This window comes from Mytilus galloprovincialis, chromosome 1, assembly GCF_965363235.1.
Source record: "Mytilus galloprovincialis chromosome 1, xbMytGall1.hap1.1, whole genome shotgun sequence".
In the NCBI taxonomy this organism is placed as follows: domain Eukaryota; kingdom Metazoa; phylum Mollusca; class Bivalvia; order Mytilida; family Mytilidae; genus Mytilus; species Mytilus galloprovincialis.
Genome location: NC_134838.1, coordinates 63,153,890 through 63,225,978, shown reverse-complemented (window position 1 = coordinate 63,225,978; position 72,089 = coordinate 63,153,890). Strand labels below are relative to the sequence as shown.

The window sequence follows — 72,089 nt, the reverse complement described above, 5'->3', positions numbered from 1 at the left end:
TTGTTTATTTACAAATAAGAATATTTCAATTACTTAGTTTGGTGTAGCTTATGGTGGATATGAATTACATCATTGAATCAATGTCCAGCGGTAAATATTTCTCGAATACTCAGGACGATTTTAATACTGTATACGTATAACAGCCTTTAAACCATAGACGTCATGCGCAGGCGCTTGTGCACGGTACAGGATTTGGATATTCAATATTTATTTACCATGTTGGTAATACATATTGAACACTGATAAGCTTTGTCATATATTATAAAAAAGATGTGGTGTGATTGTCAAGGAGACAACTAACTCTCCACGAGAGATCAAATGACGTAGGTGATCACCGTACGGCCTTCCACAATGAACAAAGCTCATACCCTACAGTCAGCTATAAAAGGCCCCGAAATTGCCTTGTTTTAAAAGAAATTTCGAGAGCAGTAAAAAAGTATAGATAACACTATTTAATGGTGTATTTGTTCAAAAGGGCATTGGCAAAGAGTTATAATAAAAAGTAGAATATAATTTTGTTTGGTTCAAACATTAATAAAAGCTAAATAATGAAAAAAATAATTCGATCGGTATGTTATAAATCGAATATGAGAATTTGAGTCAAATCGGGGAACAAGCATTTGACAGACAATTCCCCCTGCAGCATAAAGCCGGGGAATAATAGTGTATCGACTTGACATTATGATTATAAGAATTTGACATGTAATTTCCCGGTTTCAAAGCATAATCCTTATAAAAATCATATAAATATACTATTATTGTCTATATCTGAGACTACTATACCATAGTTAATAGAATAGAATAGAATATTTTTATTCACCTTTTCTGAGCCTCAGGAGGGCATATAGCATACAAACAATATAATTCTACAAAATTTATTTTCAAAATGCACCCATATTGGTCAAGCGAACACGTCAAATACAAACATATCTAATACAGATAGTGAAGAAGTACAAATGTCAACATAAATAACAAGAATGTGTCCATAGTACACAGATGTCCCACTCGCACTATCATTTTACATGTTCTGTGGACCGTGAAATCGGGGTCAATACTTTAATTTGGCATTAAAATTAGAAAGATCATATCATAGGGAACATGTGTAATAAGTTTCATGTTGATTGGACTTCATCAAAAACTACCTTGACCAAAAACTTTAACCAAAACTTTAACCTGAGTTTCACACTATCTTTTTCTTTGTTCAGTGGACCATGAAATTAGGATCATAACTTTAATTTGGCATTAACATTAGAAAGATTATATTATGGGGAACATGTGTACTAAGTTTTAAGTTGATTGGACTTCAACTTCATCAAAAACTTGACCAAAAACTTTAACCTGAAGCGGGATGAACGGACGCACGAACGAACGGACGCACAGACCAGAAAACATAATACCCTCTACTATCGTAGGTGGGGCATAACAAACAGTTATAAATGGTAATGTAACCTTTGTGGCTGTCCCGACTGTTACGAGTATACCTCTATATATGATGGTCTGGATGAGGGTCCTTCATTTTTGTATGCTTCAATTTGTTAGGTAATCTTTCTGTTTTGTGCCCCATTGATGGGCATTATGTTTTCTGGTCTGTCCGTCCGTTTGTTCGTTCGTCCGTCTGTCCCGCTTCAGGTTAAAGTTTTTGGTCGAGGTAGTTGTTGATGAAGTTGAAGCCCAATCAACTTGTAACTTAGTACAAATGTTCCCTATATATGATATGATCTATCTAATTTTAATGCCAAATTAAAGCTTTTACCCCATTTCCATGGACCACTGAACATTGAAAATGATAGTGCAGGTGGAGCATACGTGTACTAGGGACACATTATGGGTTTATATTAGTTTGCCATTACCGGTATTTTCTCCTGATTCTTTACATACTAGAACCCAGTTATTCCCTATTATCAAAAGCATTTTGCCTTATTTTCTCTACTGTGTATTTTTTTTGTCCTTTATTCTGTCCGTTTTGCCCTTTATTATGTATACTGTAAACCCCGACCACACCCTCATTTATAAATATGGGGATATCAATACTTGTATCTCGGAAGTATGAGACTTATAAAAGGGAAGATGTGGTATGATTGCCAATGAGACAACTATCCACAAAAGACCAAAATGACTCAGACATTAACAACTATAGGTCACCGTACGGCCTTCAACAATGAGCAAAGCCCATACCGCATAGTGAGCTATAAAAGGTTGGTTTGTTGATTGGTGTTTAACGCCACTCTCATGCAGTACTTATGGCTAGGATAAAAATAAACATCTATAAGCCGATCCCAGCATACTATACAAGACCTCAATATGACAATTGAAAAACAATTCAAAGCGAGAAAAAATTACTGCCTCATTTATGAAAAAAACAATAATAATTAAAAAACAATGGCTACAAACGACAACCCCAGAATTACAAGTTACGGACAGATGGAAGACACATACACAAGGTAGCATGCATACACTAAGTATATGTATGAGATATATCTTATTTGTTGCATTCAATACGTCAGTTATATGCGTTCCGTCTACAAAAGTGATGCTCGATTAACGAGTTAAAAGACAAAATATTACACGAAATTAAAGAGCATTATACGGTCCAACAATTCCGAAAGATTTTACCAAATATAGCTACGGTAATAAAAAAAAAAGTACTGTTTTTTATCACCCCTCTTACCTTTAAGTTTGTTAGATGAAATACGTATAACACGACGGACATTGGGACTCTGCTCACTAATGCATGAGGGGCCTGATGGGGAAAGGGGGGGGGGGGTCTCAGCAGGATTCACGAGTTGATTTTTTTGTCAAACACGATTCACAGAAAATAAATTTCCATGATCACGGATCACGAAAATATAAAATAAAAATCTGTAGAGAAACGGATCACGATAGCGAAAATGCGCCGATCACGAAGAACGAAAATAACCCATCTGGCCCCTCATACATCTCCATAAAAAGTGTTATATTTAAATTGCAGCTGATTTTTATAATTACTTTCTCTCTTTGTATTTTTTCTACTCTTAATTATAAGATTATAAAATTGTTAATTCCTATAAGTTTTGTTAATGACTTAAATTTCTCAAATACGACACAAACTATATTCGAAACGGAAAGGGAAGTAATTATCCGCCTTTATCGGTTTGATCAGGTTTTATATTATACATGTATATATAGATATAGATATACAACTCGTCTAAACATCAATCCAACAATGTTAGATCTGTAAATTTGCATTCGCAATTTTTTTTTCCTTCCCTTGCAGGGATTCGATCCCATGGTACTGAGATATCGTGACACCAAATCGCCTGCACTGTAGCCGTCCCGCTTTTTTTCTCTTGATAAAATTTTTATTAAAATATGTACAATGAAACATTCACCAGACAGTACCTGGTGTCACAAACAAACAGTTACATATAGTCAGTTACAAACATATAGAAATTCACTGTATAAGTTCAGATACTAGTATGTTTATAATTAATATAATATTTCTGCATGTTATCTGTTACTTTGATAACGGGATTGTACAATATAAGGTAGCCGTCCCGCTAGACCACACTACCACCTGGGCTTATATCTAGATATATACAATTGAATAGTACAAAGATGTGTATTGCTATGAAAAGATATACTTGCAAAACTATACCTTTCTTACGTACTTAATAAGTAAACCAATGACACTATAAATAGTCTTTATGTGGTTTCATAAAAGATTTCTTTAACATTATACATCAAAATACCTTGCATGATATGTGATATAAAGTAAAAGCTTTAAAGGGTAAATTTTGTGAAATTTTGACAATTATCAGTCTTATTTGTATCTCTTCATTTCATTTTTTGTTTGATATGACTTCTTTAAATATTTAGCTGAATTTGTACATGATCTAACAAGTATTTATTTAAGAATTGAATGCTTCTTTTTGTAAATTTATTGGGGTGTAAAAGCGTTGAACGAAGTACATTTTGTATGAAGCGCGGAAGCGCTTCATTCTAAAAATGTGCGCACGGTCAACGCTTTTACAACCCTATAAAGTTACAAAAAGAAGCATTCAATACTTATAATTACATTTTTTCAGCTATGATCATGAAAACACGAATTTTATATATTTTTTTATTTAATTCACTTGTGCACTTTATTGTTGGACCACGTGTTATCATGAATGAAAAGTTGTATTGAGCAATGCAAATGCTTACGGAATAACACGTGATGTGCAGTTAGCCAATCAGAATAAAGTATTATAATGAAACATACATCTAATGTAATACTATAGAATTATTAGTTTTAAAACATATGACTGAGGACAGGAAACTTCGGCCATAAAAAGAATATGTCTGTTTGCCCTAATCCTACCTACCCAGAAAATAGCTACCTACAGTACTCAAAAACTTTATTATCCTAATCTGTAAAAAAAAATGTGTTAATCAGATAGGCATTTATACTAAGAAACATCTGTCACTTCAATTTCTCATTGCCAAATAAATAAAAAAAAGAAGAAGAAAATGCATACCTACCTACCCACTATCTCTTCCTTTTGGTAAAGTAGGGTCTGCATAATCCACAGACCGACTCCATAACCATTATTGACATATAACTCTAGTAACCAATGCTGTCCCTAATAAATCCGCCTTTTAATATAGTCTTGAGACAATACACAAGTTAAACCTTTAAGTTATACATTTTCAACACAATCTTGTATATTTCTATAAGTTAAAGTGTCTACTTCTCAATAATCTGGTATAACTTCAGTTGTTCAAATTCAGTATCAAAATTAATTATTTGATTGGAATCATTTTTTTTCTTCTTCATAAATTTAGGAAATTGACCTGTCCTTGCATTCATGTTTCCCATTAGAAGCATTTTATCTTGTACTTCGAAGGTACTGATCATTTTCTTACAAGCTTTAATGTTTCCAGAGTAATTTAACAGGGACAAACCTTCACCCTAACCTGAAGAGGTGGTGTAACATAACAATATAGAAAGACATACTGATTTTCAAAGCACATCATCTAGTAACCAAAGAAAGATAACTCTGATTTTTTAAATAGAATAATGGCCTGAAAAGACCAATTTATTTTTGCAAAATGCAACATAATATAGAGTTCATATTGAAAAACAACATTTTAAGTGTATTTTTATTTAAAAATTGCATGCATTTTTTTGTATTGCGGTGTAAAAGCGTTGACTGTATTACATTATGTATGAATCGCGGAAAAACTTCGGTCTAAAAAATTAAGCTCATGGTAATTTTTTACCCATTTAGAACCCTGTACAATTATCAAAAGAAGCATCTGCAATTGCATTTTTTCGCTAGGATAATGAAAACATGATTCCTATCAAGTTTTTCCTTTATTCACATTTGGGTAAACATTCGCAATTGTTTCTCCATAGGTGGTAATGGTAACGTTTTTCTTTTTCCGCGGATGTCTGTAATGGCCCTCGGCGTTGCCTCGGGCCAAAACAGACTTCCTCGACCATTATTACAGACCTTGGACATATAACAGGGCCATTATAAAAACAACACGCATGTATAATTGCAATAACATCACTAACGCTTGTCACCTGTTGTATTCATTTATCATTACACAATTGTGAAACGTAGCTGTTAGATTTAACATCAGTTAGTATTTAAAGAAAGATCTATCAAAGAAATCATTACCCAAGTTCCTTGCATGACATATGCACGATGATCTGTTATATTTTAGCTATAATAGTCTGGGACTGCTATACTCGTATAACAGTCCCAGCTATAGTCACTTTTAAATTTAATTGCCTGTTCGTATCTATTCCATACACATCATTCTATTATATTCTACTTGGAGAAATTAGTCGTTCTCTTTAAGATGTCAAGTATAAACATACGACCTTATTATTTTAATTTATCTAATTTGACAAATATATTTATATGCTTTAATAAACAACAAATTATGCTGCGTTTTTTCTTAGTAAATCATTTAGGTAAATCTTTATTCTGTATTATTACACAGTAACGACTAACCCTAATTTAACCTATCATGTATTCAACAATTTTGTACATGTTTTCCTTGTCATTCATCAGGATGGTTCATGTGCAATTATAGCTATTATATGTATCCGCTTTTTTAATTGTCATGTCTATATCCGTGTGTATCCCCTTTAATATATGCAGTTTTTGTGTGTGTGTGTAATTGAGAATGCGTTGCAATTAAATGATTTTATGTAATCGTGTAAGGCAGATTTTAATCTGTGTTACCTGTTTCTACAAAAACCGATGTCTGGTTCAAACTCCGAAACTGCGATATCACCTCTTTGCTACGCTACGTTGATAGTTTAGCGAAGCAACGTCACCACTGTTTCGGAGTTTGGGTCTGGCTATAGGATGTGAAACTAAAGGTACATCATTATTTCTCTTTTTCAGAGTTTCAAACTCCGAAACAGTGCTAACGTTCTCTTTGCTACACCACGTTGATAGTTTAGCGAAGCAACGTCACCACTGTTTCGGAGTTTGTGTCTGGTTATAGGATGTGTTACTAAAGCTACATGATAATTTCTCTTTCAGTGTGACCAGTAAATGGAAACAAATCATCACCGAGTATTACGGGCTAAACATCAATTACTTATTAACAGTATAGAATTATCAAACTCAGATGTATTAGACATACTACAGGAAGACGAAATTATAAGCTCTGGGGAATGCGAAGAAATCCTTTCTAATAAAACTAAGCGAGAACAAAACGCTAAACTACTCTATATTTTAAAAAGGAGGAGTTACAAAGACGGAGACCCTTATCCATCACTTTTGAGAGCACTTTCGAATGATTATGGTTTCATTTGTGAGGTATTGGAAAAAGAAGACGAAACAATACAACAGCGTTGTGTGGTGAAAGAGGTTAGTGATAATTTCACCTGCTTTCACTGCAAATTAGTAAAGAATTTAAGACCTAAGGATATAACACATCAGTTGTTTGAAGATGAAGTTTTATCCGACGACGATTTGGATTTAATAAATTCAGACACAACGTGTCGCGAGCAAGGGGTGAAAAAACTTTTTGAAGCTCTAGGAAAATCAAGAATACCTCAAAGTCAAGTTGTAACCTGTTTAGTTTCAAGTTTGAGGAACAAATATAATTACATTGTCACACAACACACGGTAAATGAAAATACTTTATACTCTTGTCATTGCGAACATTATAATAAACCTTCGTTTAAAACGTCTTGCACTAGTTGTTGTTCGAATCAAATTAGCAAATTGAAATATTACTCACAAGATGACATTTCTGCAAATACAGGGTTGATTGTCAAACAGAAAATATTTGAATTGGACGATGATGATAGTCATAGCAGAGAAATACGTGTACGCTCATCTACAGCAAAGAATCGTAAAGCAAAATCGACCTCTTCAAACGGAATTCAAAGCGTAGACCTTTCGAAAAATGTTTCGAAATCCCTTCCAAATAACAAGAAGATAATGCGTCTCTGCTCAAAGCTCTGGGATGAGTTATTCACTTTACGCGAAAAAGGAGACTGGGATCTATTTCATAGCGTAACAAAGGCAGCAAGACAAAAGTACATCGATAATACCGACATTCAAGTTCTTCTGTATCGAAGCGATATGTGCATATCCACCTTCTATAATGACAATCGCAGAGATGCTTTGGAAAGTTTTGATCAAGCCGCCCATCTGATTTCTTCCACATCGATGCCAGGTTGGCACCTAGCTAGGCTTTTACCACTCAAAGTTGAACTATTCACACGTTCAAAACAATTTGATGAGGCATCTTCACTGTTAAAAGAAGCTCATCAAGCGATGAGTACCTTGGACAATTGTCTTTCTACCGGAGCCGTGTATTTCTTTGAGGCCAATTATCTTGGAGCAATTCTTCGGTGTACACAAAATGGAACAAAATCGTTTTCTATCAGAGAAAGAGCAAAAACCTGCTTTTTGACAGCAATAAAACATTACGAGCAAGAGAATATCTTCAAGATAAAATCGTTCTTAAACCAAGTTTATCTTTTTCTTGCGTTATTTGTTCTCGGTGTTGATGTTAAACAAATCGAATACATGTATGTGAACACTGTTTCAAATGAAGACATCAGTTTGGCAGAGTTTTATTTAAACTTGTTTGAAAACAGTTGTTGGGATGAATCTACTAACTGGTCAAGGATGTTGTTTTACATTGCTCGGTCAGAACAGCATAAACAAAGACAAAATCTACAGCGCTCATTAGATTATCTCCACGATGCTCTAAAGTGCGCAGTCAAGGGAAACTATCTAAAACAGAGAGAGTTCATACAATGTAATATCACTCTTGCTGAAAAGAGCATAGTTGAGAAACAAAGACTTCATGCAATTACACAACGTGAACAAACTGTGAATGAAATATTAGCTAATCTCGAGGAAAGTTCAAGCGATTCTTGTTAGTTTTATTTCATTTTTCTTCGTAATCGTTTAACAATTTTAATTTATTCTATAATCTATCAGACACATATTGCTTCTCTGTTTATATGTAGTTTGTAACAAATTCGAGTTTATAATGTGACTAACAACGAGTACTGAGATCAGTGCAATTAGTACGAACGGCAGTTTAAAAAATGTTGAACATTTTGTTGGTTTTAGCAGATCGATACAGTTATTTTGTTTATATTGGACACAGTGTAAATAGTTATAAAAGGTATAAACCAGGCTTATAATTTGAAACGCCAGACGCGCGTTTCGTCTACATAAGACCCATCAGTGACGCTCAGATTAAAATAATTTAAAAGCCGAACAAGTATAAAGTTGAAGAGCATTGAAGAAAAACAAGTCCAAAAAGTTGTGCCAAAAACCGGTTTATAGTATGGTTATGTGGGGTTACTGAGACTATTGCAGTTATTTTGGCTTAGTGAGACGCATCCTATAACCAACTTAACCACATTGTGAAACATATATGGATAAAATAAAATACATGTGCCGTTTTATACGGACCACTTTTAATTTCTTCCAATGTCGAAGTTACTTATAATAAGGATCTCATAATACTGATCCATTACGATAATTATAATAATTTATGATGGGTTTCACATTCCTCTTATAGTGTTTTCATGCTATAAAACTAACATACCGGTAGAATGTTACACTTGCAGTAGCTAAGCGTTTGGTCATTCATAAATTACGTATCATTTAGTTCGGAGCAAATTGTCCCCGAAATATAGGAACAAAGCAACAATAATCGTATCATTTGTGCACGGGAATGAAGACGTAGTATGCAATGTACTATCATGGTCACCACGAAATTCAAATGAATTCAGTGAAGGCATGTTGTGAAAGGATTGATTTGTTACATCGGCGAAGTTTTTTTCTTTTGTGTGTGGAACTAAAATAATAAATAAATAATTGTAAAAAATATCGTAGACTAGTTTATAAGGAACAATGTTAATGTACTTTTTTCGATTTCAATTGGCTGAAAACTAATCTTTTAATTTCATACCGAAAAAATAGTTGAACTATCCCCCAAAGTGACATGCAGTATGCATGCGTATTAAAAATGAAATACAAAATCATACATGTAAGATAAACTGATAATCGAAATATTAAGAAACTACTAATAAGGATGACTGAATGCATGTACAAGAAGGGACCCTTCCGCTTTTTATCAATACATTTATTGAATAAACACGCTTTTAAAAACTTTTTCTATGTAACTATTTAAATATTTACAATATATAATTTACGTTCGTTTTTCAACCGAGTATAGCAAAACGGTTAATTATAAAATTCATAAAGTATATCGCTGGAGTTTATAAATTATAAGTTTATATAAATAGTTAATGCCGCCGCCGCAAAAATTTCTGTAAAATACTTCCTCAAATTTAAAGTATTTCAAGACGCGTATTTTGGAATTTATGTCAATATCAAATTATTGTATGGTAATGAAAAATGATAGCAGTCCTGTATATTTCATCATAAAAGAGGGGCGAAAGATACCGGAGGGACAGTCAAACTCGTAGATTGAAAATAAACTGACAACGCCATGGCTAAAAAAATAAAAAGACAAACAGACAAAAAATAGTACATAACGTGATTCTCAAGATTCCAGCCAGAAAGGAAGCATTTCTTTGTCATAAGATCACTATAAACTTATATGCCTTACATATCACAGATAGTTTGGAGTTTAATTTTATAGACTTAATTATATAATGGTTGCCAATATACTGTGCAGATGAACGTGGTTCTCGATGTTCTTTGTCATAAGATCACGTATAAACCGATATAAAGGAGATATGGTAGGATTGTCAATGAGACTACTCTATACAAGAAACCAAAATAACACAATGCTTTACCTATCCTATGATTGATTTGAGTTATATTTCCTAGACTAAATTATACAATGGGTTTCAATATACCAGGCATATGAACGTCGTTCTGAATGCACTTTGTCATAAGATCACGTATATACGTTAACAGCATCATCCAATTTGTTCTTTTCTTCTATTACTTAATCAGATGTTGTTTACAAGTCCTTCTTAAGAAGTAAATGGAAAGGAGCAAATGCAGCTATATTTGAAGTTTTAATTCAGTTTATTCCGTACTTAAGTGCAGAGGAGAACTGCAGTTTTCCGCATGTAAACTTCTACCATTTGTTACCAATTTGAGTACATCGCAATATCCGTTACTGTTTCAACACCCAGGGGTGTTTCATGTATTCTTAAACACTTATTATTTTTTCTCTCTTTTTTAGCAATACAACACTCTCTACTGCATGCCCTTATCTATTATTCTATATTCTTCGTCTCCATCCTGATTCTCGTGTATACCATGAGGGTCCGGATTGGAGGTGTTATTTATTTCTGTATTCTTTAAATTGTTAAGCCACTTTTCTCTACATTTTATTTATCTTACTCATTATTCTTACTATTTTAGCATCCCAATATAGTCTACTTACTGATGTTTAGTTACATTACGACGTTTATCTCTGATTTGTATACTGGTTACCAATGTAGATGACAAATTGGTGTCATTCATGACAATTAAACAGAATCCACATGATATATGCGACCATTCTTGGATGAAATTATTATTAGTTTAATATTATAGTTTTTGAAACTATTTTTATCAGTTTTCAATTTCCATCGTCTAAATTGTTCATTGCTCATGTGTTGTTTCCGTATATTTTATGTTTCATTGTTCAGGTGTTGTTTCTGTATGTTTTAGTCGCTCGTCTTGAGCCTACCCATTTGATCCGATAACTCCCCACATAGTAATCGAATTATACTTTTATTGCCATTCATAACTCTCAACAGACCAATTAACAGACCGGGTTTTATACATCCGACCCATTAACAGACCAGGTTTTAAATAAAAATTGATTAATGTCACCAATATACAGATTTTCGTGTAGATTTTTCACACATTGATATTGATATGGTTAACAAACATAATGCCTGTCTTTTTTCGATGCTCAAAATATTGCATGGGAGTAAATTCAACCAACGTGTCATTTTGTGTACATTGTGTGTGTGTAAAATGTGTATAAATTTATTGATGAGTAACCCGCCTTTTCATTTTATAGATCGTTTATCAAAGCTAGAAAAAAATAAGTACACCACTGGATTCAGTAAATTGAATTGCTTTGTCAGACATAAATATTTTTTATGATAAAAATATATTTAGAAGTTATATAATGAAACATACTAAACTTGCGATGATTTTCTCGATAACACCTGATTAACAGACTTTAGCCAACCCGATTAACAAACCAACCGCCGATATAACCGCATACTCAATAAAGATAAACCGACCAATATTTCGGTTAGCCGAGTGCCTGCCGTGTTGTAGAAGAAAGAATGTATTCCGAAAACCATTTGACAAAACCCGTAATGTTAAAAACATCAAGAAGATCTTATACTTCAAAATATAAAGTATCATAGGTTGTCGCCAAAGTCGTTGACCATATTATCTAAAAAATAAAATCATTGAAACTAAATGATAATTGATTTAAAAAAAGATATATAACAAGAATGTGTTCCTAGTACACTGATGCCCTACTCACACTATCATTTTCTATGTTTAATGGACCGTAAAATTGGGATCAAAACTCTTATTTGGCACTACAATTAAAAAGATGATCTCATAGGGAACATGTGTACTAAGTTTCAAATTGACTAAACTTCATCAAAAACTACCTTGACTAAAAACATGAACCACAAACACTTTAAACTGCAGCAGGGCAGACGGACGGACGGATAGACTGACAGACGGACGAACAGACTGACAGACGGACGGATAGACTGACAGACGGACGAACATACGAATGGAAATATTAGATCTATTTACCACTTCTTCGTAGTTTGAGGTATAACATAACGTTGTATTCATATTTCATTTTGTGTTCATATATACAAAAAATCACGAAGCGTACGTTTGCATATACTATTATAGTTGTGCAATTACAGTCAATGTATAATTGGCATGCGCAGTGGCGGATCCAAAAGAGGGGGGGGGGGTTCCGGGGGTTGGAACCCCCTTTTTTTTTAACCGATCAATGCATTTGGATGGGGACATGTAGTTGGACCCCCCCCCTTTTGTCCTGGGTTGGGAACCCCCCCCCCCCCTTTTTAAAATGGCTGGATCCGCCACACTGATGCGGATCAGAAATTGCGTTTATATGCAAATTTTACCTAAATGTATGTCTAAATAAATGAGTGTCTAAGCATGGATGTGCAAACGTAAACATGTGACCAGGACTGAAGTATATGGCAAAATAAGCACCATTTGAAATGAAATACTCCAAGGGTAATAATACTTCCTACAGACTACTATTGTGACTTTTATAAAACTTACATAATCACAATTACAATTTTAATAATTGTTTGCAAAGGACTCAATGAATAAGATTTTAAACAATTTTGACCATTTTTTTTATAAGTATATTAAAGGACTATCATATGATCATATGATCATATGAGGCCTTGTGCTAGTCTGAAAAGGGGAATGATTTTCAAAAGTAAAGTCCGTAGGAATGAAATTAATCCCAGTTGCATGGTTACAAAAATGTACTTTAAAATGCCTTATCTTGGAATGCGTTGAACTATATGATTAAAGTCACATACAGTATCATTAATTTAAACACCGAAAGATCATGCATGGCTAAAAACAGTTTCGTCGAGTTAATTAACAGTTACTAACATCAAAGTTGCATTTCCCTGGTTGAATGGAGCTTGGAGTTATTGATGAATATATTTAAGATATAATAACATGGAACAAAAAAGGCATACTGGTCTATGAGGGTCTGGATGGAGTTTACAGAATAGTATATTGGGCACAAAGTACAGAATATAGGACACAAATTATAAAGAGGAGAGAAAAATAGCCCCCTCCCCTCCCCCCAAAAGAAAAAAAAGACTAATGGGGTACTCAAAAATATAGAACAGAGAATGATGATTTACAAAAAAAAATAAGGAATAGAAAAATGGCATGAATATTAACGAGTAAATTAGAAGTTAACGACCCCAATCCGGACTCTCATATATAAAGAGAAGAGCGATCGAATCATTCACTATATTTAATGGTACATGTCATGTTTCAATATTTGTTTGCATATGTTGAACATGTCTTTTTAATTGTTCTTAACTTATATAACTAGCTCAAGACATTTGATTTCTAGTATGAACCTTCATTTTTGTATTGTGATAACCAGCTTGTTCATGTTGGTGAGGATGGAGGGACATAAAATCAATGGAACAAAATTCGCTATTGAAAGCGGCAAACGGGTCGTTTATAGTGCATACACTACAGATCAGTTTGTTGAAACGAAAGGAACGTGTGCAATGATGTGCACTTTAGATGAGAAATGCTGTGCAGCATGTTATAATGACGTCTGAGCACTGTTGTGTTGATATCGAAGTTGTTGACGGATGGGAAGTTTTCAAAAGAGGTAATATTATAAGATCAGATATGTTTTAAATAATTCGTAGGCAAATTTTACTTTTTGATAAAAAGAGAAGGAACAAAGAAAGGCCGACCTCCCAAAAAGATGGAACGGCAAGCTGGTGTTATCCCACTTACACATGCCTCAACCAAAAACCCCAAAACGATTAGGTCTTCTTTTCATTTGTGATTTTTTTCAGTAGAATCTATTTGTTATGGAATCAAAACTTTGTTGCAGAAACTTTCAGATGGTTCATTACACTTCAGGGTGATAACTCTGTAAAATTCAGCTGAACGTTTTAACCTAGGAAAAGGATGATATTAATATTAAACATCTGAATGATCAAATTTAGTGTTTGTCAAACTGTTATATTTCCAATGGAATTTTCCGAAAAGTATGTGGTTCTAGTTTTTTTTCTTTTTTCAATTTTTGGTTAGAAACCTATAGTATGATACCTTGAAGTGTTTTGCCTTCTGCAATCTCTGTTACAACATTCTTTATATTAATTATCCAGACTTTACCGGCGTGTATGATCCAAATACTCATAGGGTCCGGATCATATATTATTTAAACATATTAAACACTAACTACATATATTTAAAATAGAAATCGTCTCGCATGTAGTGCACCTGAGCATAGGCACATGATTTTGCATACATTCCGTAACTGCTTAGTACTGTCACTAAACTTAAACTTTAAGGCATGTTAGGGTCATCATTGAACCTTCACCAAACAGCAAAAATTTAAATTTCAGTAAAGTTTGTACATGACGTTTGAAAAAAGACCCTTTTTTTAGCTCACCTGGCCCGAAGGGCCAAGTGAGCTTTTCTCATCACTTGGCGTCCGGCGTCCGTCGTCGTTAACTTTTACAAAAATCTTCTCCTCTGAAACTGCTGGGCCAAATTAAACTATAAAACTTGGCCACAATCATCATTGGGGTATCTAGTTTAAAAAATGTGTGGCGTGACCCGGCCAACCAACCAAGATGGCCGCCATGGCTAAAAATAGAACATAGGGGTAAAATGCAGTTTTTGGCTTATAACTCAAAAACCAAAGCATTTAGAGCAAATCTGACGAAGTAAAATTGTTTATCAGGTCAAGATCTATCTGTCCTGAAATTTTGAGATGAATCGGACAACCCGTTGATAGGTTGCTGCCCCTGAATTAGTAATTTTAAGGAAATTTTACTATTTTTGGTTATTATCTTGAATATTATTATAGATAGAGATAAACTGTAAACAGCAATAATGTTCAGCATAGTAAGATTTACAAATAAGCCAACATAACCGAAATGGTTAGTTGACCCCTTTAGGAGTTATTGCCCTTTATAGTCAATTTTTAACAATTTTTCGTAAAACTTAGTAATCTTTTACAAAAATCTTCTCCTCTGAAACTACTGGGTCAAATTAATCCAAACTTGGCCAAAATCATTTTTGGGGTATTAAGTTTAAAAATGTGTGGCGTGACCCGGTCATCCAACCAAGATGGCCGCCATGGCTAAAAATAGAACGTAGGGGTAAAATGCAGTTTTTGGCTTATAACTAAAAAAACAAAGCATTTAGAGCAAATTTGACGGAAATAAAATTGTTTATCAGGTCAACATCTATCTGCCCTGAAATTTTGAGATGAATCGGACAACCCGTTGATAGGTTGCTGCCCCTGAATTAGTAATTTTAAGGAAATTTTACTGTTTTTGGTTATTATCTTGAAAATTATTATAGATAGAGATAAACTGTTACAGCAATAATGTTCAACAAAGTTAGATTTACAAATAAGTCAACATGACCGAAATGGTCATTTGACCCCTTTAGGAGTTATTGCCCTTTATAGTCAATTTTTAACCATTTTTCGTAAATCTTAGTAATCTTTTACAAAAATCTTCTCCTCTGAAACTACTGGGCCAAATTAATCCAAACTTGGCCACAATCATCTTTGGGGTATCTAGTTTAAAAATTGGGTCCGGTGACCGGGCCATCCAACCAAGATGGCCGCCATGGCTAAAAATAGAACATAGGGGTAAAATGCAGTTTTTGGCTTATAACTCAAAAACCAAAGCATTTAGAGCAAATCTGACATGGGTATAATTGTTTATCAGGTCAAAATTTATCTACCCTGAAATTTTCAGATGAATCGGACAACCCGTTGTTGGGTTGCTGCCCCTAAATTGGTAATTTTAAGGAAATTTTACTGTTTTGGGTTATTATCTTGAATATTATTATAGATAGAGATAAACTTTAAACATCAATAATGTACAGCAAAGTAAGATTTACAAGTAAGTCAACATGACTGAAAAGGTCAATTGACCCCTAAGGAGTTATTGTCCTTTATAGTCAATTTTTAACAATTTTTAAAAAATTTGTAAATTTTTACTAACACTTTCCACTGAAACTACTGGGCAAAGTTCATTGTAGATAGAGATATCTGTAAGCAGCAAGAATGTTCAGTAAAGTAAGACGTACAAACACATCACCATCACCAAAACATAATTTTGTAATGAATCCATCTGCTTCCTTTGTTTAATATTCACATAGACCAAGGTGAGCGACACAGGCTCATTAGAGCCTCTAGTTTGTAACTTGTACAAAAATCTTCTTCTCTGAAACTACTAAGCCAAATTTAACTAAACTTGGCCACAATCATCATTGTGGTATATAGTTTAAAAAATGTGTCCGATGACCCCGCCTACCAAACAAAATGGCCGACATGACTAAAATTAGAACATAGTGGTAAAATGCTGTTTTTGCTATATATCTTTAAAACTAAGACATTTAGAGCAAATCTTTCAAGATTTAAATGTCCATCAGAATAAGAAATATCCCCTCACAAATTTTCAGATGAATCCCACAACCCGTTGTTGGGTTACTGCCCTAAAATTGGTAATTTAAAGGAAATTTTGCAGTTTTTGGTTATTATCGTGAATACCATTAAAGATAGAGATATACTGTAAACAGCAATAATGTTCAGCAAAGTAAGATCTACAAATAAGTCAACATGACCAAAATTGTCAGAGGAGCCCTTAAGGAGTTATTGCCCTTTATAGTAAATTTTTAACAACTTTTCGTCATTTTTGTAACTTGTACAAAAATCTTCTTTTCTAAAACTGGGCCAAATTAAACCAAACTTGGCCACAATCATTACTAGGGTATCTATTTAAAAAAAGTGTCTAATGACCCCGCCTACCAACCAAGATGGCCGACATCAGTAACTACAGTAACAGGTGAGCGACGCAGGCTCTTGAGAGCCTCTTTTTTTGTTTCTTTAAAATTCTTTTGATCTATAAATTACAGAATCGCCATGTACTGTGTGTACGAGTTATGGTTGCATAAACTATAATAATGGATCGTCGTTTTACAAAATAATCGAGGAATATAAACAATGGGAAGACGCTAAGGTAAGCTTCGTGCAACCAGAAAGGCCGAGTAGTTCTGATTGGAACGGCATTCAAACTACCTTTCTGATGAAACAATGAAACCATTGTGACCAATTAAAGTTTGTTTGAATTCTTAAGCTAATTGTAAATACAGTGATGCGTTTTATTCGATGTTGGGATCTGTCTCATGATATGACTGTCTGTTATTACAGTATTCTTAATCATAGCTTGGTAATATTTGTTGTTTGGTCCGCTAAGAACGCAACCAAACTTAATATCATTAGTTTTTAAATTTACTCAGTATATCATATACATCCGGTACGTGATGATAAACAGTGGAACAACTCTTCACTTGAGACCAAAATGACGTTGAAGTTAGCAACTCTAGGTCACCGTACGGTCATCAATGACGAGAAAACCCCATACAGCATAGTGAACTATAAAAGGTCCCGACATGACAAAAGTAAAACAATTAGAATGTGAACACTGACGGCCAGATATAGCAAAACAAAAAAGTAAGATCACAAAAATACTGAACTCCGAGGAAAATTCAATCGGAAAGTCCTTAATCAAATGGCAAAATCAAATGACAAAACACATTAAACGAATGGAAAACAAACCACAACAACTGACCAGTAGCCTCCTGAACAAGAACAGGCCCTTACAGAACGCGGTAGTGTTAACAGATATATTTTTGTATAATCAAACAACGTACCATTTTCTGGTTATAATACAATAATCTTCTTTGTCTCTATATATTTTTCCCGCCAACAGACAAGCTGTGCATGCTTAGGAGGTAAATTGCTTGAAGCTGAAACGCCAGAGGAAAACAATTTCATTAAAACTGAACTTCGAACAAGGGCTACAGGAGGTAAGTATGGTCAACATACCTGTTTACAATATAAAAATAAGAAGATGTGGTATGATTACCCGAGAACCGACAGGCTCGAAAGATAATTTTCACCCTGGGGTGATAAGTGGTCTGATATGAAAAATGACATATTATGTTCTTTTTATCATATAATTCAGCATAAGACTACTGGTAAGAATTTTTATTAAAAGTTTGAAAAATGCATTTATAAATAATTCTAAAAATGTTCTTTATTCTGACTTTGTTATGTTGTTCACTAAGACCGTACCATTGATGTGTATTTTCAGAAATTTCACGAGTGACGTCGAAATCCCATGCGATAACGTTACAGAAAGGAATTCGATTTAACCAGAAAATAGGTGATAACGAAAATCATATCACACGTCTAAGACAATTCTTCAAATTTAATGAATAAGATATTTACATGTACACCGGAAGTAGTTAATTACAAAAGTCATATCACACGGCTAACACAATTTTCAAATGTAATGAATATGTTCAAATGAGTATTATCAAGGGTAAAATTATACCAGTATTTTCCATAAGTATATGATAAATGTACTTATCTCTACATGCGAAAGGTGATTGTCAATCTATGGTTTTCGTAAAATACGTGGCTTAAGTTTAAAAAAAAAAGTATTTAAGGTGGTACCTAACACTACAGGGAGATAACTCTGTAAAATCAGCTAAACGTTTTAATTACGTTGTGTTGTGAAGGGAATATTAAGCTTCTCAAGATCAAAATAAGTGTTTATCAAACCCCTTTAGAACCAGTGTAATTTTTTGGATAAAACAGTTGGTTCAAATTTTTTGATTTTTTTAGATTTTTGTCAAAGAGTCAAAGTCAATATTTTGTCAAAATTTTATGAAAATTAAACGAGCCAAATTAATTTTAGTTAAAGTGGTGGGTACCACCTTAAAGGCGTTTAAAATCATATACTGGAATTTTGTTCATATTTAATAGATTTGATACAAAATTTACCCTTTGAATGAACTTAACAAGAAAAATAGCAAGTTATTTATTGTTATGATGTATATGCTATACAGAAACGAAAGCCATATTTTGTCAGGTATTGAACATTTATCTTTTGTGCAGGCATATTTATTACTAAAGCGCGAGATCTATTACGATGTTATGTCCGTTGCTTGTCAAGTAAATTATAAAAACCTTCTTTATACTACCGCCGTTTGAGAGTTACATTTGGGTAATTACAATATGTAACTGGGAGTCTTGACATTTTTAATCCTCGGGCTCGTACCAATTTTCTGGGATTTGAAGAGCAATGCAAAACAAGAAGATCGAATGGGTAAATTCCGAGATAAATAGGAAAATACATAACTGCAGAAATATTATAATATTCATGATTCGTTTAATTTCAAATCTTTTCAAATCATATAAAAATTATTCACTCAAACGTATGAAATTAGGGACAGCTATACACACTTTAAAAATCAGTTGAAATGGGCTTTCGTCAGAATGAAGTTGTTTTTGAATAAATTATTTGTTGCTTAATTTCTTTTTATAAAATATTTCAGAAAAGGCATTAAAAGTCTTACAAGTTGCATTAGGGATAAAGAGGAAAAAATACAACATTTAGTTAAAAAAAACTATTCTTGAATTCTTGTATTAAAGATATGAAAATTCAAGTTTTAAATTAGGTCGAAAACAATTGTTTGTCGCAAGAAAAAAAAAAAAAAAAAAAAAACACACCCACACCCAAACTTTTATCGTCGGTGCCATTTCTATAATTAATTAATCGGTTCTTGTTTTCAGTTCAAAGCTACTGGATTGGAGGCTACAATTTCAAAATGAATGGAAATTTTGAGTGGATCAGTAATCAAGATCAACCGATGACATACAGTGACTTCGGCATAAAAGACTACCCGAACATACAAAGATGTCTCTTATACTGGAAGGATTATGGATACGCTTGGGGTGATGGTACTTGTACCAGACCATCACAATATGTGTGTGAATTTTTCAAACAATAACCATGATTGTATATGGACAATGTTTCTCTTGTTCGTTTTTTTATAATTTTCTCTCAGTCTCCACACTTTTTAGGCTGTCATGATAAAACATTGGATATTTTGAATGATCTGCTTCTGTTAATTTGCTCTATGTAGTCAAGCCAAATAATACCGTCTCATATCTGCAGTTGACGAAAACATTAATTGCGGCGCTTGCCTGTTGGTGGAAAATATCTTAGTATGAGAATTTGAGAAAGTTTGATCTATATATCAAATAAAGACAACAGTAGTATACCGCTGTTCAAAACTCATAAATCCATGGACAAATAACACCATAGGGGTAACAAACTAAAACTGAGGGAAACGCATTAAATATAAGAGAACAACAACACAACATTAAAATGTAACACACACACACACACAGAAACAGACTAAGCATTAGTCAAATCCTTTGAGAATAACAAATATAACATCAAAACCAAATACATGAAAGTACCGTGACACGTCTTATAGTAATGTGAATTCACACTCAAAAATACGAGAAAACAAACGACACAACGAAAACACAACGTTAAAATGTAACACACACAGAAACGAACTATAATATAACAATGGCCATATTCCTGACTTGGTACAGGACATTTTTAAAGGAAAAAATGGTGGGTTGAACCTGGTTTTGTGGCATGCCAAACCTCCCTCTTTTATGGCCATGTGAAATATAACATTAAAATGACAACACAACATTACAGGACTACAATATAAATAAATAGAACACAATTGACAAAGAATCACACGAATAATAGCTAACAAAAGGCAACAAGTTTAAAAAAATTTAATACGCCAGAAGTGCATTTTGTTCACACAAGACTCACCAGTGACGCCCAGATACAAAAGTTTGAAAGCCGAAACAAGTACAAAGTTGAACAGCATCGAGGACCAAAAGTTAAAAAAATCCGTGCCAAAAACGGCCAGGGGTTTCTGTTAGGTACCAGAACATCCCTATTAATTAGAACAATTTATACTTTTGCAAACAGTAAATTTTATAAAATGCCTATACAAAAGACGTAAATGATAAAACTGAAGTATTAGCTAATTACAGGAAACAACCGAAATACATTATATAACCCGACAAAATGCAACACATCCTAATAAGTTTAAACCTCAACGCCAAGTGACGTCATATTAGAAATTGTAAAAAATGATGACTAATTCAGGTCAAGATGCCAAACGTAGTGTTAATGTTTGTTTTGCCACCGTTTTGCTTATAGGTTTTTAATGTTTATAATTCACCATGTATGAAAATAATTTTTCGAAAGCAATTTTGAGATAACCAATTTCAAAATAGGCATCTTTAAGTATATTTAATGTTGAGACACACACAAATTTCTCTGAAATCAAATTGACATTTTCAAGATCATCAGCTTGAATTTTAACACAATTTTTGTTTTTCAGCTGAAAATTGACATTCCTTTCGGAGCTTGCATCTTCTCGTTGACTTGTTCTTTTATTCTTGTATATTGTATTGTTTACAACAAATAAAATGATTTCAGTTTTCTAATTTTGTATTTTTAAGCTCATTTGTAGTATATGAGGATATATACCGACAACACCATGGCTAAAAATAAAAAAGACAAACAGACAAAAAATAGTATACAAAAAGCAACATAGAATACTAAAGACTGAGCAATAGTGATGGTGCATTTTAAAACTGTTTCTCGATATGGTTACTGTTATGAAAAACGTCACGATTTTGGACGATAGTAAGAAAGTATTAAACATATCAATTTTGTCATTAGCAAATTAAAACATAACTAAATTGTATCTTCTTTTGAGGCGGGATGTATAGAGACACATACACGTTAATTTTTATCTCTGTAGAAGTCGCTCCTCCCTATCCTACTACCTGTCGATACATTTATTTTTGGCATTGCACATGTCATTTCTTCTATGACTGTTCATGACGTTAAAATACTAAATCCCTGGGATGTGTTTTAGTTGATTTTAGTCTCTGATGCATGATTTTTTTATTATTAATTGTTTTTGGCTTTTAACTAGCTGTCAGTAACTGCGAGTACTCTGAAATCGTATTTTCTTGTTAATTCGACCTGTTGATAATGTTTATAATGCTTTATTGTTATTTTATATTTATATGGATCTTGTATATATACCAGCTTTGACTATTTGGAATATCACCTCTTCTTACTACATTTGTATAAACTTCAAGATTTACCTGTATTTTTTTAAAACCGTTTTTTTTTCTAAAGTGAATATTTTCGAAGAGTTAAATATTTCGCAGTGGTGTCTTGACATGGCTTTGTTTGGACTTGTTTGTTTGCTTTTTGGCCTTGAATGTTTGTCCCTAATATTTTATTAACTGTGCATTTGCATTCAAATATCGCAGATCAAATTTATTCGTTTATAGTGTATTAATGTACGTGTTTTGATTGAGTTAAGCCTGCCAATTGATATTTTTTCGTGAGCTTTTCTATTTTGTAATGTTATGCTATTGTTTCAGAAAAAGGGAGAAGGTTTGGATCCATTAAAACGTTTAATACCGCTGCAAATGTCTGCGCCTGTCTTAAATCAGGAATCTGATATACAGTAGTTGTCGTTTGTTTATGTAATTTATACGTGTTTCTCCTTTCTCGTTTTTTTATTTGATATAGATTAGACCGTTGGTTTTCCCGTTTGAATGGTTTTACACTAGTAATTTTGGGGCTCTTTATAGCTTGTTGTTCGGTGTGAGCAAAGGCTCCGTGTTGAAGGCCGTACATTGACCTATAATGGTTTACTTTTTTAAATTGTTATATATTTTGGATGGAGAGTTGTCTCATTGGCACTCACACCACATCTTCCTATATCTATCTGTTGCTTCGGAATTTGTTTGTAGACATAGTTTAGCTACGAATGGAAATCAGTAACATGTTACCGATAAAAAAATATTAGTTTTAAGTGGACAAATAAATATTAAAAAGTACTATATTGTGATAGTGTTAGCCATCAGAGTGATTAATTTTTTGGAATTTTATATTTTTGTAATACGGGATTTCTATTTACTTTATCAGTATTTTTAAGAGTATGCAGCCTGCTGTTCCATTCATTCAAAAGTCGTTTGCTCTGAGGAAGATGGTCTCGACACCTCATTTAGTATTATAACTTTCGATTATGATTTTGATTTTTTGTTATAAGTATTGTTCCCCTCTGGTTTTAAAAGTACATTTCTCAATAGATAAAATAATAGTTCCTATTTTGTGATATTTTAGGTCAGAATAGGCTTAAAATATTACTACACCAGTATGTGTTTGACTTCCCAATGTAGTGAGTAATGACATTAACGGTACCAATTTTCCTGTACCAGATAAGATTTATTATCCAAAACAAAAATGTTGATCCAGGGTTCGAGAAAAGGTGGCGTAATCGGCTGAGATTGTAACTTTTGTTTACTGTTTTATGTCAAACAAAACTATTTTTTCGAATGCCCTCTACTCTCCATGGATCCACCATTGTCACCATAATTTCAATTTTGAGATAACTGAAATGGACTGATTTGTTTATTTTTAATCAGAATAAAGATGACAGTATAGGTTTTAAATATGGTCTTCGTGAAATGCGCGTTTTACTCTCGCAAACTGAGTTTACCTGCAAACATAAAATAGATGGGTGTAACATGGAACAGCCAATATTGTGTAAACAATAGGAAAAATGTCATTATTCTAGTTGACGATACATAGGTAATCATACATGAATAATGCTTTTATTTTTCGGTGAGTACAGGAAACAACTAAAAGAAGATGTGGACATAATTATACCATGGCTTATGAAACTGATATTTGATTTAAAAGCTCAATATCTAATGAACATGTGTGTATATCACTGGAACACAAGGTTAGTAAGACAGCTTAATGAATTAAAGACAATAAATGTAAGACCGGATATAACATTTGTGAGTCAATAAATACGTTTTTTTTTCACGTTATATTCAGTCATGTAATCGAGATGCAACAAATGGTTTAGAAGACCTACGTCAAATCTACTTGACGATATATAGGGGAAATTGATTACGTGACTTATCGTTTTGATATAATAAGTCACGCAGTCGGAAAGCTGACCCCGGTTTGACCCCATTTCTTAAAGCAACAATGGACGTCATGTGATAACCATACATGGACATTTTTTTTTGCCAAAAAAAGTGAAGTCCGTTTTTTGGAATTTGTAGTTTTTTGCATGAAATAAAACTTATTTCCTTTTAAGTGAATATTCTTGAGTATATAAGAAATATATTACTCAACTCAATTATGGATTAAACTCTTTTTTTTTCTCTCAAATGTGTCTTCAAAGTCAAGGTGTTCACGAAAAAAATTGGTCACAGAAAATTAAAATCGTAATTTTCTTTCTTAACTTCTCGGGAAGCTATGCTGAATTTAAATTATGTTATGTAACATAACTTGGACTATGATATGTCAAATGTGTGCCACTTGATACGCTAAGATACGCCACTTCGATGTGTTGATATTTCTGACGAAGCGAGGCCGACGGTAATTCACGAGTTACGTCCCTTTGTTTGACACTATCATGAACAAGCTATTGTTATATCAAGCATATATGCTGTTATTTACATGTGGATAACATTAAAATAATCATATTAAATATATTTTGATACTGTAAACATGTGCCAAAAAACTTTTCAAAACTCCGTCCCAATGAAATAGGCCCTATGTGTCCCTATGTGCCATAATAGTTCAATACTTATGTTTTGGTAAGTAGTTTTATTGCTGTAACACAGAAATATATTTCTACTCAATTAATACAAGGGATAGTCAAAATATTCATGAATAATGGATCTAGACAGGATTAAAATGATAAAAAAACAGGAGTTCCTTTTAAATACTGATACCTGATACCTGGTCCTACCTTTTTCATTTAAACTTAAAATAGATCATAATGAAAGTATTCTGAATGTAAAATCTTAATTATTTAAAATAAAAGGAAATTAGTTTGCTATCCTTGTATGAACAAACTAAAATATTTTATTTAAAACATAAATGTTGTCTCATTGATTTCCTGCAAGTTAGTTCTAATGAATGGACTCAAATTATAAAAAAAAAACCCACAATATACCAATAAATAAATAGTGCTAATCAAGAACTTGAAAATAAATAAGAACAGAAAAGACTCAGTAATATTTTTCTTCTACTTTTAGTTTTTTTATGGTACAAAGGCAAAATCAGAAAATGTAAAACAGAACCCAAAACATGTCGAGCAGAAGTGGTTGACCTTTCTTACAATCCTTGTGGCTTTTGTCAACGGCAGTCATTGCTTTTGACGGTGACACATTCATTCAAGAATTTAAAAAGAACAATCTAGTGTTGCATTTCTAAAGTCGGTCGGTATATTTGATACATAATTAGATATAGTTCTGTTGGTCAATAACTTATTGCTTTTTTATTTTCAAGATGCAGTTATCGTGTAATTTAGATTTTTTTAAAAACAATTACTAATCTGCTTGCATTAATAATAGTCTTTTATTTAAAAAGCAATATAGCTTATAGAATTTACATATACAAATATAATAGCATCAGTGAATATTTACATAGGGGTTTTACAATTACAAACAGTTAGTATCATTGCACCGGCGGAGAAAGACAGCAACTAATACAATTAATGAAATATGAGCATTATATTATAAATAACGAATCTTATCAGCTAAATAAAAGTATAATACCTAGAATGTTAAACTCTTTAATGTTATAAGCAGACAATAATTGTATTAATTTATAACAAGATGTTTTCCCCAATGAAATAGTTTTATATTAATTCAAAATATTTATCACCTACTAAATTGGTTGAAGTACTGTGGCGTCGATGATAAGCATAGAAAGCCTCGATGTAAAGCACACGCTTCACAGGAATAAGGAGAGTTTTACAAATAATGTGAATACACAGATCCTCCATCCTATTTATGTTTTGCTGAAAATGTTGCAGTGTTCATCATTTCTGTTTTGATTCTGCTAACAACATTCCATTTTTTCTATAATTCCGATTTAAAGATGTGGAAACCCGTAATAAAAATAGATGGCCTCAATGATTTTTAAAAAAGCAACGCAAAAAATTCCGTTAATACGACCCTGAGTTCAACCGGGGTTATATAAACCGATTCACAAATAGATCTCCGGATCCTTGCGCTCAAATGTAATTCTTAGTGAAGTATACGGGTAAATTCGTTTACGGAAATTTATACACGCTTTATGATTAATATATTACCAGGCTTTTGCATATTCACGTTTTTTTATGCTCAACTTTAGTCAAATTCAATTCTATACATTTGTTTTTACGTAAAGCAATAGGAGTAAGAATATTATTTCGCGCCAATTTAACCAGCATCACCACCACCATCAAAATTATTTACCGTTATCTTTGTGAAATTTCTGTTATATAGTTTATTAATTAGAGAAATTTTGGTAAGTATTACTTATTAATGTTAAGGTTCTACTGATGTGCTTCTCTAGACCTTTTTGACGGTCAGTTTTATACCATTTATCCCCGATGACAAAAATGTCAACCGTGTCAAAAGTGAAAATCGATCTATTTGATGAACTAATTTCTTCATAAACTGTACATGGGTTATGTATTAGTGGATTGTAAGGGCGATGCAACATGTGAGGTCTGCACGATCACGTGACATTATTGATCATTATTATTTGTAAATAAACATGCTCCCCGTGTAACACGTGTCTGAATTATCCTTTCAAAGTGTTACGAATCTTTCAATCACTATTTTATGATATATTTTTCTGTTTTTAGGTTTGCATATCAGTAGTCAAAGTGAATTAATTTTAGACATAGTTCTGAGTATTGTGGGGTGTTTTTTTTAAATTAGAAGGTAAGTCTACATAACTTCATAAGTCATTATTTAACTATGAGACTACTATAACACATTATAGTAGTCTCAGTTTAACTGAAGTCTAAAAAGATGACTCAACTTTCCCTCTTATACTCCCTCTATTTTTGAAACCTGCATACCAAATGAAAGGGCATTTGCTCCTCTTCCCTGTCATTTCCCTTAAAATTTGCTCAAAAGTCATAGTCCATTTACAGTAACAGCTGATTTGTGATTTTACCATCTTAACTGCAATTTTCATATTGAACACATTTGACCATTCAGTACGAGTTCCCATGTATTTTTGTCTTATATGAAGGAGGTTTTAGGTCATGTTTTCCTAAACACCTTAATTGCTATTTGTCTGTCTGGATTGTTAAAACCACAAATTCAAATATCGATGAATATGCAAGTTTTCAACAATCCAGGAGAATTGACATCCACGAAAAATATAGGAATCCACAGTAAGATTTAGGTTTTGATAAATTTTGGAAATGACATTAAGGGTAGGAAGTTATAAAACTTTATTCTTTGAATATGTTTCAAGCATATTACATGCATGCTCGGCACCGCTTTTTATCAGGAATTTTATAATTTATGTCTTAAAATTCGGGTTTTTTCCATTATAATAGGTTTTCGAATATCATAAATACAGTGGTGAAAATGAATAATCAGTCCCTTGCTTTAATGAAAATGAAAAATCTTGCTTCACTAGTGCAGAAAATGAATAATTTGTCCTCTTAGATTACAAAAATAAATAACCGATCAAAAACAAATCCTCCTGCCCCCTCCCCCAGAATATTAAATGGTCGACCCCTAAGTCTATATATAGGATTTTTTTCTGCGACAAGTGCCTCAAACCATGTATTAAGATTTTTGGATAAAGGACCACAATAGGTAAAATCCAATTTTATATTAAATGTTTTAAGTTCTTAGACTACATTCATTCTGTGTCAGAAACCTATTCTGTTTTGACTATTTGATCACAATCCAAATTCAGAGCTGTATCAGGCTTTAATGTTGTGTCCATACTTGCCCCAACTGTTCAGGGTTCGGCCTCTGCTGTAGTATCAAGCTGTGCCCTGTGGAGCATCTGGTTTATTTGAAGGGTAGATGTTCCCGACCTGTTTATTAGTGGAATTGTGAATCAGGCCATTACTCTTCTCAATTGTATTAATGCATACTTTTCATGTTCGGACAGTTTCCCTCATTTTTGAAGGCTGTATGGTTGCCTACAATTGCTTTGTCATTTGAACATTTGTGGGTAGTTGTCTTATTGGCAATCTTATTACATATTTTAATTTTTATACGTATCCATCCTTCAGAAAAGTTGTTCCAAATATAATGAATCCCCTCCAGGCTTGCCTTTATCTTCATTGGAACAATTTTTGGGATACGATTGCTTTCAAGCAATCTGTAGACTTATACTGGTGGCTCAGAGCATTGCCCTCACGTCAATCGTTTTATTCTAAACATTAAGGAACATCTCAGATTCTTATGATTGTCTTGCTTTAAAAGGTAAAAACAAACAAAGGGATTGAACTTTAACAACTTTCCTATATTGTTCTTTTCATAATCTTCATGTTTGATAATTCCCTTGACTTATATGCGTGTTTTTAACAACTCGGAAAATCAGAATTAAGCAGTATTTATATTTAGTGTTTTTATAAATTTAGAAACAGGTTAGAGGGAATTCCCAGTTTTGATAAAATGCGAGAGTTCTCTGAATTCCGATAAATCTATTTCTGTCATATAAGAACTGAAGTGGAGTTTTTCTTATATTTTACCTTTATGAAGGTACCTTTTGAGATTGTACTTCCATAAAGAAATAGAGAACTATCTAGGTCGTTTAATTAACATTTAATATACGTTCTTGCTCCAGGGTTTGTTTTGGAAATTATCTGCATGGGTATAGTTTTCTTGACTTCGAGGGGTTTTCGATTGAATGGTTGCTCTGGATTCCCCACTCAATTAATTAATTTTTAACTCATGGGATCTTTTCTATGTATGTCTGCTATTGAAGGTTATTATTGTTGCATAATTTTAAATCATATGCATCATTTAAATTAAAATAAATATAGTCCACATCGTAGAACACCCCTTCAGGCGAAATGGAGTCTTCCATATTATTGTTTCGAGTTGTCTCCCTTCCGGAAGTAACTTCCGTGAATTCTGAATCAGAACAATACGTCGAGTATTAGCTCGTTCTGTCAATAAAGTGTATTATATTAAAAACGATAGCAATTTAAACCGATAAATGTGTACGGAAAGGAGTCATAATCACTGACCGAAAGGAAATTAAATATTTAAAGAGTTAGGAATTGGGTTCCTCCTAGAATTAACGTAGGAAAATAGGTGATAAGATACGAAGTGAAATACCTTCTCTCACTCTGAGTCTCAGTGACTGCTGTGGAAAGTAAACTTGGAATTGATAGTACAAAAATAAAACACAATAGGCCTAATTGCATTGTTCATACATTTTTATCCGGGATTGGCTATTTTGTAACTATTTTACATGTGCAGTTGAATTAGTTTTGAAAATAATATTATCCAGCTACATGTATACATGTACATGTGTCAACAAAACAACGGCAATCGTATCCCTCAGAGCAATCTGCTCTTTGATTTTTTTGGGGGGAGGGTTCCAAACCAGTTGTTTATAAGTTGCAAATCAGGCCATTACTTTTCTTAATTTAATTGTTGCTTACTTAACATGTCTAGACTGTTTTTTTCTCACTTTTTAAGGCTGTATGGTTGCCTATAATTACTTTGTTATTTTAACCTCTGGAAAGCTGTCTCATTGGAAATTATACCACATATATACAGATTTTTATATGGATTGTAGACCTGAAAAAGATTTTCAAAGTTGAATATGCTGCAAACTTCAAACAACCTACTACTTATTTACCATGCATGTCTATCATGAAACTTTTGATCAGAACTATATATAAGTGATTTCACCATTTCTTCATATGTGTACCACTATCAATCAACAGAACAAATGCAAATTATTTTTTTAATATTTGCATATGGTTTCCTTTAATTTCTCACATCTATGTTATTTGAATTTAGGGAAATAAGTATTATGTATATAAACAAATCTCATGTCGATATATAACATGTACAACAATCAAACATCAACCCACACCAAACTGGCTGTAGTTGAAAAACATCAAAAGGGAAAATACAGTGAAATTTGGAGAATTTATATTATCACATGTACATGCATTTGAAATATATTTAAAATATTTTTTTCAAATTTTTTAGTTTTAGGTTCCACCTAGCTACCATATTAGAAAACTGGGATTTAAACGCTAGTCTATTAGAGGGATATTTCCAGTGGCGAATCCAGAAATTTTCATAAGTGGGGGCCTACTGACTGCCTAAGAGAGGGCCCACTCTGATCATGCTCCAGTAGTTCTCTAAATAATCAACCAATTTTTTTCGAGACAAGGGGAGGGGGGGGGGGCCTCTTAATTCGCCTTTGATTTCATTGGTTGTAATTTTTATTTTATCATGAATCAGATTTGAACACGACTTGGGGAATGAAGGTAAAGACCGAATGTCAGTTTTAGTCTTATATATGTACTTTAATTTTAGTCTTACATGTATTTATTTGTACATATATCACTGATTCAGTGGCGATGGTGAATAGCTATATATAGACACTGACAAGTTTTAGATAACATTTTATAGTTTTGAATGTTTCTTCATCAGTTGACTAAAATTAGGTGGAGGTATGTTTTTATTTCCAACAGAGGGGCACTCGTGCTCAACCTATATCAGTTTGTGCATGAAGCGATTGATAGTTGCCAGACACTGAATGATTATACCACAAATTTGTGAAAGTTTTAACCTATGCATATATACTTTAAATGCGATAAAAAAAAAATCATGTCTTTTTCAGGACTTCTGATCCAACCATGTAGAATGGCATGTTATTGAGATATGGTTCTGGTTGATGGATGTTCATGAAGGACCTGTAGTACAAAGTATATCACTGGATTGAGCTCTCTGTCAAAGTGTATTATTAAAGTGCTTTGCTTTGAGCTCGGTTCATTGTTATGCAATTCATTCTTTGTGAAATAAAGATTTTACAGACAACTCTCATGGATGTCTCCAAGTATTATCATTTCTATGTACAATGTAAGTAACAGGGAGATAAAAGCATTTTGTTTTTGTTTGAACCAAACATTATTTGTCCATTGACCAAATTTGTTTTGCTTTCACCAGGTTTGAAGGAGATATTATCAAAGAATTGATAGAAAACAGCACAGAAGCTTACTTTCTAGCTCATCAGGCCCAAGCATCATGTTAGGCATTGTCATTACTAAAAACCAATAAATGTCTTCTAATCTGAGGATCAATTCATCATTTTAAAGTGTTTTACTAATGATACTGACAAGCCACCACAAAGATATACTGAGTGCCAATGAAAACGCAACACTTTTGTTTTTCAAAAAAGTCTGATAATTTTTATTTATTTTATATTAGAACTTTGTAAAATTGGTTGAAAATGACTTTAAAGACAATTGTCGACAACTTTACGGTTGGGTGATTTTTGGAACAAATTCGAAGCAAGGGTTATTTTGAATGGACATAAACCGAGTTCACCGCTTTTCAACATACGCACCATTTTCACGATTTTGTCATTTAAAGCTTGGCTAATGTCATGAATTTTCCCGCCCTTATTGTAAGGAAACTGCAATAAACATCTGAGTAAATGCCAGGACTTTCTGACAACCAGCGACATGCAGTTTCGGGCATGATCCAATGAAGCCTTTCACAGCATACAATAACCCAAATCATCCACAAGTTCAACAAAAATTGATCAGTTAATGATAAGCCACATCCCGGGGTTCAAAAAGCAAGAAACGCTCAGCAAAACCGATACATTTGGTCTTTAACATATCTGATATCGACTCTGATGGATGTCCAAAGGTCACGTGAGTTCAATGGTGGTCACGGTAGATCCTATGGAGCAATTTCAGTAAAGCACCATTTGCGCAGAAATTCAACGGTTAAAGAGGAAACAGCCGACATCTAAACTGCCGTCTGGTGTAAACATCGAATTCTGTAGACCAAAAATCATTCATTATGTACCAAAAATCATTCATTGTGTACCAAAAATCGTCAGTGGTGGTAACATAGACGTTTGGCACCGCCTTGGCCAAAAGTCGTGCGTTTCGCCAGATTTAGGTCCGATAGAGCAAATTTTGCATCAGATTTGACATGGTTTAGACGATGAAAACCACCACCAATATCATAAAGTCAGCTTGAGTTTGCTTTACAGGACAAGTGGAATAACATTCCTCGAGATCACATTAAACGTCCGGGATGATCAATTCCACGGCGCTGTCGAGATTGCGCTGCACAATGGGGTTGTAACATTTGTAATTAGGACTGTGATTTGATGATTCGACATTGGATGTTTCGTTTATCTATTGCACCCGAAAGATGACAATGAAACATTTTTGTTTGATATCGATCTATTGTTAGAATTGTTAATTTTCCAGAACAATTCATTTTGAAAGATTATGATTTCTAATATAAATTTTATTTTTGAAAAACCAAGTGTTGCGTTTTCATTGGCACTCAGTATATATAAATAGAACCATACAAATAGTTAGCAAATACATATAAAAAAAGATGTGATATGATTGCCAATGAGACAATTCTCCACAACAGACCAAAATGACATAGAAATTAACAATTACAGGTCGCCGCACAACCTTCAACAATGAGCAAAGCTAATGCAGCATAGTCAGCTATAAAAGGTCTCGAAATGACAATGTGAAACAATTCAAAGGAGAAAAATAACAGGCTTATTTATGTACAAAAAATAAAGAAAAAACGAATATGTAACACATAAACAAACGACAACCACTGAATTACAGGCTCCTTATATCATGTTCTCAGATATCATCTCCCAATTTAAAAAAATCACGAAAAATTGAACCTATTATGTGTTGCTCTCCTAGCTATAAAATGTATCCAAAATCAAAGATGTGGAACATATTCTATCATAATCATTTGGTAACTAATGCAATTAGTGTCTCTTCCATGCCTGTCTTGAACATAAAAACTAAACTAAATATAAAATAAACAATACTCCTAATGCTCCGGTTGGTTGTCATCGTGCAACACAGTTAATAACACATATAGGAAAATCATAGAACTACATTTATCATAAAACACTGTCAAACATCCAAACATACTAACCACACTCATCTGTGTCCACACTTGTTTTGTGGGAAAAAAATTATAAAGGGTCTGGATCATATATATATATATATGATTATTTCTGTGAGTGTATTTTACATTAATTTGTAGGATCCTTTAGTATAGATATTTCAGCTGATCTGTAATATTTTCATCTTCATGTTCTATATATCATGTACTGTATTATAACGCTAGATTAAAACTGACGAGGAAAGGTAACACCCAGCCATCGAAAGCTTTATTATTGTGAAGCCTAGGTGGACGAGTGGTCTAACGTGTCGGATATAATGACGGGAATATATATATATAGTTGACACTTTGATGACGTATTAAAAGAACATTCATATCACTTACAAAATTACCTATTATCCTTTCATTCTACAATTCTTAGCAAACAAAAATCAATATTAATAACATTTTGGTGTAACTATATAAACCAGAACGAAACAATATGTTTCTTATTTCACATGATCAATTTTGTTTGTAACGGGTCTTTAAAATGATCTGTCTTACATTTCTTGGTAGCGAGAATGTAAAATACAGTTATATATTTTCAATAATTTACACCAATATTTAAGCTTTCTGCAACATCTCTCTATGTAAAACTCTTATATATATAGTTAACTGTAGATGTTTACCTTTCAATATATGTTCTAACAAACTAAAGAGAACTTTCTCAATATTTTCGCCTTTGTGATGTCCCAACACTTCACAACTATAATTCAATATACTACAAACATATGTGTCAAAAAGAGATATATAATTTCACGGTTAAAACAATCGTCAGATATTTTACTATATATATATAATAATGCTTTTATACGATGGTTTGTAAACATTATCTGTATCTGTGTATGTACAAAGTTACCATTGACTTTAAAAAGAATGCCAAGATATGTAAATTCATCACATAATTTCCACACGTTTTAAGTACCACATTTTTTAGTCGCTTTAACAAGGCCTCTATTTCTTTACACAACAGTTTTGGTTTTAGACAAGTATATAGCTCTACAAGTCTATCGTCTTTTTTAAACCATCAATAGTTTTCTTAAATAAAACTGTATCACTTTTTGCGTCAAAAATGACTCCTCAGTGACGCTCGAATAATTAAAATGATAAATAAAGAAGCCAGTTGAGGAACCATAATTCAAAAAGTTTTATTTGGATTTTTTTTCCAAATATAGCTGAGGTAAAATATTCCTAGGCTAGACAATTGGTAGTATTTTGAACAATCAAAATTTTTGTTTACAGTTACCATGGTTACTTTATGATTTTGACGATACTGATGATGATACTCATAATTCATGTCAACACAAAAGTGCTAACTACTTTGCTGATGATACTCTCGTACTTAAATGGGGAATCTGTGTGATCAAACATCTTTATTTGTCCCTTGATATGTTTTGCATTTTTATTTTCAAAATTTCATTCATCTTAATTTTCATTTCAAAACACATGATTATTTTAGAAATTATTCATGGCAGCCGTAGATTTTTTTCTTCGTTCTACCATGGATTTGGCATTTATTTTCATTTTTTTTTTATCCGAGCGAAATCTTATATCTATTTCTAAGTTCTGATGGTTGTAGCAAATATATATTTTAGCCGCGAAAACAGTTGCAACTTTTACAAGAATTTTAAATAGTTATATTGGTATGTACAGTTACTAAACGTAGCAACAATATTTTTTTGCGAACCATTGTTACTCCTATGCTTCAATCCAATTTTTTTGCCATAACAGTCCAAAATGGAATTATGATTTTCCCGAGGGGACGGGAAAAAATCGGATAACTAATTTTCATAATCAATTTCGCCTACAATACAATTTTACCCAAAACTCTCAAACTTCACAGAAAGATTGCAAGGATACTGAAGTCGTGCACATGCTATAATGGAGTGATTTTCATATTTTTTGCCAATTTTCACCCCAATTTTTAAAAATTTGATAACAGTCTGGTTTATACTCCAAATTAGAAATTCAAAAAGAGGTAATTACAATGCTCAAAACTCTTAAACTTCGTACTTTGTTTGTTATTTTTGACTAGTGATTGTATATTAGAGCGTCATTGATGAGTCTTTTTTAGGCGAAACGAATATCTTGCGAATAAAATGTTTTTGATATTGATATATATCATGAATTTATTTACAGTTTAATTTAAGTCTTATTCGAAAAAATGATCTTTATATGTATAGACGTGTTCGACCATTTGAAAAACACCTGACATCATATCAATTTGCCCTGTTGGTCATATTGAACTGTAAAGCACAGATTACAATATATACAAAATAATAGGTAGTTTCGTTTTTGATACTGACTATATCATGTGGAATATCTAGACGAGCCCGTTAGGGCGAGTTAAAATATTCCACATGATATAGTCAGTATCAAAAACGAAACTACCGATTATTCTGTTTATCGGTAATTATGAAGTCACACAATGTATTGCCTAATATTTTCAGTGATACAACCAGTGCGTTGATACTCGAAAATATTAGGCAGTAAAATCAAAGGGAAAATATACGAATTACCGAAAAAGAATATGATGTTGATTTCAATCATCTCATTGAGTCACCACGTGCAATCTGACTTTTGTGAAATATAACAACTAGTTTACTTCTCGCTTATTGGGCTTTTATTCATTTTTGTAGGCTTCTTAATGCCCTATGGTTTTTAACATCCTCTATAACGGAACTTGATGAGACTGTCATCAAAGTTAGATGGTTAGCGCTATAAAACCAGGCTTTATCCACAATTTTCTACATTTGAAAATGCCTGTACCAAGTCAGGAATATGACAGTTCTTGTCCATTTGTTTTTGATGCGTTTTGTTATTTGATTTGCCATGTGATTATGGACTTTCCAAATTGATTTTCCTCTAAGTTCAGTATTTTTGTGATTTTACTTTTCACCCCTATTTGATAGTTGCATCATTTGCAATCAAGTCACATTTCCTTAATGATATATGAATAATTCTACTTCCGAATTCTATGCTACTTCCGCTTTTCAATACTCTGATGGTACAACTAAGTCGCAGATAAAACGTAAATAAAATTCATTCAAATTGATCAATTCAAACGACGATTTAACTCATTTATAGATTTGGGGATATTGATTATAAAAAATTATTTTTGAAATAACCGACATAATTGACAACTAATAGTGTTTGGCTAATAATACATCCACTACATATAAATGAATAGTGGCTGGAACATGCTCTTTTCCTTTAAACCACATGGCAATATAAACCCGGATGACGTATCAAGGGGGAGCAAATCTAGCACACGGCGTTATCAACCAGGTAAAATGAGAATTGCCTCCGATTGTACGCAATTTTGCTCGATGACTTCCACCGGTTCTAATCGCTTTTGTTATAACTATAAAGTAACAAGGCCGTCAACAACGTTAATTCTTTTTTGTTAGTCAGCCATGTTTATGTCACAAGAGATGAAACCGGTTGTAGAAACATTGTATTATTTGATATAATTTTGGTGAAAGTGAATTTTTGTGTTGTATCGATTAACATAAAAACAATTTAACAGTATTTTTTTCTTAACCTTAATCCACCGTTTTCTACATAAGGAAATGCATGTACCAAGTGGGGAATATGACAAATGATTTCCATTCGTTTGATGTGTTTGAGCTTTCATACGGGACATTTGTAATTTTCCTTGGAGATTGGTACTTTTGTTAGTTTACGTTTTACATATTTCTTACTGTACATGTTATGTAATAAAGGATAACGGGCAAAAATCAACACAAGGTGTATGAATACATACGATAACAAATGTAATTGTAATATTGTAATATAACTGTATGACACTTTTATGGGTATTTGTCATATAACGCACACTTTAAATATGTACTGGTACCTTGGTTGTCAAACGTACATTGATTTACAGAGTACATAAGGTCTGGATAGGTGGTCCTTCAATTATGACTTTATAAAAGTTTTACCTATTTTTCTCTTTTCTTTACTTTAGCACCACATCATTCCATTTTATTTTTTGTACCAATTTTCCCTTATAGTAATTTGTATATTTTGGTTCATTTTTCTCTAAAAGTTATTTTTTATTTTTTGTTCCATTTTTCACCAATAGTTATTTTTATTTTTTGGTCCACTTTTTCCTCAATAGTGGCCCATTTGTCTATCGTCTTTAAAACCCCAGTATTGAAACGAAAATCATCTTTCTTAAAAGTAATTTGATAAAATTAATAGTAGTTCTAATAATTCAATATTAGGTATAATCTTATAATTGATTTCCATTCAGTACCAACATCGACACATAAATTTTAGTTCTTCTTTCAAAGGACTTACAGTTGAAAAAACAAATAATGAATCCATGATATAAAGAACAAGCGAGAAAAGTCTGAATATTCTAGAATACGAATCGTCGAAATGATTATTTCTTTTTGATCCCAAGGATGATACCAACATGATTAGTTGTCGTATGAAAGCTATACAATGCATAACAATTAGTCCAAACAGAATTTTTATGGCATTTAATTTCTTTCTTGCTGTTTTTTGAACTGTGGGAGTCTGGAAATCTTGTACTTGTATTTCAGTGTTATTTAGCTGAACCAGTTCTCGAACGCCAATTGTCCTGATAGTCTTCGTTATATTAAAACATGTAAGAATATACATTGGTATTTCGACAATGTAAATAGACAAAAAGCAAATGACACCAACGGTTATTCGTATTTCAGATGTAACAACAGCATTTGATATGATCACCTCATCGGTGATGAAAATAGCTGTACGGAAAACAGTCGTGTACATAAACACGACAGTGAGTACAAAAATAGCGACGGAGACAAACCTAAGTTTTTGTCTCCTTTTTAGTATTAAAGACTTGATATGAGGGAAAGAAGCCTGATATCTATCAATTGAGATAATAGCCGTCTGCGTTACAAAGGAGTGCATACAAATCATACTATGCACTAAACATACAACTAAAACATAAGGATAATAATACGAATATATACCTTGAAGTATAAAAAACTGATATATTAATAAAAATATTGCACCGATAGAATGAAGCAAAAAAATAGGAAAAAGAAGTCTATAAAACAAATTACATCGCAAATTCTTTGTTTTGATGAAAAATATGAAAGAAGTGGCATTCAAAATTACTGCCGCCAATCCAAGTCCAATGTTCACACTATTAAGAACTAATGTTATATGTTTGATATCATATGAACTATTAGACACATTCATTTTAGGTCTTCATCGTCGATGTTAGTAGATTTGACTGTTACATAGACCTGTTAAACCATGCGTTGCATCTTAACTAGATGACTGAATACAACAAAACGGTAAGTCACGTTATCAATATACAAAATTTAGTCCTGGTATCTATAATGAGTTTATTTACAACCACTGGGTCGATGCCACTGCTGGTGGAGATTTATTTCCCCGAGGGTATGACAAGCCCAGTAGTCATATATTTATAAATTAACTGTTTACAAAATTTTGATTTGTTTGAAATAACAAGGCTTTTCTACCTCAGGCATAGATTACCTTAGCTGTATTTCGCAACACTTTTAGGAATTTTTGATCTCAATGCTCTTCAACTTTGTACTTTATTAGGCTTTTTAAACTTTTTTGGATTCGAGCGTCACTGATGAGTCTTTTGTAGACGAAACGCGCGTCTGGCGTATATACAAAATTTAGTCCTTGTATCTATGATGAGTTTATATATATATATATATATCGTCAAGTAGATTTGACTGTTCCATAGATCTGCTAAACCATACGTCGAATCGTAACTTCATGATTGAATATAACAAAACGGTAAGTCATATAATCAATTGCATATGTTACATAGATAAAATATATATGTAAACAAAGTCGCTACTGCTTTTATTGACTCACAAATGTTATATGCTGTTTTACAGTTTTTCCCCTTGATTCATTCGGCTGTTTTACAAGGCTCGGGTGATCCAGCGATATAGACACACATATTTATTTAGTATTGAGCTTTTAAATTAACTTTCACTCACAAAAGTTATGGTATAATAATGTCATACACAGAAAGAAATTTAAATGCTATAATTATCCTATTTGCTTGCTTCTTTTGATTGGATCAATGTCTCCTAAATTTACAGATCTAACATTGTTGGGTTGATGTTTAGACGAGTTGTATATACATTATGTACACAGCCATGTATCACTATCATTGATGGCGATCCGATGGATACATCTGTTGTAGAGTTGTCACTGACTCAGACGTACTTATATATATATATATATATATATATATATATATATATATATATATATATATATCGTCAACCAGAATAATCACAGTTCTTATACTGTGTGCGCAAACGTATAACTACACAATATTGGCTGTTCCATGTTACGCCCATCTTATTTATATTTGCAGGTAATTATAATTTTCCGCGTTTCGAAGTATAGAGGAAAATTATTGTACTAACGGTTCTTTCAAAGATATGTATGGACACGTGATATTAGTTGGAGTACCACGTGAGTGGTCATTTTTCGCGGGTTAAATTCCCTATCAGACTATTCTCTCGCCAACTTCGAACTGGTTATGTTCAGATTAAATGTTGGTTCTTTATTAATGGATTTTTTCTTCTTTTTTACTATATATAGGTATATCTAGTCTTGTGGGCGATCGGCAATTGTAAAATTGTGCTTGATTTATTTTTTTGCCACATATAAGTATAGTGTGTACACGCAATTTGCAAGAGTAAAACCCGCATTTCACGTAGATTAAGTTTCAAAACCAATACGGTTATCTATATTCTAATGGAGAAAAAACCCAAATCAGCCACTTTCAATAATCATACAGTATAAAATGTCATAAAACAAAAATGCTATCCAACATGAAAATATTTTGGTGACATTGGTGGATTCAGAGAGGGGGTGTAGAGGGCATTTGAAAAAAATGTTATTGTTTGACATTAAATAGTAAACAAAAATTTACAATCTCGGCGGATTACGACACCTCTTCTCGAACCCTGGATCAACATTTTTATTGTGGATAATATCTCATAACATTGGGAAGTCAAACACAGAACGGTGTAGTAATATATGAAGCCTGAATGTCTAACCTAAAACATCACAGAAATAGGAACTATTATTTTATCTATTGAGAAATGCACTTTTAAAACCCGAGGTGAACAATACAAATAACACAGTGCAAACGATCATACAATATTTTAAAATTATAAGGGTATACTGAAGAAAGTAATAATACCAAATGAGGTGTCGAGATCATCCTCCTAAGAGCAAACGACTTTTAAATGAATGGAACAGCAAGCTGCATTCTTTTAAAACAAAAGATGATAAAGTAAATGCAATCGATCATTAAGGTTCTCTTTCAGAAATGTGTGATGTTGGGTGGCAATTTAGATAAAGATAAAGATAAAGATATTTTATTTCCTAATCATAGGGCTCATAACAAGCATGTAATCACATAAAGTAAAAATAAAAAGCCTTTCTCTCCCACTCGCATACACTCACACATACAACTATCGTTCTGATTAAGGATGATTGATTTAACAGTACAACATGTAAATGAGAAATAAAATACAGATAAAAATACAGACAAAAATACAGACACAAATGTATTTTTATTTTGTTTATGAGGAGAGTCAGTTGCCAACATTGTATATGTGTAACGAAGGATAACTCTTACTGCCCAGAAATGAAAAAGGAAAAACAATTCAAGTATAACATGTATAATATGACAATGAACTGGTGAAGACTATAATAAGTTTTATAAGTTTCTCAATGTGTAAAATGAGGAAAGCAATTCACATAATTTAGAGTTAAAATGAAGGCTATCGTTTGACATGAACCAAATAAGCAGATTACTATCAGATATTTGGGATAAATATGGGTATTTTGTAAAGCAACATTCCAGCAGCACCTGCATACGGGGTATATATCTCCCAATTGATACGATATTCCCGTGCTTGCATTTCCTATCATGATTTTCTTGATAGAGGGTTGCTGCTCACAAGAAAGCTATTAAACCAAGAGTTCCAAATGGTGAAGTTGAAATCATCCCTTCGTAAATTTTACGGACGCCATCACGAGTTGGTTGACCGTTATGGAATAACCGTATCACAAATGATATCGGATATGTTCCTTACGTCGTAACTACAATCCCCTTCCCTTTCCTGAATGTGACCTACCGAATTAGACTATTTACCGGATTTGTTATCACATAAGCAACACGACGGGTGCCGCATGTGGAGCAGGATCTGCTTACCCTTCCGGAGCACCTGAGATCACCCCTAGTTTTTGGTGGGATTCGTGTTGTTTATTCTTTAGTTTTCTATGTTGTGTCGTGTGTGCTGTTGTTTGTTTGTCTTTTTCATTTTTAGCCATGGCGTTGTCAGTTTGTTTTAGATTTATGAGTTTGACTGTCCCTTTGGTATCTTTCGTCCCTCTTTTGTAAAGAGTTCATCCAGAAAGGTTTTTCTTTCCTTGTTATAAAGGGTACATTTAAATAAAAAATGTTCTTCGTCTTCAACCGAGTTCATTGAACAAAACTGGCATGTTCTCTCTGATCTTGGCAGTGTAATATATTTTCCATGTTCATCAGTTTTTCGTTCGTAACGGCCTCTCTCTATGCGGAGACAATGATTGCTTATTCTAAATTTTGTTAGTATAACTCTCTTATCTCTGTTCTTAATATTGGAGTAATCTTCAAAAGTGAAATTATGTTTACATTTAAAGTAGTTGCTCAATTTACTGTGATCATCTTTTTTTATTAAGTCTTTTTGATGGCTCCAATATGTTAAAAAAATCAGTTTTGATACATTTTCTAAGTAAAATTTTAAATTCATTTTTACTGAGTTTTTTACAAAGTGCTAAATTTAAACCAAGTTTTTCACTAAAAAACTTTATGTTTGCATACCACGATTGATTAGCCACAGCTTTATCAGAGGAGCTTTCAATATAAGCATCACTTAATGGATCAGTGGGCGAGTTTTCAAGACGGTGCCAATACACAAACATTTGAATTACTATGTTAATATATAAAGGAAATCTACCTAGCTCTGATATAACTCCAATATTTGTGCAATTTTTGGAGACACCTTGCAAAATTTAAGATTTAATTTATCAGGTTCCCAATCTTTGAAGATTTCAAAAAGATGCATGGCTCTTCTTTTTGGGGTCAAATTTAATATACCCCATATTTCACAGCCATATAAAGCTATTGGTTTGATGGTGTGACCAAATATATGAAGTAAAGTCTTAATAGATGGAGAACATGACTTAATGTTTTTTGTAAAATTTAAAAGAAGCCTTTATTCCTTTATCATATAGTTTTTTTTAGCTGCATTAAATTTTCCAGTATTAGTAAGAACTAATCCTAAGTATTTATAAAATTTCACACACTCTATTCTGTTTGCACCTATATTAAATTCATCTGACAGTAGTTTCCCATTTTTATTAAAGATTATAATTTGTGTTTTCTTTGTGTTTATTTCAAGACACCAGTCATTACAATATTGGTATAAAATATTAAGTTGGGTTTGTAAAACATGGGACCATGTAGGATTGTGACACTTTCAGCATTTCATTACTTATGTTGTCCAATCCAGGACTCTTTCCAGATTGATACCAACGTGAATTTATCCCGTAATACAAAAATATTACATTCCAAAATAAAATCACTATGATGGCTAACAGTTTCAGAATATAGTATTTTGAAATACTTATTTGTTCACTCTTAACTACGATTTTTCTTCGTCGATAACGTGTTGCTGGTATTCCATTCGCAGCTAACTTAACTTTCATCGGTTTACAAACAAGTTCCGAAGCAAGATTGTTGGTTCTCCGAACTTTCATGAAGTATGCATGCGTTTAATTGCCGAGATCTTGCTTGGAAGTTGGGTCAATATAGTTGGTCGGCGTTGTTTAATAATTTCTTTCTATCGTCCAAAATCGTGACGGTTTCATTACAGTTACCATATCGAGAACAGTTTTAAATTACATCATCACTGATGTGACTGTCTTGAAACAGCTGAGAAACGAACTGTCAATCTGTTGGTCAATAACTCTGTCTTTAAACATCTACAATGTTTAACTGCACATCTATGATAGTGCAGGCAAAACATTTCAATCATTCAGGGCTTACTTATTTGGCTTTTCAACTTTTTTGTATTGACGCATTACTGATGAGTCTTGTGTAGACGAAACGTGCGTTTGGGTGCAAATAAAATCTTTTAATTCTGGTATCTGTGATTAGTTTATTACAAGTATCAGATTGGTGTTACTGTATGGTCTATTTTAAACACATAGCATTTTATGACAGTCATTGAAAATGTATTCGCATCACTTGAAATGTCCTTGATGGCTTTTATCAAAAGAAGTCCCTTTAATTGTTGTTTTTACGAAATTTACAAAGTCTCAAGCCTGTAATTTCGACAGAAAACAGCGAAGCAGAACCAAACGCAATGTTGAAATATGGCTCATCATAGTATCCTCACATACTAAAAATCAGCTTAAAATACAAAATTGGAAAACTGAATTCATTCTATTTGTTGTAAACAATGCAATATACATTTACATGAATAAAAGAACAAGTCAACGAGAAGATGTTAGCTCCGATAGGAATGTCAATCGTCTGCTGAAAAACAAATATGTTGTTAAAACAAACATAAACAGTACGTTTAGACTCTTGAACTGAATTAGTCATCATATTTTGATATACAGATCAAACATTCTCAATTTCTCATACTAAGATATTGCTATCAACAACAACCTCCGCAATTAGTGTTTTTATCAACTCCAGATTTGAGATGGTATTGTTTCGATGATTATACAGACCAAATTTACACAAGCAGATCATTAAAGAATAATGATACAATATTTTATCATGACAGCCCAAAAAGTGTGGAGACTGAGAGAAAATGATAAAATCACACAAGAGAGCCATTCTCCATACGCAATAATGGTTATTGTTTGATAAATTCACACACATAATGAAATGGTTGGGTACAATGACAATCACCCCAAGCGTATCCATATTTCTTCCAGTATATGAGACATCTTTGTGTGTTCGGGTAGTCTTTTAGGCCGAAGTCACTGTATGTCATCGGTTGGTCTTGATTACTGATCCACTCAAAATTTCCATTCATTTTGAAATTGTAGCCTCCAATCCAGTAGCCTTGAACTGAAAACAAGAACCGATTAAGTAATTACAGAAATGGCACCGACGATAAAAGTTTGGTGTGTGTGTGTTTTTTTTCTTGGGACAAACATTTGTTTTCGACCTAATTTAAAAACGTTTCTTCTCATATCTTTAATACAAGAATTCAAGAATAGATTTTTTATAAAATTAATGTTGTATTTTTTTTCTTAATCTTTAATGCAACTTGAAAGATTTTTAATGCCTTTTCTGAAATATTTTATTAAAAGAAATTAAGCAACGAATAATTTATTCAAAAACAACTACATTCTGACGAAAGCCCATTTCAACTGATTTTTAAAGTGAATGTGTATAGCTGTCTCTAATTTCATACGTTTGAGCGAATAATTCTTATATAATTTGAAAAGAATTGAAATTAAACGAAATTCAATTATGAGTATTATAATATTTCTGCAATTATGTATTTTCCTATTTCTCTCGGAATTTATCCATTTGATTTGTTTTTTGCATTGCTCTTCAAATCCCAGGAAATTGGTACGAACCCGAGGGTTTAAAATGTCAAGACTCCCAGTTACATATTGTAATTACCCAAATGTAACTCTCAAACGGCGGCAGTATTCAGCAGGTTTGATAATTTACTTGACAAGCAACGGACGTAGCATCGTAATAGATCTTGCGCCTTAATAATACAAATGCCTCCACAAAATATGAATTTTCGATACCTGACACAATGTGGCTTCCATTTCTGTATATGTAGCATACATGTATACATCATAACAATAAATAATTTGCCATTTTTCGTGTAAAGTTCATTCAATAGGTAAGTTTTGTATTAAATCTATTAAATATGAACGAAAATTCCAGTAAATTGCATAGGTTGACAATCAACCGTTGTACGTAAAGATAAGTAGGTTTATCATATACTTATATAAATAAATGGTCTAAACGTACCCCTTGATAAAGCTGTAATTTGTACATAACCTATCCATTAAATAAGAAGTATTTTCTTAGCCGTGTGATATGATTTTCGTTATCACCTGTTTCCAGTTATTATCGCATGTCTTCCTGTAACTTTATTGCATGGTATTTCGACGTCACCCGTCAAATTTCGGAAAATACACGTGCAACTCAATGGCACGTGCTTAGTGAAATACATAATAAAGTAGGATAAAGAAAAACGATATCTAGAAATCGGAATGTATCTTTTAAAAAATGCAAAACAAATCATACCATAAATGGACTCCGTTTTGGAAGTTTTGAAAACAGTTATTGTCTGTATGTCTTCTGCTGAAGCATATGATTATAAGAACATATCGACCATGGCTGATAAGGGATTTGATGGGGAAAATGCCATGTTATAATTTAAATATATATATTTAGACTCGTTTATATTTTCCCGTTTGGGCTTGTATCATATTTTCCCTCCGGTTTATATGATCCGTTCATCCTATATTGACTCTTAAAATTCAAGAGTCTATCTGAAATTGAGGGTAAATTATATGGCCTTCCAAATACCGTTTTCATCCCTAACATCACTGAAGAGACATATATATTGTCGAAATCTAGATCTGATGTACAAAAATATATTGACACCTTGTATTTGTGGCATAACATCTTGGCCACAAGTTTCTCGTTTTCTGTTTAGTATTAAATTTATATTAAGATCCATTTTGTTACATGTCGTGATCAATTTTATTTGGCAATCGCCAATGGCAGTCAACAGGGTTTAAGAACATCAGTTGTTCGACCTGTTAGTCAAATGCGTTTGTTTAAATATACTTTTTCACTTTTTTGGTCTTTTGGAAAATGTTGTTTGTGCTGTATTTAGACCCTTTTACAACAAAATTTGTTTTACATGCACATGTATAAAAATTGCGGTTATTTTTCAACGCAATCATAGGTTTAAACGTAGTTTTCAATTTAGACTCGTTTATATATTGAAGATAACACTGAAATCGCTACCAAAATAAAAAGAATTTTTTTATATTTGAAATCCAACAAATGAAAGTCTTTATTGTTCTGTTATTGTAGGAGAAAAAAAATCGGTATATGACTGACTATCTTGCTTTGTGTGTGCTACATGTAACTTGACGATATTAGAAAAATAAGCCTTTGGTCATACTAAACGTTTGGTAGATTTTGTCAAGCTAAAAAAAATATTGACGATCAAACTGTGATACTGTATCGCATGTGGCTGAATTCTTCCAAAAATCATCATCAATAAGATAAGTCGGTTAACATTGTAAGCAAGAGAACGATGAAACTACTTAGAAAATGGAGAGATTAGAAACCAATTTTATCTGTTTTGATTAAACCTATTCTATGGTATCAGAAAGTACCATTATTTCATCGTTGCTCATGATAAATCAGAAATTAATTTTACAACAAAAAGAAATGAACAAAATAAAAAGAAATAGATAATCTTCGAATTCATCTTCCTTTATAATAGTTCGATAAGTTGGATCGTCCTGTAGTTATTCCTGCAGCCATAATTGCACGTGTTAGGTAGGAACATCTATATTAAAAAAAATCGTCCATATGCTAGGAAGGAATATCAGGCTACATTTTGTCAAGTACCAGGAGAAGAGTAAAGTAGTAAATTGCTGCAAACTTAAATCGACGTCAAAGTGTATGATTCCAACGTTACGTTGAATTTTACGTTAGAACACATTTCATGTGTTACCAAAATTGAAATTTCTCAACTAATTTTTCACCGATCGTTTTCAAATTTTTTACATTGAGTTGGCAAAAGTATTTTCTGTTTAATTAATAAAAAATCTGGTAACTCATAATTTTTGCCATAAGGGTCGTTTTTGCTTGTCGGGTGTCATATATATATATATCATTTCAATAGAAATCTGTAATAAAGCACAAAGTTTCTTTTAGTTTATTAGTACATAAACATTTCTTGTCTGGGCAATAAGACAAATCTGCTCTCTTAATTTAATTTCATATATTTTTTTTACATTCCAAAAGAAAAATAAAAAGCTTTCATCTGGTACCAAAAGTACTAAAATATTTTACTTAAATGTAAAGTACATTTTGTAACTTCTATGCGTAGGAACCATTTTATTCAAAATAGGTCATTCTTTTCTGTATGTTTTTTTGACCGGGACCGAATTAGTGGTTCTATCACATTGAGGCCGTATGCTCACCCCTGTATTCTTACATCTGCGTCATTTGTCCAGGGGCGGATGCAGGAATTTTCGAAAGGGGGGGTGCTAACCCAGGGCACCCAGTTCAAAGGGGGGGGGGTGCAAAACATATGTCCCGATACAAATGCATTGATCGGCAAAAATAAAGGGGGGGTGCGCACCCCCGGAACCCCCCCCCCCTCTGGATCCGCCACTGTTTGTCTAAGGAAGGAAAGTGGTCTCATTAGTAATCATACCACATATTCTTATTTTTATATTGTAGACAGGTATGTTGACCATACTAACCTCCTGTAGCCCTTGTCTGCAGCTCAGTTTTAATGAAATTGTTTTCCTGTGGCGTTTCAGCTTCAAGCAGTTTACCTCCTAAGCATTCACAGCTTGTCTGTTGGCGGAACAATATATAAGGATAAAAGACAGATTATATAAATATGGCTTAATTTTCGCGTGGTTTGGAATTTTTATATACTGTTGTATAATGTTCATATGATATTTTGGTAAATGTCATCAAAAAAGAACCAGAAACGGTACGTTGTTTGGTTATATAAAAATTTATTATGTTTATTCTTGGCCTTTGACATTAATTATTTAATATTATATAATATGTATTATTAACGCCCCGGAAAAACAGCAGTACTTAGTACACATAATTAGTTTTCCAATGATAGATGATAAAACAGTATGTTTGATGGTGCTTAAAGTCCTTTAAACTAAGAGGCTTTTGTAAACAGTCACTCGCTTATTATTTACACCGCTGTCCCAGGATAATGGGAGGGGTCCACAACAAATATTGTTTAACACTACCGTATTCTGTATGGGCCTGTTCTTGTTCAGGAGCCTGCAGTTCAGCATGTTGTTGTCGTTTGTTGCTATATCAGGCCGTCGGTTTCACATTCTTATTGTTTCACGTTTTTCATTTCGGGACGTTTTATAGTTTACTATGCAATATTATACAGTATGGTGTTTTCTCGCCGTTGAGGACCATACGGTGACCTAGATAGATTTGTTAACCACTACGTCATGTTGGTCTCTAGTGAAGAATTGTTCCACTGTTTATCATCACGTACCGGTTGTAAATGTATATGATATACTAAGTAAATAAAAAAATGATGACATTAAGTTTGGTCGCGTTCTAAGTGGACCACACAACAAATATTACCAAGCTATGTTTAAAAATACTGTAATAACAGATAGTCATATTACAAGACAGATCCCAACATCGTATAAAACGCATCACTGGCTGTATTTACAATTAGCTAATAAAGAATTCAAACAAACTACAAATTTGTCTTTGTTTCTTCAGATAGGTAGATGGGTAGTTTGAATACCATTGATGATAAATCCATTTTGTATAACAATGCAAAAGAGGAAACGTCTAAGCACTGAAAATATCAAAGATTGTCATTCCATGCATACATGTACTACTGAGCTTACCTTAGCGTCATCCCATGGTTTATAATCCTCGATAATTTTGTAATACGACGATCCATAGCTCATACAACCAGTACATAGCGATGCTGTTATTTCTAAATGAAAAGAATTAAAAAGAAAGAAAATATTAAAAAAAAAGAAAGGGCCTGTGTCGCTCACTTTGGTTTATGTGCATATTAAACAAAGAACACAGATGGATTCATGACAAAAAAAACCCATTGTTTTGGTGTTGGTTATGAGTTTGTAGATCTTACTTTATTGAACATTCTTGCTGCTTACAATTATCTCTATCTATAATGAACTTGGCCCAGAAGTGACAGTGGAAAATATTTTGTAAAAATTTCAAAATTTTACAAAATGTTTAAAAATTGTTAAAAATTGACTATTAAGGGTAATAACTCCTTAGGGGGTCAATTGACCATTTTGGTCATGTTGACTAATTTGTAGTTCTTACTTTACTGTACATAATAGCTGTTTCTAGTTCATCTCTATCTATAATAATAATATTCAAGATAATAACCAAAAGCTGCAAAATTTTCTTAAAATTACCAATTCAGGGGCAGTAACCCAACAAGTTGCCTGATTGGTCTGAAAATTTCAGGGCAAATAGATCTTGACCTATTGAACAATTTTATTCGCATCAGATTTGTTCTTAGTGCATTGGTTTCAGAGATATAAGCCATATATATATATATATGTACTATTTTTTGCCATGTCGGCCATCTTGGTTTGCAGGCGGGGTCATCGGACACATTTTAAACTAGATACCCTAATGATTATTGTGGACAAGTTTGGTTCAATTTGTATTAGTAGTTTCAGAGGAGATTTTTTTTGTAAAAGATTACATAAAGGAGAAGGTTTACGAAGGGTTGAAATTGGCCCTAAATTTTTTATGTTTTTTAAATCCAGCCAAAAACTTACAAATTTCACGTAGAAATACTTGTGATAATACTATTAAGACAAAAATATATTTTTTGGCACTTACCTTTATAATTTTTAAAGCTATGACCCCTTAAAGGGAAAATTCACGATTTTTTACTTATGGTTTAAATATGTTCATTATGACATAATATATATATTCACAAAGTTTTATCGCTATATGTGCAGTAATAAAGGAGAAATTCAATAATTAATGAAAAAATATCAACTACTTCCTGTAGGTCGTGACGTTTTCTCCTGATTTTTGCATGCCGGGATTTAAAATACAATCATTAAAAGTCTTGGTTTTTAATCATATTTTAACGTAATCGTAAGCGCGCCGATGACTTATGCTTTATCTAATAACCATCCGATAATAAGAAGATAAAACGCACAGACGTTCAATTGTACTCATTCGTGAGATAAATTATCTATGTTAAACGTATATATTCGAATTATTTTTGTAGACAACACAAAAAGTTATAAATTTATTTTTAATAAATGCATTTTCGGACTGATAAGGTGAACAAATTAAAGTACAATAATCTGTAAAGACAATATGTTGGTGTACTATTATTGACCTTTTACTATCTCTGCTATGGCTAGGTTTATACGATGTGTGTATTCACGGTTCTGTGGCAATACTCGTAGATGGCTTGTTGAAAGGTAAATTGTTATTTGCACTTCGGTATTTAACCACGCCTCTAGGGCACACCTTGCCAGGTGTGACTGTCTATTCGGATCAGTGGTAGCATTTAATACACACATTAAAAATACATATTCAAGTTGGTGACAAATAAAAATTAGTCGCCGTGGAATTATTTAATTATATTTGGTGCTATTATTTATTTGAATTCAAATAAGTTAATTTACTAAGAAATACACAATTTTCGGTTAAAGACGGGAAACTTAATTCATATGTCAGAATGAAATGATATACAAGTCTTGTCCTTGATTTATGTCTCATAAAAAAGGGGGACTTAGAAATTAGAAATAGCTTTACTAAATTATTTTTATTTGTCTTTATTAGGCGAAAAAATGTACGAGAACACTTACATTTAGACTTTTGAAAGCCATGTATTAATTAATATATGAAACTATCTGAAGATAACTCTACCGAAGCGGAATATAATATGTACGAATAAAGAAAAAAATATTTTTGTAATGGAATCGAAAAATTACGAATAGATATTCTTTTCAAGTGTGATAAACGTCAACCAAATTTATTCATAATGGGGAACGTCCTTATTAAAATCTGAGACAGCTATAATAATCGTCGTCTCCCAACGTATATATATACTTAAATAACTATTTGATCAACGATGTCTAAAATTAAAAGACAACGAATTTAATGTTATCTTTCCCTATTTTTGAATGTTATTATAAGTCTGTTCAACTTGCAAGAATACCCCTAAAGCGGACAAATATCCGACAAGCAGTTTATTCTTTAAATTGCTGTCATTGAATATCAAGAAAGAAAATAAATCCCGAAATTGATACTCAATAGTTTTCCTAGAAAATATTCACATTCCTTGGGGATTATTAGTGTACGTCCAGTTGCATATATTTTACATGAATGTTGGAACAATTGTGATGATGATGAATTTCGTCCTTTATTCGAGAACAATTTAATTGATATATAAATCTGTGAGTTTACTATGTTCTTAATTTCGATGAACCAAAGCAAGTTATAAATTGACCTGTATTTAAATCAAATTGTTTCTTTTTTTTTTCTTCTTCTTCTTTTGGTATACAATAGTCTATCGAATTCGTTGATTACATACTGCTGACATACATGGACTAGTCTATTTACAACTTTTACTACAATTTACACAAAATGTATGTTTCTTTCTTATGTTCAATGTATACATGTATACATATTTTAAATTGCGCTACTGACTATAGTTCCGTAACTTTCTACCAGGCGTATGTATACACGAATCGTCGACAAGTGTGCACATTTTTTTAGATCAATAATTCTGGTATGTTCCAATCTGTCCTAAACTATTGACAACGAGTATATATTACATTTTCCCAAATTAACCCTTGGAAAAATATGTAAATAGATTTGTATTTCTTCAATTATTTTTTTTTGTATTATTTTTTTTTTATAAATAATATTCTTTACACCAGAAATGTTATTTATAAACAAGCGTATGAGTTCAGTAATGACTAGTATATTATATCACTTTCGGACACGCAAGACAAAAATGTATATTATACATGCACCTGATAGTTCAAAATGGAAAGTTATAAGTAACGGTCGTGTACACTGATCAATACCTACAGAAGTGAAACGATGCATGAACTTGCAAGCCCGCCGGACAGGAAATCGATTGAATACCTGAACGTGTCACCTTACACCCCTTCCAATACCTTTGGGTGTAATACCTTTAGCCATGCTGGTGATCAGATAAGGGATCGAAGATCCGAATTTATTTAAATAAAGTTTATTACTTGAAAGAATTATGAACGAATTAGATTTTCGAAAACAATTTCCACGGAACACTTATTTATCATTTTATGATTTGAACTTTGACTTTTTAACTAATTACAATATTATCAGTTTAAAAATAACAGACTATATGGTTATTTAAAAATATAAGACCATTTTCCGTATCAAGTTAGTCAGTCAGATAAAACAACCGTACGATTGACAAGATATCGACACGCAATTACGACTACATCGTTTACTGTAGTTTTGTTCCTTTGTGGTTTATTGACATATCGGGATTTTTCATCGGAGAAGGTGACAAGATGGCGGAGAGTAGAGAACTGATACTCAAAATTTAAAATCGATGGTGATCTCTTATTTAGCGGAATAAAACTTTAATATCTATAAATTTGAGCATTTTTATACAGAATGGACATAATATCAATTTTTGATTTTTTTGCGAAGTTTCCCTTTAAGTAATCATTATTTGTATTTTAGGGTCAATTTTGGTACTTTTTTGCCATAATTTTAATTGTTTTTGGCATAATTAACTTTGGCCGCCATCCACGACCCAAAAAGTTTTTATATTATTGATAAATTCTGTATCAAAATTGGAATCTTTTGGTCAGAACACATTTTGAATCGTAGGTGGCGGTCCAGGTGTTTCTAAAGCTTTTAGGTCTGAAAATTGCACAAAACCATCATATTTTGACAAAATGTCCAAAATGGGCGGTCATGTTGACTTATTTGTAGATCTTACTTTGCTGAACATTATTGCTGTGTGCAGTTTATCTCTATCTATAATAGTATTCAAGATAATAACCAAAAACGGCAAAATTTCCTTACAATTACCAATTCAGGGGCAGAAATATAATAACGGGTTGTCCCATTCATCTGAAAATTTCAGGGCAGATAGATATTGACCTGATAAACAATTCAACCCCACGTCAAATTGTTCTTAATGCTTTGGTTTCGGAGATACAAGCCAAAATCTACATTTTACCCCTATATTCTATTTTAGGCCATGACGGCCATCTTGGTTGGTTGACCGAGTCAACGGACACATTTATTAAACTAAATACCCCTATGATGATTGTGGCCAAGATCGTACATTTTTTTTTTGTCGTGGAAGATATTAAAAATGGTTGTAGTGCAAAATGTTAAAAAAATTAGGTCGAGTGGTCGCACCAGCTACGACATGTCCATGGTGGTTCCACGATGGGTACAAGACAGAAAAAAAATATAATTGTACTGTCGTGGGTTTGTCGTAAATCGGTCGTGCGACAGTCGTAAGATAATCGTGAGGTTTTTTTCCCCAGGTTTTCATATCATGAGATGCGCGTGTTACTGTTGTGTCACTGTCATACGACTCTCGCACAACATTTATTGTCTATGATATTAAAATGATTGGATAAATCTTAACAGCAGTAGACCAATAACGAGAAATTGGAAATTCTGGTGTATAAGGCGTAACTTAACATTTCAATATTTCTCGGCCAGAATTTTATGAACGGGAGGCGTAATTAGTGTTGCCCTGGTAGAGGGTTCATTGGGAAGCTTCGAAGCTCCTGGGTTTCAACAATTTAACATCAAGCTATGAAGTAGAGAAAATGATAAATATGTCTTTACTTTAGATAAAATTAAAGTTTCGTTGAATGACACACAAAAGTGAGATGATACTAGACAAACAAACACTGAAATAAAATGTTCTTTCGTTCTAAATAGTGTATGCTTTAATGTGTAATACATGATTGATTAAGAAAAAATAGCGTCATTGTACTACAGAACTATATTAAAGCAATTATGTCACTGTCTAGTTCTGATATAGGTAGTATATGGTACAAAATTGAATAAGGTGCTTGAACTTCATGATAAAATGTAGGTCAATGTCACTTAGTTACTTAAGGAATGACTGTAATATTTTTTCTGTCTATGAAGAAATAACATAAAAAATTTGGTGCACACTGAATAACGCGCGTAGCGAGTTATTTAACAGTGTGCACCACATTTTTTATGTTATTTCGAGTAGACAGAAAAAATATTACAGTCATTTCTTATAATTTAATTCTAATTCCATTTTAAAGTGGTACCTAACACTACAGGGAGATAACTCTGTAAAATCACCTAAACGTTTTAATTACGTTGTGTTGTTAAGGGAATATTAAGCTTCTCAATGATCAAAATAAGTGTTTGTCAAACTGCTATATGACCAGTGTAATTTTTCTGATAAAACGGTTGGTTCAAAATTTTTGAAATTTTTATATTTTTGTTAAAGGGTCAAAGTAAATACTTTGTCAAAATTTAAATAAAATTAAACGAGCCAAATTAATTTTAGTGAAAGTGTTAGCTATAGGTACCACCTTAAACCGTAGAAAACCATGAAAAAACGTTGATGACGTCAAGGTCACATGACTAAATTATGTCTATGGGCTGATAACAAAATAATGTCAGCTAATCAGAAGACGCGTTACATCCAAAATTAAATTATTCACTAATGGATATCGAAACAATATGATACTACCAAAGTCTATCCAGATGGGAAGTAAAAATCCTATACCAAACATACATCTTACCAGTATAAATGTACATAAACATAAAACCTAAAATGAGCACAGAAATACTGACGGACTCTCATTGTCAATGAATGGTTTCACTATAGAGTGGATTCATCAGAACCATTTTACTCGGACATGGCTTAATAGTCAATTATATTAGGGGAATCAGTATAAAAAGAAATCAGAGTATGCGCTTAATTAATAAATATGACAAATTGCCATATTCAATACAATATAAGCAGATTACGATATTATTTTTGTTTGTTTGAAAAAAAAAGACCAAAACGCCCTTACCTTAACCCGCCCATGCTAACAGGACCAAATTTTACTCCTGTTGGAGTCCGGCAAGGCGCCTGTTCAGCAGGGCCAAGCGTATTCATTCAGGTGGAATAGCCATCCTCTTTAAATGGAAGACGGTATGTTTTTCCAAACCTTCATTCCGCCTAATTGTTTCCTTTAAATAAAACGAAAATATGTTGCACAACGAACGCACCACTTTTGTACGACAAACAATCAATTCTGTGCGAGCATCGTTCGAAATTTGGTATTCGTGAGACAGTCGTGCGACTGTATCACGAATGCCTTGCGGCAGTCGTGAAATTGTCGTACGACAGTCGTGAGAAAGTTGTACGATTGTTTTTATTAAAATGGTTTATGTTGGTACCCTTGAACAATGTGTTTATCGCACGACTGTGATAAGACACTCTCACGACAGCCACAAGACAGTGACACGACAAAAATTCGTAGAGCAAAAAGGCGCATGCGCAATTTTCGATCCACGACACACGACGGCGCCACGGTGCTCAAAATATCTTGCGACTGTCGTACGACGATCACTGATGACCTGCGAATTGACCAAAATTCATGTCGTGGCGCTGCATAAATGTGTCGAGGGTTCGTTGTGACCAGGGCTTTAACGACGACGGACGCCAAGTGATGAAAAAAGCTCACTTGCCCTTTAAGGTCGAGTGAGCTTAAAAAGGAAGGAAGATAGAAAGAAAGAAAGAGAATTAAAAGAAAACTCTCATTCTTAGTGAGGCCAAAGTCAAGGACATAAGGTTCGTTTTTAAAATGTCTTTCACAAACATTACTAAAATTTCAATTTTCGCTGTATCATAATGTTCAATGATGACCTTAAAAATCCTTGAAGTTTAAGTATAGTGAGAGTAATAAACAGTTAAGGACTGTATGTAAAACTATGTGACTAGGCACAGGTGCACTATGTGCAAGACGAGATTTAAAAAAACCAATATATCTAGTTGGACTGGGACGTTGCGCACGATGTTGATACTACTAATGCCGGCGTCACACATTGACGTATAGATCGACGTGAGATATTTGACTAAGTCCTTAAACGTTAGGTGCACGCAAGAGAAACACTTTAGAAATCGTAAGACGCACGTTACATAATGCCAGCGTCACACATGGGCGTATAGACCGGCGTGCACCAAACGTACAGAGAAAATTAACAAAGTCGGTATACTTTAGTTGCACGCCAGAGGAACGCTTAGCAATCGTTAAACGCGCGTTGCATAAGTTTGAAGTACGTCGAAACACAAAGGTATACGCTTGGTGAACGCTACAACTCGAGGAAATTTTTATGCAGCATAAAAAATTTCATCCAGCTCAAGCGTGTGTCTAGCGTATACCTGTACGCTACACGCACGTTATACATACGCTACAAGCGCGTTCAACGCGCTACAGATAAGTTTGAGACACGTTTAGGGTACGTTGTATAAGTTTCGAGACCGTTCGACTTTAACTAAAACGTATGCGGGTGTGTTTGTAACAAACACTCCATAATAGAACGTCCTAGATACGACCGGGACGCGTCTCAAATACGTCCAAGAAACTTTTTCCCTTTGTAGCGTGCATTCCATCTACGTTAGACAAACGCCAGGCATACGAAACCATATGTTTCTTGTACGCCCGATAAACGCTTAGGTACGCTTCTCGTACGCCCAATGCATGCTTAAAGCTCGTTGTGCACACGTTACAGATATGATTGACAGGTTGAATGCATCCAAAATTACTAGCGTATTGGCAGCGTACATGATTTTTTAACACGCCCAGCGTACGTCGGAGCTATCCGCTGATGTGTGACGCCGGTATAAGTTTGAAGTACGTCGAAATGCAGAGGTATACGCTTGGTGAACGTTATATGCAGCATAACAGAAATCATCTAGCTGCAGCGTTTGTCAAGCGTATACCTGTTCGCTACACGCACGTACTATATACGTTACAAGCGCGTTGGAAAACGTTTGAGGCACGTTTAGGGCACGTTGTTTACGCCTCCAGTTCGTTCCACATTTACTTGGACGTATGCGCGGCGTGTTTGTAACATACACTTCGTCATCATAACGACAACCTTAGAATTGTTACTTTGTGAGCATCGAAACAACATTTTCATCTTTATTTGAAAAATCACTTATCAGAACTAAATCAAACTTGATATATGTGTGCACTATGAGGTCCTTTTCAAGTGTTGTTACTTATTTACTATTCGGTTTATATGCCATACGATACAATTACAGAGGAGGTAATGACGTTGCTAACGTAAAATGTTGTTTTCGCGACGTCAAATTATCAAAGACTTATCGGGAAAAGATTCAGTTTTCGACTGATTTTTATCATTCATACTTATTTGACTTGAAAACGAGTTCATGGACCCCTCTGTTTTTAAATAATTGTCCCACTTTTTACAATTTCAAAGTTCTGATTGTCCCACATGAAAAGTTCTGATTGTCCCACAATATTTTATGAAGTAAAACATTCGTAGATACACAAGGTATACGTAACTGTTGTTTGTTTTACTTAATAAACAAGAATTAGTTATTGTACATTAAATATTAATTTCATAAAAGTATAAAATAATAATTTTATAAAAAGTATGAAATATTAATTTTATAAAAGTATAAAATATTAATTTCATAAAAGTTTAAAATATTAATTTTATAAAAGTATTAAAATAAAATGTTTTTTTTTTAATCATAAGATAAAAGCACCTTTAATTTGAAACCAATAGTATATCTATGATTTATAAAATATATCAGTCAGGAATCTGATGTGCAGTGGTTGTCGTCTGTTTATGTGGTTCATAAGTGTTTCTCGTATTTCGTTTTTTACATAGATTAGACCATTGTTTTCCCCGTATAAATGGTTTTACACTAGTAATTTTGGGGCCCTTTATAGCTTGCTGTTTGGTGTGAGCCTAGGCTCCGTGTTGAAGACCGTACCTTGACCTATAATGGTTTAATTCTATAGATTGTGACTTGGATGGAGAGTTGTATCATTGGCACTCATACCACATCTTCCTATATCTATAGATATAATGCATGCAATTTAAAAAGGTATTAACTCATTTTCATTTTACCCTCTATCTGGTAACAGTATATCTAACAGTCAATATATATAAATTTTCCTGCCTCTATGCCAAATTGTTGATAGAGAAATGTTTTCACTAGTACCTTTGCAATTTAATTAGAAAAGTTTAGAGGAATTTTTAGAACATTCTCTGCGTTATTGAAGACTGCTAACACCCAATGTAAGATTCACCTGAACCAAGGATTTGTATACTAGTGCCTGAACCAACAACATTTTTTTATTGATGACGAAGCAGAAAAGTCTGCTGTTGTCTAAATTTTTACCAGATTTGTCTTTTAAATAATCACTTTTAGAGATTGTTTTACCAATATTCCTATTGTCTTTGCCATAAAGTGCAGTCAACAAGACCCTTCACCAACTATATAAATATGATAAAAAAGAACCATACTTTAATCAAAAATAAGAAAATGCGGTATGATTAAAAAATTATAAATCTAAAGTTATTGTCCGGAAAACCTAGTTTTTCCCCTTTTTTTGCCCCTGATTTCGCTTTTTTAAGCCCCTACTTCCAAAACATTTTGAGCCATAACCCCTCAAAGTCATTCCTTTTCCTTTCCTTAATGGTATGGAAACTTGCGGTATAATTTCAGAGAGATTCATACACTTAAACACAAGTTATTGTTTGAAAAGTACAAAAATGCTTATTTTGGGCCCTTTTTTCGGCACCTAATTCCTAAACTATTGGGACCATAACCCACAAATTCAATCCCAACCTTCCTTTAGTGGTATTAAACCTTCTGGTAAAAATTTATTTAGATCCATTCACTAAATCTAAAGTTATTGTCCGGAAACTGAATGCGTCTTCGGACGACGACGACGACATGATACCATTATATGCCGCAAAATATTTTGTTCTTGTCGTATAAAAACAAATATGTTACCCAACAACAAACTACAACCACTGAATCACAGGTACCTGCATAGGACATGCAAATACAGAATGAATATCGGGGTTAAACTTATTTGAATGCCCAAACCCTCCCAATAACACCGGAACAGTACAACATAAGAATTATCTAGAACTCAGTCAGATGGGTACACATGTAATGCATGCTACCAAAATAAAGAGTGGACGTGGACGGCTACTTATACAATAAAGAGACACTAAGTACAGATCTGAGAGAACTCGCAATTAATGACAGATAGTCCAAAGTCAATAATAACTATTTTTCAACATTATTCAGCTAAGACTAAAAATTGTAAATATTATTATTTGATTATTTTGTTTTCTCAGTTTTTTATAAGTTACATTGATCAGTAACCTGTAATTAACTGCCACACACTATAAAAACAAAATATTTCCTATCAAAGCAATTCCCAATTGTCCCACCTTAAAACTGCCCAATTGTCCCACAAACATATTTCCGATTGTCCCACAAAATTTCACTACTTTTAAATTTTTTACCTGTAATTTCAAAAAGTGGGACAATCGGGAAGACACCGTTTTAAAATGACATTTGGTTTGATTACGTAAGAAGATTATGTAAATAGTTCATTTTTTTTAATTTGATAAATATGCAGCAAAAAATGACGTTTTTGTTACTACATTCGTAAACATTTGATAAATATGAATTATTTGAAAAATAAATTGCACAAATTTAAAGGACATTTATATATACGTCGTAACTACAATCCCCTTCCCTTTCATGAATGTGACCTACCGAATTAGACTATTTACCGGATTTGTAATCACATAAGCAACACGACGGGTGCCACATGTGGAGCAGGATCTGCTTACCCTTCCGGAGCACCTGAGATCACCCCTAGTTTTTGGTGGGGTTCGTGTTGTTTATTCTTTAGTTTTCTATGTTGTGTCATGTGTACTATTGTTTTTCTGTTTGTCTTTTTCATTTTTAGCCATGGCGTTGTCAGTTTGTTTTAGATTTATGAGTTTGACTGTCCCTTTGGTATCTTTCGTCCCTCTTTTATATAAAACAGAATTTACAAATAATTTAACAAAAACAGCTTGTGTTTATCTTTTAAAACAAAAAATGACATGTATTTCTTTCAAAAGGAAAAATATGTCAGCAAATCCGAATTTTTAGCAAATTTATAAAATTTCGACCTAATTTTGCACAAAAAATAGCACATGAAGGTATATTTTTTTATCACGTATTTGATTTAATCAGGCAAAAAATAGCCTATATACAAATTGTCAGCAATATTCAAATATGGGACCAAAACTGTATCGTATGCCCTTAAAACACATAACCGCCAAGGGAATTTGAAGAATCAATGTTCAAAATCTTCTTCTCAAGATCGCTGAAATGACTAGTATAAATATATAATGTGTACCTAGTATCCAGAGCCTTAAAAAAGTTTTACGTTTTGAGCTGATCCGAAGTTAAAAATGGCCGCCAGCGAGGGCAAAGTTTGTATCAAAACCCTATCGTTAACATACTCATTTTCTTTTAAGAATGATAAACAGTGAATTAAATCAACCTTTAATAATATTACAGTTATTTACTCTATATGTCTGCACATAATAGATCTTTATTTCATAACTAAGTCTAATGAGACCCATTGAAATGGTGAACGATTTATATTTGACATGTATGTAGATCACATTAAGACAATGTGTTTAGTAAACGAAGGGCTGTGTGTGCTCTTGCAAATGCTTGTCGTCCGTTGTCGTATGAAGTTACCGTTAAACTTTTATTAAAGATTACAAAAATCACAAAATGTTGATAAAAGTTAAGCCGCAGTAGGTGAAAAATCAATTCCTTTGTTTCACTATTGATGACTTTTGTCGCAGGCGAGACAAAAATCTGCTATTTCGCTATGTGGTCTATTTGTATAGTATTGTGAATCTAATTGCATAAAATTTGAGATTGTATGTCAGTAACGTAAGCGCGTGACTTTTTTTTTATATCCTGCTGTGTTTATGACAGTCGATCGTTACCTTCATTCGTTCATACCTAGTTCGTTCTATGTATGTTAAAGGTTTATTTTTGTTCACTTCAGTGTTCCTGTTGTTCGTTCATTTTCCTCTTACAGTTGATGTGTTTCCATCGGTTTTAGTTTGTAACCAGGATATTTTTCTCTCAATCGGTTTATGACATTTGAACACCGGTATACTACTATTGAAAAATAGCGTATTGGAAGCGTTGAAAGGTTTTTTGACACGCCCCTTGTGGCACCGTTAAACTCCACAAATCTCTAAAGTTCACAACACCGCTAACAAATCGTGTGACGCCGGTATAATACCAATCATATCTGTATCGTTTCAAAATCGTGGTCAAAATCGACCACGCCCGCTTGGTTAGCATGGGCGGATCCAGCCATTTTTAAAAAGGGGTGTTGGTCCTAACCCAAGACAAAAAAAGGGGGGGTCCAACTCCTGTCCCCATTTAAATGCATTGATCGTTCAAAAAAAAGGGAGGGTTCCAACCCCCAACCCCCACACACACTTTGGATCCGCGCCAGGTTAGTACCTAGATCCGATGTATCGATGAATATTCTTGTGAAGTTTTACGATTATAGGAGAAAATAATACGATATGAAGGACGCAGAAACAAAATGTAATATTGGACATTACGTTTTTTGGTTAAAATGGGATCATTCTAGTGTTATAATTTTTGCTATTTAAAAAATCAATTTCTTTTTTCCTTTTTTATAAGTCAATTGTAATCGATTCAACCAAACATAACCACATTTTTAACTGATAAGTCTACTTATTTATTTTTATGATAATCTATATAGCAAAAATGAATTCGTACCAACATCGTGCGCAGCGTCTTAGCGTCTTAGTGTTTTAAAAATATATATGATCTGGACCATATTGATGAGTATTTGGATTGTACGCGTGAAGTCTGGATAATTTTAACTTTTTTGGATTCGAGCGTCACTGATGAGTCTTTTGTAGACGAAACGCGCGTCTGACGTATATACTAAATTTCGTCCTGGTATCTATGATGAGTTTATTTAATACGAAGAATGTTGAAACAAGGATTGCGTAAGGCATAACCCTTTTAGATATCTCATACAAAAATCTAAAAAATTTGAACCACATATTTTTCGGAATTTTCATTGGATATATAACAGTTTGACAAACACTAAATTTGATCATTCAGAAGCTTAATAATTCCTTCAAAGTAGAACGTAATTAAAACGTTCAGCTGATTTTTTTTATAGAGTTATCTCCCTGTAGTGTAGTGTACCACCTTAAAGTTTCTGTAACCAAGTTCAGGAAAATAAATTGATTTAATAACAAATAGATTCTATTGGTGAAAAAAAAAACAAATGAAAAAAAAAAAAACACCTTATGGTTTGGGGGTTTTTGGTTGAAGCATGTGTAAGTGGGATAACATCAGCTTGTCGCTCCATGTTTTTTCAGGAGGGGGCTGTGTACAAAATCACCCCTTTCTTTGCCCCCTTCCTTTCAACAAAAAGTAAAACTGGCCTACGAATTATTTTAAAACATATGTGATCTTATGATAACTACCTTTTTTCAAAACTTCCCATCCGTCAACAACCTCGGTATCAACACAACACTGCTCAGACGTATCAAGACGACAAGTAGAAGTTGCGTCATTATAACAAGCCGCACAGCATTTCTCATCGAAAGTGCACATCATTGCACACATTCCTTTCGTTTGAACAAACTTATCTGTAGTGTATGAACTATTTACGATCCGTTTGCTGCTTTCAATAGCGAAATTTGTTTCTTTTATTTCATTTCCATCCGTCCTCACCAACACGAACAAGCTGGTTATCAAAAGAGAAAAATGAAGGTTCATTCTAGAAATCAATTATCTTGAGCTAGCTATATAAGTCAAGCACAATTGAAAATATGTGCAACATATATTCAAACAAATATGGAAACATGACATGTACCTCTGAATAATTGAATGATTCGATCGCTCTTCTCTTTATATATGATCATGAGGGTCCGGATTGGGGTCGTTAACTTCTAATTTATTCTTTAATATTCAGGCCATTTTTCTATTGTTTACATATTTGTTGATCATTCTCTGTTCTTTGTTTTTGAGTACCCCATTATTCTCTATTTTTCACTTGGTTTTTGTTCTATTTTTCTTTCCACTTTAAATTTTTTGGCTTTTATTCTATACTTTGTGCCCACTATACTCTATTCTGTAAACTCCATCCGGACCATCATAGACCGGTATGCCTTCTATGTATTCATTCTTTGATCCATGTAACCATGTGCCTCTATATAAAATTCACAAATAATTCATAGCTTCGTTAATAATTAACTCGACAAAAGTTGGATATTTTTAGCCATGCATGATAGAGAGAGGTGTTCAAATTAATATAGATTTATCATTATATTATATGGGCCATAAAACATATAGTGCAACGCATTCCAAGTTAATGACATTTTAAAATTAATTTTCGCAACTGCGATGAATTCCATAAATTATGTACGGACTTAACTTTTGTAAATCATTTCCCTTTTGAGACTAGCAAAAGATCTCAAATGATCATATAAAAGTCCTTTATCATAATTAACTTATAACAAATGTTTAAAATTGTTTAAAATCTTATGTCGGGGTCGAGGAGGCAGCCTGTAAAAAAGTATTGCCTTGATTATGTTGGTTTAAGAAAAATGTGGAATATGTCAGTGGGACCCGTATGATGCCCCCTGCTTGCATAAAACATTATAAAGGGCCATAACTCAAGAACTGTAAAAGTGATGATACCTAAATTTTGTACTTGATCTGGTTTTTGTGGTAGCAAGCATTTTTTATAAGTTTTATAACATTTAGTTAAATTAAACTTAATTTAGAGAACAGAAACGAAAAATTCAGCAATATTCCCATTTTTAAAGGGGCATTATTCTAGAATAGTAAAAGTGATGCCACTAAAATTCAAACTTGATCTGTGTTTTGTGGAAATTAGCATTATGCATAAGTTTGTAGCATTTGATTGAGAAAAACTAACTAAAAATTTGAGAACAAAAATAATCTTTCAGCAAGTTTTCCATTTCATGATTTCTAAAGAGGCATTTAACTCTAGAACTGTAAAAGTGACACCACCAAAATCCAATCTTGATCTGTGTTTTGTAATAAGCAGTGTGTCAAAGTTGCACAACGTTTAGTTGAGGCAAACTCAAGTATGAGAACGGGAACAAAAAAGTCAGCATTTTTTTTCCATTTGTAAAGAAGTCAGAAGTGAAACTACATATTGATAGTTGTTAGATCTCATATGTAGTATAACGTAATCAGAGATCAATATTTTAATTAGATTGATTTTGCCATAAACTTCAGTCCTGGTCACATACACGTTTGCACATTCATGCTTAGACACACATTTTTTAGAAATATATTAGGTGTAAAACTTGCATGTGAATGCAATATATGACCCGCATGCACATTATGCATTGACTTAAGTTGCATGATCGAAATCCTTTATGCAAAACTGTAATAGCACACTATACATTTTGTATATGCAAACTTACGTTTCGTGTTTTTTGTACATATGTGCACAATATAATGTAAGAATACAACGTTGTTTTATACCTTAAGCTACGAAGAAGTGGTAAATAGTTCTTTCCATCCGTTTGTTCGTCCGTACGTCACCTTGGTTTTTAGACATTATATATATATTTACTATAGTTGCGGTTTTTATCCTACGCAATCACAGGTTTGAACGTAGTTTTCAATTTAGACTTGTTTATATATATATATATATATATACAATTTAGACTTGTTTATAGAGATTCGAATCATATCAAGGACTCCCTGCCCTCAGTCTTAGTGAATTTTTTTTAAAAAGGAGCCTATATCATTTAAGTTATTATATTTATTTTCATTTAAAAATTCTTTTCTTAATTGTTCATCTATTTTACTTAATACAATGTCTCTTACAATCTTTTTAAAAATGAGTTAATTCCCTTTAAACAGAAATCAAGTAATCAATAATTATTTTATCAAAAATTTAATTCTATGGAAAGTTAAAAAAAAAAAAAAAATATTTCCCCTTTGAACAGTAATCAAGTGATTAATAAGTATTTATCAAAAATTACAATTCTAGGGAAAAGGCTTTAACTTAACAAGGAGAAAAGCTAAAATCGTGAAAATCGAACTTGACCTGTAACTTGCCATGATAAAACAATACACCAAATATCAAATCAATATTTTATGCATGAAAAAAAGTCTGGAAACTGATTTGCCGGACTGAGGGATGGACAGACGGACAGACAGACGGAGTGAAAATCTAAAATCTCCTTCGACTTTGTCGGTAGGGGACTATAAATGAAGGCTGCGCAAATGTTTCAATCTGTTCGCAGTTGATCATAACATCAGTAATCTGATTACATATTACAATGATTTTCTTTTCAAACTCTTTGACTATAATAATTTCTGTTGAATAATTATGAAAACGTAAAAACCGTGAGAGGTCGAGTTTATTTTATTCAAAATTTACGATGTGCAGCTCTTTTTAGAGACATCTTCATAACAAAAGTGCAACGCTGAAATTCTAGTCTTCTTCACTAAGTATTGATATGATGTAGATAGTTCTTAATATAAATATTTACTACAACTACAACATAAACTTACAATGATCCAAGAAAATGAGGTCAAGGTCAATTAAATCATACAAGAAATACATGTACACCTTACAATCATTCAATACTCTACATATAGTTGACCTAAATTGCTTATAGTTTCTAAGAAACAGGCTTAACCAAGAAAACTGAAAATTGACCAATGAACCATAAAAATACGGTCAAGGTCAGATAAAGCATGCCAGTTGGACATGTACACCTTACAATCCTTCGATACACCAAATATACAAGATATATTGCTTATATGGACTTGACCACCAAAACGTAACCTTGTTCACGTATACATGAAATGAGGTTGAGGTCAAGTGAAAACTGTCTGACGGGCACGAGGACCTTGCAAGGTTCGCACATACCAAATATAGTTATTTTATTACGCATTTTGAGAGAAATTACCATTACAAAATATCTTAACTTTTTTCAAGTCGTCACTGAACAATAAAAATGAGGTCAAGGACAATGGACATGTGACAGACGGAAACTTTGTAACATAAGGCATCTATATACAAAGTATGAAGCATACAGGTCTTCCACCTTTTACGAGATTTTTAGAAGTCAGTTAACGCCGCCGCCGGATCACTATCCCTATGTCAAGCTTTCTGCGACAAAATTCGCAGGCTCGACAAAAATCAGCCATTACAAACATCACCAGCAGCTATTAATTATCGCATCAATGTTCTCTCTTTCAAAGGTTAATAATGCGTTATTTAATTCGCGGGTGCTGTACATAGATTATTTCTTTTCAGAATGCATTGCAAAAAAAATGGGCGTTGATTTTTGTTACTATTTATTGTAATCTTGCTCAAATCTCACTCAATTACTGTAACAGTTGGAAATACGGGGACAACGTGATCATCTAAATACCATATATAGCGGGTTGCACACCTTCGTCGAGTAATGGACTTCTAGTTAAAATGTCAGATTTCAATTGACGTTAACCAATAACCATGATAATGAGGTCAAGGTAGTTGAACTTTGCAAGACAAACATTTACAGCTTACAACGACATAACAAAAACTAAAATACGAAATGTACATCTAACATTCATTCCATACACCAAACATTGTTTAGCTACTGTTCAAAATATCTGAGAAACGGACTTAATTACGAAAACTCTATCTTGAACACTGACACGAATGAAAAGGGGTCAAGAATAGGTGAAACTTGTAAAGCGGTCAGTCTCACCTGGCAAGGATCCAAAATACCAAATATAAACATCTTAATATAAATAAATTCTCGTTACTAAAAATTAATCATTTTTTTAAGCATTTGCAGAAAAATGAAAATGGAGTCAATTACCATGAGACATATGGCAGACGAATCTAGTAAAATTGTCTGCATCCGTATACAAGGTATGAAGCATGCCTTTTCATTCTGAATTAATATGTTTTTATTAATTATATATAAATAGTTGTTGTCGTCGTAGGAATAGCATCCTTACGTCTTTCATGGGTGACATTTCGGCCAAGTTGTGAGAATAAAACCAGAGTTTAACAAGGCACAAGATATTTTGACACCAACTATATGTCTTAAACACAAGCCACAAAAAGAAGAACTACCTTGTTTTATAAGTTGACTAATCTAAATAAATGATAAAATGCAAAATATTTCAATTGGATTTAATTTTCCGAAAAATACTAAGAACATTCTTTAGTCTAAATCAACAAATGCATCGATATTTAAAAAAAATCAAGAAATGTCCTTTCTGAATAGAACATTCCGTAGGATAAACATAGTTCGGAAGCATTATCTGCTACCAATTATACTTTACGGCTTGTGCCGCAATTTACAAATAATTTCAGATATTTTTGGATCAATTTCATCCCTCGAGCCATTCTTTGGTTGCCTTTGAGTTTCATCTGAGGACCATTCGTCGATAACAATATAGTCATTATCACAGTCTATTTCAAACTCAGTATCTTCTATCCTGTTATCTGTATATAAATTTGTACTTTCTATACGGTTAGTTGTTTGTAGATCTGTACAGTTAGTTGCATGTTGGTGCATACTTTCTTTGCGTTTAGTAGAATTGTCGCCAACATGTGTAGCTGATTGTACTTTATGGGCCAATTCTTTTGAGTTAACATTTGACGCAAGAATATTTCTACGATTCACAACAGGTTCTATTCTGGTAACTTCTGGACTTATTTTAAATAATCTGTATGCAGGATGTACACTTTGGTCGGTCGTCAACGCTTGTGCTGTTCTTAGTTCGCAAATATCTGTTTTCTTGGAAACAGATTCTACAATGTCATTACTGTCAGCCGGTTCACACTTGATATCAACAGTATAATTGTCAGACGGCTCACACTTGATATCGACAGTATCATAATCGTCAGACGGCTCACACTTGATATCAACAGTATCATAATCGTCAGACGGCTCACACTTGATATCAACAGTATCATAATTGTCAGACGGCTCACGTTTGATATCAACAGTTACTGTATCATAATCGTCAGACGGCTCACATTTGATATCAGTCATTGGTTCTTGTTTTATCCTTCTTAAACTAGTAAATTCAGACGAAGAACTCCTTGCTTCTATTCTGGAATTGTCTTCAGTTGGTTCAATTTTGACCTTTCTGATGTCAAATTCTTGTTTTTCATCTTTACGTTGTCCTTTTGGAGTTATAGAAACGTTTTTGAAAAGTTTCTTCATCTTAGCTAACATATCGTCAGTTAAAAGCACGTGTTGTGATTTTTGAGTTTCTGGAAAATTTTCCTTATCCCATGACTTGTTTTTAAGCCCACTTTTAACACACTTGTAAAGGTTAACACTATCAGTACAGACGGACAACCTAGCCTCTTCACAGTAATATCGACCTCCATTTAAACCTTCTCTTCCATATTTCCCATCACTGCAATCTTTTCTGCTGTCTTTTAAAAATTCCGAAAACACTCTATGTTTTGGGAATTGACTATCTAAATTGCCTGTTTTCTGATTAATCTCTGTTTCATGGATGCTTTGTATTCCATTCGAGTTGTCACTTCCGTTTAAACGTTTTCCATCACAACTGTACATTGAAGAATTGTAATTATTGTTTGTATCCAGTGTTTTTTCTTCCCCCATCGTGATGTCTGTACAATTAATCTTATCCAAAACTACTGATATTTTCGCATCGTCATAATAAGATAATCGCTTCATTGAAGAACCTCCGATAATCTTCTTTGGATCCTGTCTTTTCATATGTCGATCTTGAATGTTACATTTTGTACTCTTAGCAGACGCAAAATGCACTTCCTTTTTCTTTTTTGATATTTCCTGATTTTTATATTTACTCCCAAATCTATCATGCTTATGCGGTGGTCTTGTCTGTGTCGATCCTTTCTGTTTGTTCGGAAACCTTTGTATCTTATCTTTCACAAGAAGCTTTTGTGCATTTCTGGTCGTGTCAAGTTTATCTGCAATGTACGAAATCTTTGCATCTACACAATACTTGTCTCGAAGTAGCTTTTTCTTGTCAATGATAATCAGGACACGAACCTCTGTAAAATCATTTTTGAAAGTTGTATTTTGTTCCATTTTCGTGATTCATTTAGCATAAATTCAGTTTTAATAATCACACCGTTCCTGCTCTTCATTTACCGATTCTCTTGAGCGACTCAAATTTGTCAATTTTCAGAGAGTTGTTTCGGAAGTAAAATTTGGCACGTGTCATTTGAAATAAACATTTTGTTCACAGGTGACACTTTTAAATTGATTAATAATTACTTGTTTTATATTTGCACAGGTTGTTACTACATGTAATTAAATAATCTTGTATTTCGATAACTGTTCTCACCTTTTATATTTTCATTGATGAGCAATACATATTTGATAATATAAACGGAATTGTATTGAAAAATCAATTCAATATGATTTTAAAATAAGCAAACATATAATATATATTTCCAGATTATTCAATTTGTCTAATATTTTTTTCCTGCTAATTTTGTTTATATATATAGTTTTGCCATTTTTTTTTTTTTTTTATAAAAAAATTGAGTTAATTGAATAGTAACCGAAAAAAATAACATGATTTTTTATAATTATAAGTATGTAATTATGTACAAATGTACCCAGTCCCTTCAGTCATATTGCTACCCAAGCATCTTTAATTGCTTACTGCCTGAAATTTAAAACTCAATGAGATATATTTTTTTATTCGGGGGTTTTGGGGGGGAATTTTTAAAAATAAATAACTCGGCTGTGATAATAACAAAAATGAATGTTTTGTCCTGTGGTAGTTTGAAAATAAAAAAACCGACTTATAATGTATTCAAAATAAGTACTGAGCTTGACAGGTCCTTTAAGCAATTTTAAAATGCTATTTAAAAGTCTGAAATGGCTCTAGATTCTCCCATATATAATTAGTCTGTTTCCCATTTTTTTCGGGAAAAATCCCCAAATCTTTTAATAACATATATATATACATATCTTTATTAGCCTCCCTTAGGAGAGATAGTGATACCAATACAATATTAAATATATACAAATTTGAATAGATAAAAATTAACACTAAAAAGAAAAAATAATAATTGAAAGTACTTTAAACTTAATTCACATTGTAAATTAGGATTAAGAAAAAACTTTGAACTTTATAATTCATATTGTCAATTAGGAATGAGAAAATGTTTTGCAAAATCTGTAAACATAATTGACGCATAAAAATTAATTGCAAACGTTTTTTCTGCTCACAGTCTTTAGTTCAAATTCGGTTTCGCATGACAGCAAAATGTTATTTCCGTGTGAATCTTTAATAAATTTACATCGTATCAATGTCTCCTTTGTAAAGAAAATGAAATATAAACACTGTAACAGACAATACAGATACTGACCTAATTTTTCATCCGACATCTTGGGATGACCGTGAATGCAGTTACGGTCATCAGCTTTACCCCAGTGAATAACTTTCAGTGCCTTTCTTGGTTCCTTAGATGATGAAGATTTATGTCACAAATTACTTCCAAGAAATGAGCATGAAACAGGAAATTCGATTAAAAAAAAATCGCTAAGATGACCGTAAATCACAATCGAGATGACCGTAACAGAATCAGCAATTCATAACAAGGGTGACCGTAATTGTCTAAAAGATGGCCGTAATTTATAAAGGATGACCGTAATTTCTAAATGATGACCGTAACTTTTAAAGGATGATCGTCAATTCTAAGAAATATCCGTATTTTTATAACTACTTTTTTTGTATCAAATGATTAATGGTGTTAATATAAAACGTATTTATATGAGAGTATTATCCTATTGGTAGGAGAAAATAACTTTAAATACAAAGTTCACCATATATATTTTTTTTTACGGTAGAGGGTATAATTTTTAAAATGAACATGCAACAAGACATGCACATGAAAAGGTGGGGAAAACATGCAACAAAAGCGCGATTAAATGACACCTTACAAGTATAATTTTAAAAAAAAGTGTGCTGCACAGTCTCCAACTAAAAGCTAAAAGATGTTTTGTTATTTCTAGAATTCCTTGTAAAGACATATAATAAATGCACGTTTTTAAAAATGCCAATGGATGTACACCCATTGATATTATATCGTCTTTGATTTGTCTTCTATTTTGTCCTGCAAGTAAAATAACAGAACCTGTTTTTAAAATACTACGACTAAACTAGTGAAGGCGAGCTCCAGTAAAATAGATCCTTAAAATAGTCTTGTGCGTACAGCGTATCACAAGGGGCAGGGGCGGATTAAGCCATTTACAAAAAAGGGGGGTCCCAACCCAGGGTAAAGGGGGTTCAAACTATGTGTCCCCATTCAAATGCACTGATCGGTAAATAAAAAGAGGGTTCCAACCCCCGGACCCCCCTTAAATCCACCACTGAGGGGAACCTTGTCAATTTGTATATACAGCAATGTTATTCATATATAAAGACAAACTAAGATTTTAATCTGCTTCCTCTGGAACCATACACACAGGCTCGATTACCGGATATTCATATGTTTGATTAGTGTTTTTTATGCTCCATTCATGGGCATTATGTTTTCTGGTCTGTGCGTCCGTTCGTTTGTTCGTCCGTTCGTCTGCTCGTTCTTCCGTCTGTCCCACCTCAGGTTAAAGTTTTTGGTCGAGGAGGTTTTTAATGACGTTGAAGTCCAATCAACTTGAAACTTAATACACATGTTTTCTATGATATGATCTTTCTTATCATAATGCCAAATTACAGTTTTTTCCCCATTTTAACGGTCCACTGAACATAGAAAATTATAGTGTAGATGAGGCATGTACTAGAGACACCTCAGAGGGACACATTCTTGTTTCTTCAACTTTTCGTCGTATCTCTGTCAATTTGTATTAAAATTTTAAAGTCGTTATCAATAAATATTTCATTGTTTACGAGAAATTTGCAATTTACTATCATTGTCAT

The 72,089-nt window shown here is 33.0% G+C and overlaps 1 protein-coding gene and 2 long non-coding RNA genes across 3 annotated transcripts in view; 2 read left to right on the top strand and 1 right to left on the bottom strand.

Moving 5' to 3' along the window:
* LOC143080884 (uncharacterized) overlaps positions 1-8,939 on the top strand; it is a 9,079-nt gene extending 140 nt beyond the window's left edge. Inside the window, exon 2 of the mRNA XM_076257032.1 lies at positions 6,525-8,939. Within this exon, the coding sequence (XP_076113147.1) occupies positions 6,537-8,387 (1,851 nt within the window). The 5' untranslated portion in view covers positions 6,525-6,536 and the 3' untranslated portion in view covers positions 8,388-8,939. The remainder of the gene's footprint in view (positions 1-6,524) is intronic.
* Positions 8,940-13,817: 4,878 nt separating this feature from the next.
* LOC143084695 (uncharacterized) lies at positions 13,818-20,376 on the top strand. The gene is made up of 4 exons (XR_012981167.1): positions 13,818-13,878; positions 17,160-17,263; positions 18,017-18,113; positions 19,888-20,376. It is a non-coding gene; the product is annotated as an uncharacterized LOC143084695 (long non-coding RNA).
* A 20,191-nt stretch (positions 20,377-40,567) lies between these two features.
* LOC143080879 (uncharacterized) lies at positions 40,568-63,110 on the bottom strand. The gene is made up of 4 exons (XR_012979815.1): positions 62,636-63,110; positions 48,904-48,995; positions 47,758-47,854; positions 40,568-44,341 (listed from the first exon to the last, which is right to left on the bottom strand). It is a non-coding gene; the product is annotated as an uncharacterized LOC143080879 (long non-coding RNA).
* Between the last annotated feature and the right edge of the window lie 8,979 nt (positions 63,111-72,089).